Raw genomic sequence first — 61653 nt, forward strand, 5'->3', positions numbered from 1 at the left:
GACTAGAACATTCTCTTTCTTACTAAGAAAGCTGACATTGAAGGAGGCTTAAATCTGAGAGCAAATGGACAACCCACAACGGAAACGGACAGGTGTACCTGCCCAGGTATAGGCAGGGCGGGGCCAGCGTGGGCCTCCCCACTCCTAAAGTGGAGTTGCCTCTGGAAACCCCCAGCTGGAAGAAGAACAGCCCCAAAAGGAAGAGAGAGGAGGGGCTGGGTTAGGTGCCCTTGGTCCCCCCAGGTTGCCCCTCTTCCCCTGGGAGGAATGGGTGCCAAGACCAAGGGCAGCTCCCTCCACGTGGCAGGAAATGTGGCCCCCAACAGGAACATCAGCTCTTTGAGGGTCGTGGCTGGCCATGGCCTTGGCCAGTCTGCGTGTTGTGCAGCTCGTTTCTAAACCAGCATCACACCTGCATCTAGCTCAGCACACCATGACATGCATTCTGGTGCTGGGGGACTAGAAAGGAGCATGTCCCCTTTCATCTCCAGCCCCAGACTAGACAGCAATTGTGTCTGTGCCGTCTCCTTCACCTTCTTAGGAGAGGTCTGTCTCTTCTAGCCTGGTTTCTGGGCTTTTGAGATACCAAATTGGGACAATGAGTGGAGAAAATCAGGAAACAGGGCAGGAAAGGACAGAAAAGGTGAGTGGGCTGAGACTTCAGAGAGCGTTGAGAGCAGGGATTTGGAGCCTGGAACAGCTGTGCAGATCTAAGAGAACTGGAGAGAACAGAACAAGAGAGACACAGAGAGAGAGACAAAGGGAGGGAGGGATTTTTGAAAAGCTGCCGTGGTTCATTACTCCGATCCTCTTCAGTGTTGTTCAAGAAGTGCCAACGAAGATTGAATTTATATTTTAACTCCTTTAGGTGACAGGACGGCATTTCTTTGAATTTGACACCATACTCTTTGCATGTATGCCTGGCTTATAATTGGGTTACCCAAGATATTAAAACAACATGCCATTCCAGAGCACCTATAATGTGCCAGGAGCTGTGCTGGGGTCTGATGGTAAGAGGGAGTCACAGTCTCTCACGGGGCTCATGGTTCGGTGCAGGAGACAGACACGTAAGAAAATCTCTGTAGCTCGCGAGGCCGGAGGTGCGTTAGACGTTAAGTACCAAGTGCTAGGAGAACACAGCTAGGGAGCGATTCATGCCATCCTGGGAGCAGGGCAGGCAGGCGGGGTGCTAGGAAGGGAGGATGCAGAGCTGGGAAGAGCATCTCTGTTACATGACAGCAGGGTGAGGAGGGGCAGCAGAGAATGACCAGCATGTTGGTGAGCAGGGCAGAGGGCCGCTGGAGTTTCAGGTGGAAAGACCCAGGCTGAGGTCACATCTGGACACTGAAATCTTTGATCAGTGTTTGCCCTAAGGGCAAAGGTGAGTCCTCAGCAGTTTTTACTTTGATTTTAATATCTTTCTGGATTATCAAATTCCACTTAGAGATAAGCTCTGTTAATATTTGTTCTCTTTTTCTCCCTGTGCATGTCTATAAAATGAAATTGGGACTACACTACGTAAGGTTTTGTAAACAGTTTATTTTCACTTAAGGATATGACTCTTTATGCCACTAAACACTTTTCTAAAATGAGGTTTCTGAAAGCTGTATAGAACTTCACAGTGTGTGCACTCCATCATTTATTTAAGCAGTCTTCTATTGCTGAATATTTCAGGTTGTTTCTAATTTTTTTTTTTTTTTTGCTGTTATAAATAACAGTGCGATGAACATCTTTGTGCACATCTGTGGTCATTAGGAGGCTTTAGGCAAAGACCGTTTCAAGGGCAGAAATGCTGGGTGTGACTTCTGTCGCGGCAGAGCCTGGAGACAGGAGCCTGATCAAGAGAATGAACGTTTTACAACCACTGGAAACGCGAGGCTGCCTCTCCCGGAGCTCAGCTGTAGTCAGCAGGGGAAGAGGACATAGACGCAAGAGAACCACGAAGGAAATCTTCGGGACTGGGTGTCTAGGGGCGTGGGGAAGAGGGCGACGCAGTAGCTTCTAGGGATACATTAATAGCAGCGATGAGGATGAAGACGTTGAGAACTAACCTTTCCCGCGTGCCATTCTAAGCTTTTATGATTCCTTCTAGTCCTCACACCACCCTCTGAAGGAGGGACTGTAATTCCCATTTTAGAGATGAAAAGAACGAGGCACAGAACATGCTATGGTTTGGATATTTGTCCCCTCCACAACTCATGTTGAAATTTAATCCCCGGTGTGGCAGTATTGGCAGGTGGGTCACGAGGGCTCTGTCCTCAGGAATGGATTCATCCATTGGTGGGCTGATGGAATAATCGGTTATCATGGGAGAAGAACTGGTGGCTTTATAAGAAAAGGGACATAGACCTGAGCTAGCACATGAATGCACCTGGCCTCCCCCGCCCCCCGCCATGTGACTTTACAGAGAGTCGCCACCAGACTCAGCCCCTTCACCGAGGGCTTCCCAGCCTCCGTAACTGTAAGAGATACATTTTTCTTCATAAATTACCCAGCATCAGCTATTCTATTATAAGCAATGGAAATCAGACTAAGAACATTTAAGTAACTTGAGCCAAGATCCTATAGTTGATAAGTGACAAAGCTGGGATTCGAACCCAGCAAGGTGGCCATGTCACCTTCAGGCTCAGTGCTGGGCACACAGTCCCTTTCTGGCCCTCCTCGCTTGGACTCCGGGATGACGGCTGACGGTCCTGCTGGCACGAGAGGGGAGGCAAAGGGAAGAGTAGTTCTGTGGCCATTTTGTCCCCCAAATGGAGCAGAAACTCCCAGCGGCCCTGACCCACCCCGCGGGATACCTATTTGTCCTCCCGGAGCTCAGTGCTCCGCTGGGCAGGGTGCTCGCACAGCAGGTGTTAGGTAAATATTTGTCCAACGAGTAGATGGCCCCTTGGACCAATGAGGGACTCTGCAGAGGTGGGGTGTTGCTGGGGGACAACGACAGGTGACTGGGTCCAGCCAGGCTGCCTCCTGCAGGGTTGGCGGGGGTCCACGTGCATCCACTCAGCACCACTGGACCAGAAAGCTCAGGATGCAGCAGTGGGAGGCTGCTCCGCCCGGCTGCCCCCAGGCTGTCACTCTCACAGTGATGGTGGCCTGGATGAGAAGTCACGGAGGGAAAATGCAGTGATGGTCACACAACTCCATACATTTATTAAAATTCACTGAAGTGACTGATAAGTGACAGCTAATAGATGGGCACACACAGGCACAAAACGATATAAGGGACATGAGAAACCAAGAATGGGGAGGGGGGATAAAACCTTACCTGTTGGGTACAATGAACACTATTCCGGTGACAGGCACACCAAAGCCCTGAGCTAAGCATGATACAAGATATTGGGGGCTGGGTGCTCCTGGGTGCCCCTTGAGGTCACCACATTTTCGATGACCACCTGCCTCACCTATACGTAAGGCTAACAGCCCCCCGCCCCAGCAGAGAGGAGGTTAGGACGGAAGGAGGAAGGGAAACGCACAGGGAGACGCTGGAAGCTGGTTGTCAAAATAGTAATTAAGGGAGTGCAAGTGTTTTTGTTACACGGATAGCTCATATATGCTTAGCTCAGGGCTTCGGTGTGCCCGTCACCGGAATAGTGTTCTTTGTACCCAACAGGTAAGTTTTTATCCCCCCTCCCCCTTCTTGGCTTCTCATGTCCCTTATATCGTTTTGTGCCCGTGTGTGCCCATCTATTAGCTGGCACTTATCAGTCACTACAGTGATTTTTAATAAATGCATAGAGTTGTGTGACCATCACTGCAATCCAGCTTTAGAACATTTTCATCACCCCAGAAAGTTCCCTCATGCTCAGGTGCAGTTAATCCCCACCCCCACTCCCTGCCTCAGGCAGGCCTGCTTTCTGTCACCGTAGATTTGCCTTTTCCAAATATTTCACATACACGGAATTGTACAATACGTAGCCTTTCCCAACTGGCTTCTTTCACTTAGCACCATGAGTTTAAAAAAAAAAATTTGTTTAGAGATGGGGTCTTGCTCTGTTGCCCAACCTGGAGTGCAGTGGTGTGATCATAGCTCACTGCAGCCTTGAATTTCTGGGCTCAAGCGAACCTCCTGCCTCAGCCTCCCCAGTTGATGGGACTGGACATGCCTGCTACCATGCCTGGCTTGCACCATGTCCTCTAGGTCCAGCCATGTTGTAACATGTATCAGTAGCTCTTTTTGTTGCTGTATAGTATTCCATTGCATGGATATACCACAGCTGTTTTACCCATTCACCAGTTGAAGGGCATTTGGGCTGTTCCCAGTTTCTGGCTATTATAAATCATGCTGCTGGGAGCCTTAGGCTGGATGCTTTGGGGGGGGGGGCTGATGCTTCCCTTTCTCCTGGAAGACTCTCAGAAGTGCTGGGTGAAGTCATCTCTACCTTGAATTGCTGGGAGCATCTTCTAGAACTGGTTCTCCTTCCAATTCCATCCCTATGCAGCCTCCAGAGTCAGCTCACTAAAATGCACACCCGATTATATCAGAATAAAATCTTTCAAGATCTCAGAATAAAGTGTAGTTTCCTGACCATGCAAAATACAGTGGCCTTCCCAGTGAAGCCTGGCCTCTCTTCAGTCCCATCTGTCATCTTGGGGATCAGGCTGGCCCAAGGTTGTCCTTGTATCCTCAATGTTCCAGTTCATATGTTTGGAATCCATTTATTTTTATTTATTTATTTTTTAGAGATGGGGTCTTGCTCTGTTGCCCAGGCTGGAGTGCAATGGTGAGATCATAGCTCACTGCAGTCTCAAAAACTCCTAGGCTCAGGTGACCCTCCTCCCTCAGCCCCTGAAATCTCTGGGAATACAGGCATGAACCACCATGTCTGGCTAATTTTTTTTTTTAATTTAAAATTTTTTTCTAGAAATGGGGTCTCACCATGGTGCCCAGGCTGGTCTCAAACTCCTGGCCTCAAGCGATCCTCCCACCTCAGCCTCCCAGAGTGTTGGGATTACAGGTGTGAGGCACCATGCCTGTCCTGGAATTCATTTAGAAGGTGCTCTGTAGGTATTGGTGGATGAATGAGTAGAAATTGGAGCTCTGTGATCAGAGCTTTTAAAATGCTCTGATTTTAAACAGAGCCAACACCCGGGCATTAGCTCCCCAGACCCTGGGACAGCTGCAAAAGAAGGTCAAAAACTAGCGTGGACTAGGAACTGGGAAACCTGTGTTATTTTCTGGCATTGATTTTAAAAGTTTAGCGAGCCTTTCTCAAATGTTCATTGTCAAATTTATGAAGCATTTTATGTTGTTAGACCTCTATGCCTTAAGTATGCAGTTCTCTCTGGAACATATTTTCCCTACCTGGAACAGATTCCTCATCTGCTCAGAGAACTCCTATTCATGTTTCAAAACCTTGGTCAGTTATCACCTCTTCTGTGATACTTTCTCTGATCCCTTCTACCAGATAGAATTATTATTTCCTTCCTCTTCTGTACTGCTATATTTTATATTAATACATACTTTTGTCATCATATGTTTTAGAAAATTATTTGTTTATATGTCTGCATACCACACTAAGCTACTTGTCAAGGTATCCCAGGGAGCCACATTCCATTTGCCCTTTTATCCCAGTTTCTTGGCATATAGGAGTGCAATACAGTTTATTTTTTAACTGAACTGAACATTTCTAAGCCTCAAGTTCCCCTCTCATCAAAGCGGGATGACAACACCTGCCCCAGCTACCTGAAAGGGTTTTCTTTAATGAGAGTAAAATGACTCATAAATAAAAATACCTTGATCAAGGCACGAGACGCTCCATGAAGGTCAAGTCCAGTAAACTCTTGCTTGGCCAAAGCACCTGGCTACTCAGCTGGACACAAGTTGACCTTATTTGGTTCAGGAAGTGCTTGAGGCTCTCCCAAGCCTTCCTCACTGTCACCGTGAGCACAGGTCTAATGGGGTCAGTTGAGGACAGTGATCAAGAGCTGATGGCTCTGTCTAAAAACGTGAGCCCATCAACTCCCCAGCCCAGCTTTGTTTTTCCTCATCGCATTTATTGCTTTCTGACATCATCCACCATATTCATTTGCTTTGTGGATGTCATTCCATGGCAAAGGCTGCTTGTTGCCCACCCCAATCCATCCCCGCTTCCTCCTTGGCCCCTGGCCAGTCCCTGTTCCCTGCCCCTCTTGAAGTCAGATATGGCCACAGGCCTACGTTTCCACGCACAGGAAACAGGAATGGCGGCTGCTCCTCCCAGGCCTGGGCTTTAGCATGCGGGGTGCAGCCCCTCCAGACTCCCTTCCACCTGCCTGCTGCTACACGGACGTGGCAGCAGCCCAGCCTCACCTAAGCAGGTGAAGACAGTGTTCCGGGTGTCTAGAGCAACGACATGGAAGGAACCTGGGTTTTCTGCACGACCATGTGGTTCAAGCAGGACTGGTCACCAGCCTGGGACACACGCCTTGAATTGCCACTCAGGAGAGAAGTTCATTTCTTTGTTTAATAGATTTTGGGGTCTTTTTGTTCCCACAACCCAATCTTACCCTAACTAATGCACATTAATGCTTTGTGACAACTGAGACTTTGTCTTTTCATTCACTGCAGTGTTCCTAGTGCTTAGAATAATGTCTGGCTCATAGTAGGTGCTTAAACTAATATCTGCTACAGAAATAAATGGAGCCAGAATGCCCGTGTGTGAACCACTGACAAGCCATGTGGCATTAACTCCGTGGACCTGTTCCCTCGCCCTTAAAATGGGGACAATAATTGGACCTACCTTTTGGATTACTGAGAAGATGAAGATAACATATTCAAAGCTCACAGAGAAGTGCTTGACACATAAGTGCTCAGTGTTAGATATTATTATTACTATCATTATTGTTGCATAAATGTCATGTTTTCTGCAGCCTCTGGGGTCTTCAGTAATACTTATAATGATTTCATGCTAATTTAGAGGAATCTACAGGGAAGAAGCAGTCACAGTTGCTTGGATTGTCAGTGTATTTACTTCTCTATTGGTTGGCATAGGTGAAGTGGCTTTACCTATTAATTGTTTCAAGAACTCAAGGAGATGACTTTGGGAACACATGCAAATTTATGCAAATCATACATGCTTCTGCATTTCCTAGAAAGAATCCTTTTACCATTCCACCTTGGGGTTGGGTCAGGGTTCTAGTCTGCTCTCTCAGAAAGACTCATCCGGAAGGAGGTGGTGTGTGCACGTGGGTGTGTGTGCACGTCTGCAATATGGGGCTGGGGGAGGACAGAGGCTAGTTGTGACAGCTTAAATACTGTTCAGCAGTCAGATATGTGTGTCTGATCGAAAATAAATTTTACAATTCCAGGCTCTGAGGCCCTATTCCAATCAGTCAGTCCATCCCATCAACAGCCACCTACTAACCCCCCATCATTACTAGCCCTGCGCTTAGGCCACAGAGCTGCAAAGGGGGCACAGGAAACTTGTTCTTGGGTTTGAAACCTCACATATCCTTGGGGCTCCTCGGCTGTGTCAAGGTGAGTAACCGGGACCCGCTGGAGGCTGGGTTTCTGTAAAATGGGCACAATAATGCTTGCCCCCCCCCACCCTGACAATGGCTCTGAGGATCACTTGAAATGACAGTGCAGAGGGGCTTTGCAGTTCTGCAAATAGTCAACAAGAGTGCTCAGGATCAGGGAGGCCACGAGCAAGGAGAGGAAGTCACGAGACCACCACGCAGCCTGCAGTCCTTGTGTGGCTGCACTGACAGTTCCGCAGCGAAACTGCAGAGACCTGTCTAATTATGTTCCCGTGGCAGGGTCATTTGCTCACACGTGCACGCACTCATTCACTCATTCGGCAGAGACACATCAAGCACCTGCTCTGTGCTGAATTCCAGCATCTAAAGATGACAAAGACATGATCTTTGCTCAGGGGACCTTTTCCTGCCGTCCTTGTTCACAAGAACCTCTTTCTTCTCATGCCAGAGCTCAGTCATGATTCAGGAAGAGAGACAAACATGTAACCAATAAACACCACACCACATGCAAGGGACAGTCACAGAAGCCCGGACAGCAAGAGGCACAAACAAGGAAATATTTGGCTGTACCGGGACGGAGGAATGTGTGGTGGCTCTAGGGGTGGGGGTAGGGGGGCCCTGCCTGCTGGCCCAGCAGGGGGAGTGCTGTGCACCAGGGTACAGGAGCATGAGCCGCATGGCCGCGTGCTCCAAGATCTGACGTGGAAAATGTGGTAAATGGCATCGAGATGTGCCTTTCTCTGATCATCCCAGCCCAGACATCCCTGATTCCTCCGAATGCCGGTGGCATTTATTAACCTGTGGACTTGTTTGGCAGTTGTTGTGTAGAGCGAGTCCTTGCTGCCTGTATCCCATCTCTTCAAGGGAACTGTGAGTCACCCAAGAGCTGAGGCTGTCTACTCCGTGTCCGTCTTCCCGGGCCCAGCTCCACACCTTCCTTTCGAATATTAAGCAGGCAGCAGACTTTTTTGCTGGAGGCGTCCCAAGGGATGAAAATGTTCCCACCTTCGGATGCTGCTATTTACCGAGCACCCCTCAGAGGTTGCACCAGTTGTTAATTTGTACATTATCACATTTAATCCTCACAATAGCCCCATGAGGTAGACAGTATGAGTCCCCATTCTACAGATGAACCAACTGAGGCTTAGAGAGATTACTTCACTTGCAGAAGAGGAGCGGCTGAGAAGTGACAGAACCAGGATTTGAATGCAGGTGACGGGGCCAAGGGCCGATGTTTTTAGCTTTGACTCCCCCCAAATGCACTACTCCTGTTTCAGTATACTGAATAAAACTGTAGGAATCTGAGCTTTATAGACCACGTGGAAGGCCTGAGCTCTAACCAAATAGTGGTTATTTCTTCTTACGGCTGCCCCAGGCCCCTAGAGCATGAGGCTATCCTGGCCCCATCCTTGTACCCTCAGACCTAACGCAGCACTTACTCAAACCATTCAGGGTAATCCTGGAAGGACTCCCTGGAGGACGCCAAGTTTCCTTATGTAAACTTGGAACGTGGTGAGAGGCAAGGCAGGAAGAGGGTCTGTATGAAAGCTCGAAGGTAGACGTGATGACATCATTCATGGGGCACTGTGCACTTTTGATGGAGTGAAGAGGAACGAGGCACCCAGGCTACTGCAGGGGTGCAGCCAGAGTGCTTCATGCTTCCTGTATAAACTCCCTTCCTCCCACAGGACCAGAGCTAAGGCCCTCTTTGCAGGGATGAAGCCCTGGCTCCAACAGAAAAGGTAACCGTGTCTCCAGGAGAGACCCCACTGCAAGACATTGAGAAACTGGTAACCTACTTGACAACCATCATCTGTAGGTGGCAATTAGTTAATTAATCAAATCTTTCTTGAGTGCCTATCACATTCTGGGGCTGATTCCAGGAACTGGGATAAAGCATTGGGCCTCACGGAGGTTCCATCTTAGCGGGGGAAGGTAGAGAGGGTAGTGAGCAAACCAGCAAGCCAGGTAAGTCAGGCGGTGATAAGTGCTGTGAAGATAATCGAACAGGCAAGTGACTTGGGAGGCAAGGCAGAGTGACAGGGGAAGATGGGGAGGTCAGTGAAGACCAGTTTTGGGAGGTGACATTTGGGTTGAGATGACCCAAATGACCAAGTGGCACCAACCATGCCAAGAGCTGGGGAGGAAGTAGCCCAGGTGGAAGGAATGGCAAGGCAAAGGTGCTGCAGTGGACACGAGTATGAGGAATTAGATGTATGAAAAGACCAGAGGGGCTGGAGAGAAGAAAGCCAAGAGAGGAGGGGTCTGAAATGGGGTGGGAGAGGCACGTGGGGCCTGGTAGGCTTTTATTCCAAGTGTATTAGTCAGCTCTTGCTGTGTAACAAATTACTCCCACATTTAGCACATTCTTAATCCCATCGTTTCTGTGCTCCAGGAGTCTGGACAGGCCTTTTCTGGGTCCTCTCATCCTGGGTGTCTCACAGTTTGCAGTCAAGGTGTTGGCTGGGCCGAAGTCACCTCCAGGTTCATCTGAGGAAGGCCCTGCTTCAAGCTCATGTGTTGTTGGCAGGATTCAGTTCCTCACAGGTTGTCCATCTGAGGCCCCACTGTTCCTTGCCGTGAGGGCCAGGCCAACACGGTGGCTTGCTGCATCAAACTGTGCCAGCCCAGGAGGCAACAGAGTCTGCGAGTGAGATGGAAGTCCCCATCTTTTGTAACCTGATTGCAGAATTGGCACCCATCACCTCTGCTCTGTTCTATTTGTTAGAAGCAAGTTGCAAGCCCCATCCCTGCTCAAGGAATACCTGGATCTGGGGATCCTTGGGGGTCACCTTCACAGGAAGCCCTTGGGGGTATCTAAGCAGGGTCGGGGTCACTTTGGCTTCCTTGGGTATTGGAAGTGTGAGCAGGGGATGAGCAACATGGCCAGTCAGGGGGCTGCTCTAAGGGGCAGTGCTGGTTTGGACCAAGGAGGTAGTGGTGGAGACACAGAGCGGTGGGGCCAAGGGGCCTTGCCAATGGATGGGGACAGGGGCAGGTGAAGAGGAACGGGGGATGACTACTGGGCTTGCCATGACATGTGCCTCCTGCCTGTGTGTGGGCTGACGGTGCCTTGGATTCTCGTTTTCCTCCTCTTGGGACAGACAGGGTGGCACAATCCCCGCCCTTCCCCAGCCCTACTCAAGGTCATGCATTTGCTGGAGGGCTGGCCAGCTCTAGGAGCTCTGACTGTGAGCAGAGAATGGATGTCTCCTTGTGCTGGGCTGAGGGACTGACCCCACATCCGTGGTCTCATGAGTGTGCCCACGCTCAGACCAATGAAGCCAGCAAGCCATGGGGCAGGGGAAGCTGCTCACCCACAACCATGCTCACAAAGTCAGCCAGAGCCAGGGAGGGCTCAGGCGTGTGCGTGTGGGTGTGTACACGTGGAGTAGGGAATGGTTCAGGGCAGGGAGAGTTACTAAAACTGACCCTACATTGTTAGGGCATCACTAACAAACTCCAGAGAGACAGACACTTAAATTCTTTACTGGGGCCAGTGTGGTGGCTCACACCTGTAATCCTAGCACTCTGGGAGGCCGAGATGGGAGGATCGCTTGAGCTCAGGAGTTTGAGACCAGCCTGAGCAAGAGTGAGACCCCGTCTCTAAAAAAAAAAATAATAAAAAAATAAAAATAATAAATTCTTTACCTGAAGAATATCCACCTACATGAAACTTATTTGCTACATATATAAAGAGAGAAATAGATCATCATGTGGTTACCATTTATTGTGTCACTACTGTGCGTCAGTCTCACTGCGAAGCCCTTGACAGACAGCCCATTTCACCATCATTAACAACCCAGTAATGTTGACACTAGTATTATCCCATTTCCTAGATAGGAAAACTGAGGCTTAGAGAAGTTAAGTAACTAGTCCAAGACAACACAATCAGGATCGGACCCAGGTCTGTCTGACTCCAAACCTACGTTCCCACCTGCTACTATGACCTTGCCTCCTACTTAGGCTGGAGAAGATTCATTTCTGGCTTCCAGAGGTGAAACTCCAGAGGCAGGAGTTTATTTATTTGTTTACTTAGAGACAGCGTCTCGCTCTGTCACCCAGACTGGAGTACAGTGTCAGGATCATAGCTCACCGCAGCCTCAAATTCCTGGGCTCAAGTGACTGGCAGGAGCTTTTGTTCTACAATGTAGGTCCATCCTGGCGAGAGAGGAGTAAAGAAACCGCTGCGTTGAGAGCAGGTGCTCAGTTCAGACCAGTGGCAGCAGCAGGCGGTGCCCCCTGGTGGTGATGGTGAGGAAGGGCAGCGGGATGGGAACCCTGAGTTGCTTGGGTTTGGCCAGTGAGTGGGGGACAGAGACACAGCAGTGTCTCCAGAGAAGAGAGCAGGTTCCATCAAGTCAGGCTGCCCCAAGCAAAGGGCTAGAGCCTGTCTCCTTTCCTGGAGCCCATGAGATGTCCTCGTGCCTTCTGCCCACGGCAGCCAGGCGCTAAGCAGAGGCCATACATGCCAGTCATCCAAATGACATCACCAAACGCCAGCTGCACTCTTATCATGCAAACCTAGCATGTGTGCCTAAATTCATACCCCTGCACCTAACATAGTGGCATCATGTCATTTACAGTCTGAGGCCAGGCCTCAGGCTAATACAGAGATAAGTCTGGTAACCAAAGGGGGAAACTCTCATTACTGGATACTGGATTGATCGGTTGATTTGATTTCCCTTACAGGAGCCAGGCCTCATATAGGGGATGCCCTGGGGACCACCATTCACATAGCTCCAGGGGCCACCTCACCGGGAATCAGATGAGGATGGGAAGTGAGACAAGACAGGAAGTTCTTTTTAGCTGAGGAGCACAGAGGGGGGTGAGGATTCTGCTGGGAGAGCTGGGGACGGTATGACGTCAGGTTTTAAAACATGGGGATACCTCGGGTGTTTACCACACCTCTGTTTTGAGCCTCTTGAATGTGAATTATGAAATGTATTGACACTAGAATAAACACAGAAACAGAGTTGACAAACGGAATCTGGTGAGTTTCTCGCAGGTACCTGCAGCATTCATCCTGGAGTGGTAAGAGGCTCCTTTCCTGGGGAGGGAGCAGGGCAAGTGGGTGAAGGGCACAGGTGGGACTGAGAATCCCTGTGTTCTATTTCCAGCTCCTATCCCTGACTCATGGTGTGACCTTGCTAAGGTCACTGCTCTGTTTTATTTGCTGGGGGAGAATCAGAGAATCAAAGTTTGCATTTTCCCCAAGGGAGGGGAATCCTGGAATATGGGGGACAGCCCTACTCCCACAACCCCCAGCCATGTCTGGTCCTGCTGCTATTAATGAAAAAAATGCTTAGATTTGGATCTAAGGAACTTTGGGGGACACTCAAAGCAGCAAGTAGTTCCTGCCATGGCAAGACTTAGTATAAAAGTAGACTTAGGGCTACTTTTATAACATACGCAGTGTTTCTCCAAACACTTTTCCAATCCTGTTCCCATACAAATATCCCCCAGGTGGCCCTCACACGAGAGGTGGTTTCTCTTAGTGTCAGGATGAGGAAATCAAGGCTAGGAGTGGTATTCTTAACTGGTTCATTACCAGGAGCCCTTTTTATTTAACTACCACGAATCCCCCTGTTTTGCAAGCCCTTGTCTGCTAAATACTCTGCATTTATTCGGCACAAATTTATCTCTGTTTTCATTAATTAAAGTCACCCGTTCAAGTTTCTGCTTGACATAAAAGAACAAGTGCTACCACTGAGTTCACTGTCAAGAATTGCAGCATTTACTCTGAGTGACATCCTCAAACATAAAGGCCCAATTTGCACCAGACTTTTTGAAATTTTGAAAAGACTTTATCTTCAAGAGACCCAGGGACCTAGGCTGGGAGGTCCCCAGGAAGATCAAATAAGCCATGAAAGATTCTGTGGCCAGTGCTGGGGCCAGGACCAGATCTGGGGTCTTGGCTTGTAGACCAGTGCGCGTGCCAATCAGACCGCTTGGCAGGGACAGCTGTGTGCAAACTCTGACATGCAGACACACGGGCGCACACGTGCAAGATGGCATCCCACCCAAACGCAGGTGTCATGAAGCAGTGACACTAAGGGCTCAAACAAGTACTGGAATGAGCAGCCAGCACCATGCCTGAGACTGAAAAAGTGCAACAGATCGTCTCAGAGTGATTTTGCAGGGTTGTAAGGGTGGAGGATGTGTTTATTCTGCCACCTGCCTGCGCTTTGTGTGACTTCAATAATTTATGCATCCTTTATGTAGGCTGAGGCATTTTTCACCCACTCTGGGAGCATTCAGACCATTCCCCCAGCACCTGCCTCTTCAAGAGCATGAGATCCAAGTGGGGTTTGAACCCTGGAAGCTGGGATGGCAACAACAAACGGGCCCCTGGGTGAGTGGGGACAGAGACCGGGAACTTTGGAGGTCTGGCTTGGTGGCCTGGGATATAAGCACGGAAAGAGCTGCAGTGTCTCAAATCTTCCCCCGGGACTCCCCCTGCCCTTCCCTGGGCTCCTGAAAATACTCTTCTGTGTTGAACCCTTGGCTCCATCCCAGAGGCTCAGTGTTTTGATCCCATGGCTCAGAGGCATCAAGACTGCCTGTACCTTTGGAGAAGCCTGGGGGCTTAGCTTTGTGGCTTCAGAATCTGTGGCTCCACCAATCCCCAGCAGGGCTGGGGGGCCAGGGTAGGGTCTCTGAGGGCCTGTTGCCCAACAGCTGTTCCCTGGGTTATTTCGGTCCAGTGGGAGCTTATTAATTCCAGGGTGTTTGGACCAAAATAGCCAATAGCAGGACAATCTCTTGGTGGCTCTGGGGGGACCTCCCCAGAGAGAAGTTTCTAAAATGGGCTGGTGCAGAGGGAAAGGAGTTTGGCTTGGGGGTTGGTGAAGAGGGAATCCTCCTGCCAGTGTCTGAGGCTAACCTCACCCACTCCCTGCAGTCTTTTTATTTCAGGCTTGGCACCGCCCCGACCACCTGCCTAGGCCATAAAAGCTGGGGGTTTGATGGGGGAGGGAAGGAAAAGATAATTTTAGAACTCTGGTCCTCCTCCGAAGTTGGAAAGGTACACATTACCCCTTCCCATTTCACAGATAGGGTTAATCTGGTCCAGAGAGGCAGAGGCACCAGTCTAGGCCACACAGCTCAGAACTCAGGCCCGGTGACCCCAGGCACAGTGCAACCAGCTGGGCCTCTGTCAGACCAGCAGCTGATCTCTGCCCGGTGGATGCCAGTTCCGTGGAGAGGCCGGGACCAGCATGGAAAGTGCTGACTGGCCCTGGCCTTCCTTGGAGCCACAGCGGGGCCCTGGCAGCTGCCAGTCTTGCTCACCCTCCCACCTCACTAAGATGGGTCAAGTGAGGGCGGGGGAGGGGAGAGGGAAGACCAGCCACTCTCTCTCCCTGGAGCCCCGCCCAAAGTCGGGTCAGCAGCCCCTGGCTCGCCCCGAGAGCCTGTGGGGATTATCCCTGGAGCAGAGTCAGAGTGACCCGGGTCCCACTCCTTTTGGCAACAGGGGGTGGCGCGCGGGGAGTGCGCTTTGGCAGCGGGCTGGCACGGGGGTGCGGGGCGTACGTCCCGGACACGCCCTATGGAAACCGCTCTGGGGTTCGGTCACTGAACTTAGACGTCAAGTGCCGCCGGCCGAGTCCGCGCGGCAGGTCTTATCTTCTGGTCTCGGAAATAAGCTGCCCGGGTCGGGTTGCGTTTGGCGACGGCCACTCAGCCACCCCTACCGCTCCCGCCTCTCCCCGGGATTTTCCAGCGGGTTAATTTCCTGTCCGGGTAAATCCTTTCGCGAGTCCCTCGCCCCTCCCTCCCCGCCTCTCCGCTGTCTGTCCCGGCCGCCCGGGCTCCCCGAGTCTGTCCGCGCCGCGCTCCGTCGCCCCCGCGCGCCCGGGCGCACGCCCTTCTCGCCCGGGCCGCCCTCCGGCTCCCCGCGCCCGGCAGCCGGGGCCCCGCCGCGCCGCCCCGCTCAGAGAGCCGCGTCCGCGTCGCCGCGGCCAGCGCGGGCCCCCAGGCCATGCGCCCCCGCGCCGCCCCCCGAGTCCCCGCCTGCGCCGCGGCGGCGCTCGGGCTCGGCAGCCTCCTCCTGCTGCTGCCGCTCGCGCCCGGGCACGCGTGCCCCGCGGGCTGCGCCTGCACCGACCCGCACACCGTGGACTGCCGCGACCGCGGGCTGCCCAGCGTGCCCGACCCCTTCCCCCTGGACGTGCGCAAGCTGCTGGTGGCCGGCAACCGCATCCAGCAGATCCCCGAGGACTTCTTCATCTTCTACGGCGACCTGGTGTACCTGGACTTCAGGAACAACTCGCTGCGCTCGCTAGAGGAGGGCACGTTCAGCGGCTCGGCCAAGCTCGCGTTCCTCGACCTCAGCTACAACAACCTGACCCAGCTGGGCGCCGGCGCCTTCCGCTCCGCGGGGAGGCTGGTCAAGCTGAGCCTGGCCAACAACAACCTGGCGGGCGTGCACGAGGCCGCCTTCGAGACCCTGGAGTCGCTGCAGGTGCTGGAGCTGAACGACAACAACCTGCGCAGCCTCAGCGTGGCCGCCCTGGCTGCGCTGCCCGCGCTGCGCACCCTGCGTCTGGACGGGAACCCCTGGCTCTGCGACTGCGACTTCGCCCACCTCTTCTCCTGGATCCAGGAGAACGCGTCCAAACTGCCCAAAGGTGAGCGGGCCGGCTGGGCTGGGGGGAGGGAGCAGGGACAGGCCACCACTGTCCTGCATCTCGGCGTGAGGAGCCCTGGCCAGCCCCTGGGGTGGAGGGCGGAGCTCAGGTTGAGTCTGGAAGAGGAGGCTTGGGGGCTCCCATCTAGCGCCCTGGGTGAGAGTTGCGCCTGGTAGCTCTGGAAGGTTCCCAGCCTGAACTTTTCCTGGGTCTCTGCTGGAGAGGGTCGTGGAAAGGACACATCTGGAATTCTTTGGAGTTTCTGGGCCCTCAGGCCATACTTTTTTCCCCGTTTCTCCAATAACTCACTTTTCCAAGTCAGGGACCTTTCAGTTCTTGGGAGTGACCAGGATCATCTCACCGGACTTTGAGTCCTAGGACTGGTGGCTGCGGGTTACTGATGGGTCCCTCCTAAGTGGAGAGCACCCTACTGTGCGGGAAAGGCCCCATTCTCAGTGCTGTGTAGGGACGGGGAGAGCCAGTCAGCCGCTTGTCAGGGCTCCTGGGCAGCGTCTGGGGCCTGCGCTGGTCTCTCAGCTTCTCAGATCCGGTTTGCTCTTCTGTCTAAAAGGGAAGGAATAATCCCTGTAGGGGTAGCGACAGCCCGATAAGATCCAGTGATGCAGTAATGATTAATAGTTCTGGGGCTTTCAGTCCAGATGGGAAAAAGCTGAGCAAAAATGTTGCGGCTGGTGCCCCTTTTAATTCCCTGGCGTACCCTTCCAGGGGTGGCATAGACATACATACCCACTGGTGGACAGGAACACAGGGCACGGGGAGTTAGGGGGCCCGTGCAGGCCAGCAGGAAGGAAGCAAAGGCCCAGCTGAGAAGGAGGGGACCGCAGCATCCAAAGGGAGGAGCACCTGGACAGGGGCCGGTGGGTGTCCTTCCCCCAGTGGCCTTCCGCTGTGAGCCTGTGAGCGCCAGTGCCCGCAGTGAGCCCCCAGAGCTGGACCCCGCCTCCCACCTTGCTACCAAGGCTGCGGCAGAGTTGGAACAAGAGCTGTAAGGTGCACATTATGAAAGGTTATGTACCTGCAGGTTTAGCTTCAGTGTTTCTTTCTCTTCATTTACTGAGAAGTCAAGGATGCTCCTCATCTATGTGCCGAATTCCTGTGTCCCCTTCTTCACTTTAAGTACATACTCCACGTGGGGGGCAGTCACTTCTCAGCAGATGCAGGAAGCCCCTGACCTGGCACTTTTAGCCCAGGCTGGTTCTACCACGTGAGCAGTTCCTAAAGCAATCTGGCCTGCAAGGTGCAGAGTCCCCCAGCTTTAAACTTTGTCCTCATTCACTTGCCTGGCTCCCCAGACCTCCCCACCATAACCTGTCCCTGAGACAGGAGCGCCTGGATGAAGACCTCACCGAGGGACCGTCGTATGCCCTGGTTCTGATTGTTCCTGCCTTTGCTTTTTGGCGAGGTTGGCATCAGTCACCCCTTTGCTGGTTGGGTTGGTGTAATTGGCTGCCACTGTTTTCTGGATGAAGGAGTGGTGTTAGGAACAGAAGCTGCGGGTTTCAGTCTCAGTTCTGTTATGGGTGGCCGTGACCTTGAACAGGCCACTTAGCCTGTCTGGCCCTCAGTTTCTTCATCTCCAGATTTGACTGTAGATGTGAGTTGGCCTCTGAGATCTCCACAGAGCCCTGGATGTGGAGTCTGAAGACGTGTGTTTGAGTCCTGACTTAAAATCTGGGGGACTCTGGATAGGTCACTTCACTTTTTGGAGTTGCACCTTCCCTATGTGTGCAGTCGGGACATGGGTGATGCCGCTTCGTCCGTCTGACTGGGTGGCTGTCAGGATCAAGACGAGGTGATGTGGCTGAAAGTAATAGGCAGTATGAATGTAGCGTGTTTCTCCTCCTGTTGTCCATGATATTGGGAAGAAAACAGACACCAGCTGGGGGGCAGATGGACAGGTTCTGAGCAAGGAACAGTGTCCAGGGCCCTGGGGACAAGGCGGGTGCAGGAGGAGGTTGGTCTCGCCCAGCAGGGAGGGGATGGAGGCAGCTCGAGGGCGGCCTGAGGATGCAGTGCCAAGAGTAGCTCTGGGCTCATGCAGCTGCCCGTGTTGTGTGGCCAGAACAGTGTCCCCCCGACCGTGCACCAGAGGGTGGGTGGGCAGTGCAGGAGCTGACACAGACCTTGAAGCGAGAGATTCAGATCTAGATTCAGATTTCTGATCCTGGGCACGTCTCTGACCTCTCTGAGCCTGAGTTTCCCTGCCTCTGCATTCAGAATGTAGTAGGGGCATCCTCTACCATGTTTGCTGTGAATTTTAGGTGAGATCAACTCTGTAAAGGATGCAGTCGCGCTTAGCGAGGCAGCAGGTGCTCTGTAGACAGATAGATGTTAATTGCACCCCCATCCCGTGTGAGCTGCTGCTCATACTCCTGGCAGAGGCAGCAGGGCCATGTGGCTACGAGCCCAGGCCCTGGCACCAGCCACTTGCCTTCACATGCTGCCTCTACTTCTTACTCATTGTGTGACATTCTGTATCCCAGTCTCCTCATCTGTAAAATGGGGATGATACGGTACCCACCTCATAGGCTCGTTGGGAGGATTAAAACGGTATACATTAAGAGTATTAGAGCAGTACCCGGCACACAGGAAGTACTGTGTGTTCGTGCTATTGTTATTACCCTATGTTAACCAGAAGGCTCTGAGCAGTGATGTGTAATTTGCCCAGGATCACACAGAGGGTTAGAATCGGAGCTGGGTGATGCACCAGGACCTCCCGGCTCCCGGCCCCCTGCCACGCCAACCACCCACTTCCTGCCAGAGAAAGTAGCCTCCATTGGGGACCAAGTGCCAAGGCTTTCTAGGCAGACACTCTGCCTCTTCCAGGGTGGGAATTCAAAGGAGCATAAAGGATCTTGTGCCCGCTGCCTTTCCCTTGCCTCCCCTGCCCCCTCCTCCCCCACAGACACACAGCTTTCTCCCTGTGACCTTGACTGCCTGTGACAGTTGCAAAAATGTGCTATCTGCCAGTGGAGCCTCCCCTTGTGGCCACAGCACTGATGGGGAGTGCTCAGTCACAGAGCTCACGGCAGAAGGGAGGACGAGACACCGTTAGGCCCATTGGTGCCCTTGGTCCAGGCTCCTCCAGGGTCTGGAGGTGGGAAGGTCTGGGTCTGAGGACTGAGCAGGAGCTGCCCTGCTGGAGGCAGGAGGCCCAGGGCATGCCAGAATGCCTCGCTGCCAATTAGCAAAAAGAAAACACAAGAGTACAACAAACAAAAAAATAATTTAAAAATATTATTCATCATTTATCTGAAATTCCACATTAATTGGGCATCCTGGGTTTTATCTGGCAACTGACTTTGTAGCTTACAAGTGCTGTCTCTTTTAATGCAACTGCCAGGCCTGGCAGATACCTTTACCCACAATTTACCCGAGAAACAAAGGAAGTGCAAAGAAGTGAAGCAGTTTGCACAAGGTCACGTAGTTAGTGGCTGAGATAAGCTTGACCTCAGGAGCATCCAACCCCGCACCGGGTTGGTAGAGAGAGAGAGTGAGACCATCCCCACCTCCACCCGTCCCCCAGTCTCTGATTCTGCTGGGTGGCAGCCGCCTGCGTCCTCCTTGCAGACCCAGACTCTGCACCTGGTCTGGTGGTTTTTCCCTGAGACGATGGGGTTCCAGTTTCGGACAGTGGGTCGCCAAGGGGACAATGATGATCTCTTGTTAAGTAGACAGGGCCCCAGACCTGGTAGCAGGGACCTCGGAAATCACTCAGGTGACCTGGCTGGGCAGACACGGAGAGAGTGGGGAGGACCCGAAGGAGACCAGGAGGCAGCGGCAAGGCCACCCTTTTCACAGATGGGTGATCTTTCAAGCCTTTGATGTCACATTGTCACATCGTCTTCCCTTTACAGCAGCCCAGCAAAGTAGGCAGGGAATGAAGACACAAAAACGGGCGGCATGGTGGTGTTTCTCAAAGTGCCATCTGAGAGCCACCTGCTCGAGGATCTGTGGGGGAGCTCGGTTGAAGTGCAGATTCCTGGGCCCCCAGACCTACTACTGCCGAGGCCTGGGGGCCTGCATGTAACAAGCCCCGGACCTCCAGCGGTTCCTGTGCACACGGAAGCTTGAGCACAGCTGCTGGAGTGGGAAGGGCTGTGGCTCAGCCACTCACTCGCTGTGTGACAGTGTATACGTTGCCTGTCATCTCTGTGCCTCAGATTTTTCTCTCGTAAACAAAGAGTGTAGGTAGGAGGATTGTAAGGCCCCTTCCAAGTCTAAAATTCTATGGTTTCAAGGGAGGGGAATATTGACTTGGTTTTGAAAATTGCGAAATTGCAGCCCTGGGGGGCCAGGTGCCCTCCAAAAACCCGTGTGCAGGATTTCAGGGCCGTAGTCTCTGTGCTGTAGGGAGGGGCAGAGCCTCTGGCAAACTGGCACTCTGGGCTCATGGTCCTGAGATGCTGTGGCAGTGTGGAAGGACTGTCCCCATGCTGTCCCCAGCCTTGCTCCTGGGGCCATGGGAAGAAAAGGCCACTGGGTTTGAGAAACCGAGGCCAGCAGGCACAGGGCTGTCTCTGTGCTTGGCTCTGGGGGGCACGGAGCAGGTGACACAGCCCATGCTGTGACTGAGAGTGCACCACAGGAGAGGCACATGCAGGCGCTGGGGGGTGCTGCATTTGCCAGGCACCCTGCTGTACCTCCCTCTCTTGCCACGGACGGCCACGTGTGTCCTGCGGGTCACTGCCCACGGTACTAGGGAAGAGATGTGAGCTGATTCTCTCACCCTGCAACCTTGACACATGGAGGTATAAGGAGGGAGGGTTGGGACGATGGATGGACTGAGGCGGCATTAAACAGCACCACATGTCAGACCTGGGGTCTGCAAACCTGGGTCCCTCGGAGGGGACAGCTTCCCAGGGAAGATCCACTAAATCGTCTGCAGTGTCCGAGCATTCAGGGGCTCGGATCCCTGGTGGGGCGGACCCTGTGGGAAGTGTCCTCTCTAGGAAGGGGTGTCATGGAAGGCAGGTGCTCCCAAAGTCCCATCACCACCCCACCTGCTTACCAGGCCTGACTCGGGGATCGCTGGGAGAGCCCACCCCCATCTCCGGTAACTCTGCCTCCCTTTTCTGATGTCAGACACTGAGGGCCTGGTTTGGTCAGACGAGTGGGGACTTCTTGTCATGCTGCCAAAATAAACTGTATTTCAGCCAGAGGGACAAAACCCGATGCTTACCTGAGGGTCATACTGGTCCTTTCTCCCAGGTGACTCCAGGGTGACTCTATTTCTTTTTCTTCTTTTATAAGTACCTCACGCCAACCGATTGTGCCACTGGAGCACCCCTTTTTCCTTCTTTTAAAAAATAAAAGCAGGCCAGGCCTGGAGGCTCACGCCTGTAATCCCAGCACTTTGAGAGGCTGAGGTGGGAGGATCCCTTGAACCCAGGCATTTGAGACCAGCCTGGACAAGATAGTGAGACCCGTCTCTAGAAAAAATTTAAAAATTAGCAGGGTGTGGTGATACGAGACTCTAGTCCCAGCTGCTAGGAAGGCTGAGGCAGGAGGATTGCTTGACCCCAGGGGTTCAAGGTTGCAGTGAGCTATGATCACACCACTGCACTCCAGCCTGGGTGACAGAGTGAGACCGTGTCTCTAAAGATAGGTACCTAGATAAATAGATAAAAGCAGTTTTATTGATTACAAAAAATAGTAGGGTATGTTATTAGACTGGGAAATATAGATAAGTATGAAAAAAATGAAAACTATCCAGATCCCATCAAGATTAAAGTTTTGCTATATTTTATTCTGGTTTTATTCTTACGTCTATATACACATTTAAACAAATTGATATCACACTATATACATTTTTCCTCGAGTTATGAGAGTTTCCTGTTATTACAGTTCTTTGAAGATTTAACTTTTAATGGCCATATGAATAGGTCGTTTCATATTAATGTAGTCTGTCTGCTGTTGTTAGAAATGTGGGTTGTTTCCTTTTGTCTTTTATATGTGAACAATGCTGCAGTGAACATCCTCACAACAGGTAAAGTTTGTGGAAAGCTCTGGTGTTTTTTGGGATGGAGACAGGGGGTGAAAGCTTATGCTTATGTTAAACCCCCAGATACGTTTTTGCCTAGAGAGCTGCTGGGACCACTAGCAGAGAGTACAGGTCTAAGCCACACCTCTCCCAGCCTTATGTATTCTCATTTAAACAAATGTTTTTCAGTTTGACAGGCAAAATGACGATGTCTTGTTCCTTATTGCTTTGGCTGGGTTATTTGCTCACCCGTTGAGGGAACGTTTTGCGTGTGTTTATACCTAAGACAATCGTGTTCTCGGGCAGAGGTTGACTGAGGTTTCAGTTTTCTTGCAAGTGGCCTCTCTCCTGCTGTTGACGGGTCTGTACATGCCTGTGTGCCACTTTTAACTTGTCTCTTAATTGGAGTTGAGTCACTGGGGTGTCACCTTTCTCACCAGTCCCAGTGTCCAGGAGCCGAGTGCCAGCCTTTACGGGCACCGTGGTCTGCAGTTCCGGCGGAGAGCTAGGTGCAAACTTGACCTCAGACAATTTCACAGTGCGCCCTGTCTTGGTTGCTCCCTGGAGAGCCCCCACAGAGTTCCCAAATGCCAGATCTTTCTGGAAATGGTATATTCATCATGTCATTCTATCAGTGAGCTCAAAGGGAGACCTCTTTGCTAAAGGACCTAAGATGGACAGCCCCGGGGGAACACAGCTGAGGACTGGGTTTGGGGAGGTCCGTGTCACCTTTAGGTGCAGTGGACCACTCGTGGGCCAATTCAGATGCCCAGAGGGTTAAGCCCTTTTAGCCAGGTGGCCATTCAGTGCCTGCTGCCCCAGAATCTTGTGGTCTCGAACGTAGTTTGGAGTGAAGAGGGGCTGGGCTGGCAGGGGTTAGAGAGAGGCATCAGGACCTCTGCGTCATGGGGGGTGTGGTGAGTACCTGGATCAAGCGTGTTTGTGGCCCCTGAGTCAAATCGCGTTCTGCCCATGGCCAGATGAGAACACAGCAGATGCATCACTTCCGCTGCTCGGGCCTGTCTGTGCCGCTGCCCATCCCGGTTCTTCCCCTCCCCCTCGCCCACCTTGACCTCTTTACCTTTCCGTTCCTGCTCTGCCTTCCTCGCTGCACCTGTCCCGGCTCCTGAGGCTGGACGGGAGCCCATCCTGTGTGATCTCTGGGATCCTGCACTAACTCTGCCATCACTGTTTGACGTTGCAGGTCATGTGTCTGACCCTTTTTGAGGACACAACACGTGTCTTGTTCCCCCGTGAATCCCCAGTGGCTGGGACAATATAGGGCATGTTTGGAAACCGTCTGATGGCTTCCATTGCACTTAGAGTCAACCCAGCTCCCGCTCATGGCCCAAAGGGCCCCCTTCCCACCGTTTCTCCTCCTTCCGTGCCCTCCCCCTCCCCCCACTCCACCCCTGCCACACCAGCCTTGATCTGTCCCTGGAACACACCAGGGACCAACGTCCAGCCAGGGCCTCTGACCTTGTTGCTCTCTCTGAGTGCCTAGATCTTCAAATGGCTGTGTCTTCCTCATCACTAGGTCTCCACTCAAGTGTCACCTCCTCCAAGAGGCCTTCCCTGACCATCCCACCCCCACTCCATCTGTCTTCATCATATCTGCATATTGCACTTACGTCATCACACTCACTGCGGTGGACGTTATCTAGTCCACAAATGTTGTCCCGTGAGACAGCCAGGCTCCGAGAGATCAGCATGCTCACTGCCACCAGCCGTGCCCAGTGTAGGCGGGTCCCAGTGGGGCTGTGGGAGTGAGTGAGCTGAGGAATGTGTGCTCCTGAGGGCCACTGGGGGACAGGCCGAGGCTATTGGCCTTAGCTTTTGTCCTCTGCAAATGCCTCCTCCCTTTGGTCAGCAAAGCATATCCAGATCACCCTCAACAAAAGCGGGGCCCGAATGCGGGTTCTTTGGGTTTCCTTCCTGGGTCTGTGTGATCCTGGTCAAGTCCCGTAGCCTGCCTGAGCCTCTGCTCACTGCGAGTGAGGGAGGGAGGCAGGGAGCCAGCTGCTTGGGCCCTGTCTGCCGGAGCAGTGGTGGCCAGAGGAAGGGGTCCTGGAGATGCAGCTGGAATATTGTCTTCCCTCCTCTGCAAAGCGTGGTGGGGTGGCTGATGGGGGAGCTCAGGAGGCCGCAGATCCCAGTTTAACCCCAGCTGAACCAGCCACCTTTGCTTGTCAGTTCACAGAAACAGAAACCAGCTTCATCCGGCACAAGCAAATAGAGGGTTCTAGTCAGGATGCAGGGGCGTGGTGTCACCAGGACCCCTTGGTCCTGGACAGTCAAGCCTCAAGGAGTCCTGGGAGAGAGAGCTGGGGGCTCAGGGGGCTTAGCACCCCTCTATCTTGCTCTCACTCTTGTCTCTGCCTCTCACACTTTCTTATTCCTCTGCCCACGTACTGCTGGGTTTCCTCTGCTTTCCCATCCATGTGGCAAAAAATCTTTCCCCTGCCCCACCTGCTCCACTCAGGAGCCCAGCCAAGCCCAGGCCAGACTGTGGTCCCTCGGTCCCAATTTCCAGGCCTCAGGAGGAGGCTCTGTCTGGCCCCTTTGGGAGGTGTCCCTCTCAGTGCAGCCAGCTTGGGGGGTGACTGGGGTGACACTGGGCACCGTGGTTATATGGGTGTGGGGTGGAGTTTAGGGAGCATCACCAAGAGTGGGGGCTGGGCAGGCCACCCACCAGGCGCCCCTGACTGTGGCTATGTGTCCAGTGAACTGTCCACTGGCAGATAAGCTCCCTGACATTCCTGGGCCCCCTTGTCCCCCCTGTCAAATGCAGGCGATAGCATCTGCTCTTTGACCTCAAGGGATATCATATGAAGGAGCTCATAGTGCACTTCCTCCATCACCACACATAGAAGCTATTATTATGTTTTTTGTTGCTCAAATCATGGAAATGCAGGCAAACAGACCAGAGAGGTACACAGACTCACAAAACCCACCGAGCTTAGGGCTTGGCTGTCAAATCCCAAACATCTGCTGACCCACGCAGGGGCACTGTCCTCCCAGGGCTCTCGGTGGGCCCTTCCACCTCTGAGGCCACCAGTCAAGGAGCCTCCTGGCGTTTCATCTTCTTCCTCCTCCCGGATGGTTATGAGATAAATGTCACGGGCAGGGAGGCAGGACCTCGAGGGAGCTACGGGCCACTCGGGACTAAGGGGCAGCTTCTCAGAGCCCAGCCCCAACCAAAGAGCCAAAAGTCACAGTCCTACTCCCAAGTGGCGACCCCGAGTGAGGTTAGCAGGAGAGGCAGCAGGCGGGGGTCAGCAGAGTGTGTGGGTACGGGAAGGACAATTTAGGGCACGGTGCCTCTCACTGGCCGCCATTTGTAGACCCCTGCTCTAGATGACCACAAGGGCCCCTTCTAGTTCTGATTTTAGCTGATGCGTGACCTCTTGTGCCAGCCGCCTCTAGGGCACAGGATGAGAGCGTCTGGGGGCCCCTCCCCCCCAGCTCCCAGCAGAGGTCCCCTGGGTGGGTTCCCATGGCAAAGGTCCCACCACCCCAGGGGCCCGCTTTTGAATCATAGCTGCAGAGTATGTTATTCTCTTTATATCAAGAAAATGCCCCGCTCTCCAAATGATTGGAAAGAGTAGCATTGCTTTTTCATAAGACACGGATGAGATGGTGTGTGCTTTTAAATGGAACCACCACAAATGATTATCTGCGTCAGAAATGTGGGAGTGTGAAGGCCAAGAGAAAGAAGAGCGTCCCAAAGAAAAGTGACCAGAGGACATACAGCCAGGTGCCAGTAGTGATTTTCTTTGGGTGAAAGGGCAGTCTTATGTTTTAAAATAATTAATAGACCTTATGTTTTAGAGCATTTTGAGGTTTATGGAAAACTGAGCAGACAGCAGAGAGTTCCCTCTGCCCCACCGACCCTCGCAGTATCCCGCCGTTAGCATCTTGCACTAGCGCCGTGTTAACACATCCGACTGAGGGACTGTTACCAGTGCGTGATTGTTAACTGAAGCCCAGAGTCAGTTTACCGGAGGGTTCACTGTGTGCATCCTATGGGTTTTGACAAATGGATCTTGTCATGTGTCCGCTGTCACAGTGTTATGTGGGACAGTTTCCCTGCCCCTAAACCCCTGCCCACCTGTTCAGCCCTCTCCCATCCTTCCTGAACCGCTGGTAACCACGGATCTTCTTACTGTCTCTCATTTTGCCTTTTCAAGAATGTTGTATTGTTTTAAATTTTGCTTCTGTGTGCTTTCCAGTGTTTACACAATGGACGTGTGTGATGTGTTTCCTCCTAACTTTTTATTTTAGTGCAGCGCACACACGGACCAGCGCACACACCCGCCATCAGCAGCCTCCCTGCGGGTGGTGCCGCTGGCTGGTAAAGCCACGTACAACTCTTGTCCTGCTGCCTCTCCAGCTCCTGGAACCGTCCACTCCCCTTGGCCTCTGTCCTGCTGGTCTGGGCCCTGGGGTACCGCACTGACCCTGGGTGACTTCTGAATCCCAGCCCACACCTTTGTAAATAGCCCCTGTGTTAGGCCCCCTTCGGATAACCCTGCTTGGGTGGGCGGCGCTGGGATCCGGCCTGAGGGAGCCCTGCGCCAGATGGCTGAGTCAGGTATGACGGAAGGCGGTGTTACAGGTTAGATTGTTCCTCTCCTTCAAATTCTTACTCGTAAGTGCTAACCCTGAGTACCTCAGAAGGTGACCTTATTTGGACATAGGGTCATGGCAGATGTAATTAATTAGTTAGAGGGTGGGTCCTAACCCAGAGTGACTGGTGTCCTTATAAAAAAGCTAATTTTGGACACAGATACAGACGGGCACACCGGGAGCCCACTGTGTAGAGATGAAGGCAGAGAGGTGATGCTTCTGCAAACCAAGGAAAAACCAAAGGTTGCCGGCGAACCACTGGAAGGGGAGAGGCAGGGAACAGATCTTCCTCCCAGCCCTCCAAGGAACCAACCCTGCGGGCACTTGATCTCTGACTTCCAGCCTCCAGAATTATGAGATGTGCATTTTTGTTTTATAAGCTCCTCAGTTTGTGGTACGGTGTTGCAGCAGCCCAGGAAGCTCCCGCAGGGGATGATCAGTCACTTTGCCTGCAAAAGGAGATGAATTACATGTTCTCCAGAATGTGTCCAGGCCTGGGATTTTATGATATCAAAACAAATGGCTTCTGTGCCAGGCATGGTGGCTCATGTCCATAATCCTAGCACTTTGGGAGGCCGAGGTGGGAGGATGGCTTGAGCCCACGAGTTGGAGGTTGCAGTGAGTTGTGATGACGCCACTGCACTCTAGCTGGAGCAACAGAGCAAGAGCCTGTCTCAAAACGACAACAACAACAGCAAAACAAATCGCTTCCCTTGGTTTGCATGTGGGGAAATAAACACTAAAGGGACAAATTGGGCTGTTTTTGGTTGAGGGTTGTCCCTGTGTCCTGCCCCAGAGCAAGCTGCTCCCCTGGCTTCATTTTGTCAAGTATCTATTCAATTCCAGGCGTGGGCAGGGCCATCTAACAGAAATAGAATGCAAGCCACAGAGATAATCCTAGATTTTCCAGTAGCCACATTTAAAAAAGCTAATTTGAATATTTTATTTAATCCAGCATATCCAGAATGTTATTTCAACTTGTAACCAGTAGAAAAATTAATGATCAGATATTTTTCCTTTCTTTTTTTTCATACTAAGTCTTCAAAATCACCCTGTTTTACAGGTTGAGGGAGCCAAGGCACAGATAGGTTACTTTAACTTGGCCGAGCAGAGCAGAGGTGTGACTTGGAAAAAGTCTCTGCATGATCTTGGTCACTAGCAGTTCGGCAGCCTCTGCACTGTCACATCAGGAGCTGGAGTCCCTCAGCTGCCAGCCCGCCCTCTCGCGTCTGTCGTTCTTGCTTTGGGCTCAGAGCCAAACTCAGCCCGTGAGTCTTCCTGACTCAGAGCCCTGCCTTGGAGGGCCGTAAATGAAGGTGACTTGAGCCCAGTAGGGGGAACCAGAGCAGACTGAACACCTGGTGAAAGCAGTTCAACTCCCACCATCTGCTCCCGTGAGAGCTTTATCTGGAACAGTGACCCTTCACTGCTTGTCAAACGGATGTCAAATGACATCCCTCCTGGGCTCAGAACTCCCCAGGAACTCCCATGTCATGGAGAGTAGAAGCCACAGTCCCTCAGAGGTTTACATGCCTCCGAGATCCCACTTCCTCCTAGTTTTTCTTTCTTTCTTTTTCTTTTTCTTTTTCTTTTTTTTTTTTTTTTTGAGACAGAGTCTCACTCTGTTGTCTGGGCTAGAGTGCCGTAGCGTCAGGCTAGCTCCCAGCAACCTCAAACTCCTGGGCTCAAGTGATCCTCCTGCCTCAGCCTCCCGAGTAGCTGGGACTACAAGCATGTGCCACCACGCCCAGCTGATTTTTTCTATATATTTTTAGTTGTCCAGATAATTTCTTTCTGTTTTTTAGTAGAGGCAGGGTCTCGCTCTTGCTCAGGCTGGTCTCAAACTCCTGACCTCGGGCTCCCAGAGTGCTAGGGTTACAGGCGTGAGCCACCGAGCCCGGCCTTCTTTCTGACCTGGTATTTCTTACTGTCCTCTCCTTCATTCACTCTGGTCCAGGTGCCCAAACTCCTGCTGTTGCTCACGCACACCAGGCACAGTCCCACCCCAGGGCCTTTGCACCTGCTGCTCCCTCTGCCTGAGTGTCCTCGCCCCTCACTTCTTTCAGCCCCTTGCTCAGATGCCGCCTACTTCTTGAGCCTGTTGAACCCTGTCCCCTGCCACCCCTGGCTCTCCTTCCCTGCATTCTGTCCCCTCTGTGCTTCTTTTCCCTATTGCACCTGTCACCATCCGTCTTACTGTACGTTTTACTGATTGACTCATCGTCTGTTTGTCTCACTAAATTGTGGCCACAAGGGCAGGGACCTGTGTGCTCTGTTCATCATTTTAACCACGGTGCTAGAACGGTGCCGGCAGGTAGCAGGTGCTCGATAGGTATGTGTTAAAGGAATGGCTGCCTCAGGCGGTGGACACTGAGCCAAGGCAAAGGGAAGACAAGCAGGGAGGAGGGGCCTCCAGAGCCATGGCCCTCACTTGGAGAAACCCGTGTGGCAAACTTGTTTCCTCCAAGTGTTAGTGATTTCAGCGTCCACCAGGAGTAAATGCAGTAAAGGCAGAAGAAGGGGGCGCTGCTGGTCACTGAGGCGTGAACCCGCATAGAATTCCAGACGTGGTGACACTTGGTTGGGGAGGTCGGAAGCAGGGAGGGTTGGGGCCCCGTACCCCTGCAAATCACAACTTGTAAGCAGTTAGCTGGACTTCCTGTCTATTGGGAAATGTCAGATAACACTTTGTATTTGGAGAGTAAGGCTGTGCTGATATAGGAAAATCGATGTTCAATTCTCAGAGGGAGAGACTTGGAAGAACACAGTGTCTGTCTGCAGATACCTGAGAGGCTGTCACTGAATAGAGGAGACTTGTTCTGGCCTCAGGAGATGGGCCTGTGTTTGGGAACCGCAGGGAAATGGATTTTGATGCACCATAAAGAGGAACATGTAACCATTAGGGCTCTGCAAGTAGGCTGCCTCAGGAGGGAGTGAGGTTGCTGTCACTGGAGGCATTCAGGAAGAGGCCAAATGACCACTTTGCAGTGGTGCTGCAGGGAGCATCAGGTATGGGGTGAGATTTCTGCCCAGGGTGCTTCTGTCCTGTGATTCTGACTTTCCAGGGTTCCTGTCCTCGTTCTGCTGGCTGGAGCAGTAGGTCCTGAAGGAGGGTACTGGGTGCTCACACTCTGGTGACTGTACCTGTCTTGATGCCTGGTGCAGTCCCCCCTCCCGTCCCTTCCCCTCCCTCGTGCTTCTCTCTGAACCTAAATAGACAAAGCTCTTAAGCCACACAGCTGAGAAAGACATGCAAAGCTCCCAGCCTCTCGCACCTCTCCGGTCTCGTTCTGCTCACACCGGATCCTCGTCGGAAACCAGATCACCTGCCAGCAACCAGAATCGCTTTCTAAATATGCATTGTGCATGTCTAGTTCATGTCCTCCCTGGAACCAGGACGCTGACCTCTGCAGCTCTCCCCGAGAGCCCGTGTAACCTGGGCTTGCAGACACCCTGGGGTTGCCCCACCATGTTGGCCACTGGGCTCGTTCATTCCATCCTGAATATTTGTCGTGCTTCTGCCCCATGCTCCAGAGAGACTGGCTCCAGCATCTTGTCACTGACCATTCCGTGGCTCCCTCAAATCGCATATCAAAAGCTTGTGTCCCCACCCCTTTTTGTCCATAACTCCTGCTTTAGGCTCAGAACCACACTTGGTGAGCTTCCCTGCTTCAGGACCTGGCCTGGTAAGGGTTAAACCAAAGGTGACCTGAACATATTAGCAGAAACCAGAGCAGACCAAACACCTGCCGAAAGCAAGTTCAGTTCTGTGTACTTGGGACATAGTGAGTCTGACAAAGCCTCTGTCCTCTTGGAGCCAAAATTCCGGAAGACTCAGAAAAGCTTAGACTGCAGGGTTATCTAATCTACCCTTCTTCATTTTCAGAGAGGAAACCATGGCTCAGAGAGGCCGAGTGACTCGCACAAAGTCACACTGTGAACTAGTGAAAAACCGAAGCAAGAGCCAAGCCCCCCGATTCCCGGTCCAGCATGTCCCCCTCCCACTGCCCAGCAGTTGTTAGGGGAAGGTGTAGCACGGTGGTGGGAACACAGGCTTTGGATTTAGATCCACCGTAGTTCAAATCCAATGCCTTTGTCTCCCAGCTGTGTGAGCCTGGGGAAATTGTTTAACCTCTCTGTGCTTTGGTTTTCCCATGTGGAAAACATGGACAGAAATATTCATAAGTCTATCGTGAGGGTCAAAGACATGATCCTGTGAGGCGCTTAGCACAGTGCCTGGCACACAGGACTTGGAATAAGTGCCGCTGTCATTATCGTCCCTGCAGTGAGTCCGTGTTGCCTCTCAGGGGCTACAGGTGTGTCTCAGTGAGGTCTCACTAAAGGTGGGTGGGACTAAGAGTGGGGACACCTGGCTCCCAGGTTTGGCTCTGCCACTGACCCATTGGGGGATGTGTGAGTTTCCTGTTGCCGCTGGAACAGGTGACCACACAGATCTGTTATTTCACAGTTCTGGAGGTCAGGAGTCCAAAACGTCTTATGGCCCAAGTTGAGATGTCCGTGTTCCTGTCACCTTTCCCAGCTCCAGACGCTGCCCACGTGCCTCGGCGCTCGGCCCGCTTCACCCTGACCACTATTTCCATCGTCACCTTTTCTTCCCTGTCCCTCCTGCCCTCCTCCACAGGTCTTTGCCCTGTGATTATATCAGACCCACCTGCATGGTCCAAGATAGTCTCTCCATCTCAAGAACCTTAGTGACATCTGCAAAGCCTCTTTTGCCGTGTAAGGTAACATAGTCACAGATCCTGAGGATTCGGATGTGGATAACTTTGGGGGTCTTTATTCTGCCTCCTACAGGGACGTAACTTCACTTTCCCCACCTGTGGGGGTCGAGTCAGATACTGCACTGGTGTGTTTCTCGTGAACTCTCCCTGCCCCGGCCCCAGCGCCTCACCCTGAGATCACGTCCGCAAAACTCCACGACCCTGCCCTGGTGACAGTAGTTGCCACAGTGCTGGGAGCTGCTGAAAACTCCCAGATACGGGTATCTTCTGCCAGGATCCTGGCCCCCACTGCTGGAAAAAATCACAAATATAACCTCAAAACCAACTTGGTTCCTGCCGTGCCAGAAAAATCAGAATTGCTTTTGTTGGTTCGGGAGCTGTTTGGGGCATGGAGAGCACTTTGTGGGCTGAGGGGGAGATTCTGGCACTCAGAGGAAGATGTCCCTGGGATGATTGTCACAGGCAGCACAGGGGGGATCCCCAACCCCTGGGCTGGAGTGGCCCCCAGGGAGCTTCAGAGCTAGGCAGGTCCCATGTGGTCAGGGGGAAGGACTGGGTCGGAGGAGGGAGGGACACTTGTATCTTTTATAATAAAATTGTGAATCTACCTTGTGTGGACTTGTGTGCATTTTGAGATCCCCTGGGTCTAGAATAACATGAGCATTAACAGCCAAACATGTCCTGGGTGAGTTGCAGGGCTTTTTCTAAAAATTCTTTTTTTTTAAGAATGAAATTTTTCTCTATTTTCTTCTTTTTTTATATTACATTTCTCCCCCCAAAAATGTAGCAACAAAATGTGGCTTATACATGCAATGGAATTATTAGCCTTAAAAGGAAGAGAATTCTGACACAGGCTGCAACATGGATGAACCTTGAGGTTCATGCTGTGCCAAGTGAAGTAAGTCAGACACAAAAGGACAAATATTGCATGATTCCACTTGCATGGAGTACCTAGAGTAGTTGAATTCACAGGAACAGACAGTGGGACGGGATTTGCCAGGGGTTGGTGGAAGCGGGGAATGAGGAGTTAGGGTTTAGTGGGGACTGAGTTTCGGTTTGGGAAGACAGAAAGTTCTGGAGATGGGTGGTGCTGATGGCTGCATCACAATGTGGATGTAACTTAACGCTCGTGAACTGGACACTTGAAAATGATTAAGATTGTGAATTTTATGTTATACGTATTTTACCAGAATTAAAATATTTTTTAAAAACTAGGTTAGAAAAATACCCCAAAGCAGTCTCCTCCTGAGCCCTGTGGCCATCTCAGGCTGGCTCCCTCCTTACCGAGGGGGCTGTCCCGTGCCGTGTGGGATGCCCAGCAGCATCCTGGTCTTCTACCCACTAGTGGCTTGTGGCACCCCACCTAGTGTGACAACCAAAAATGTCTCCAGACAGCGACAAATGCCCACTGAGGGGCAGATTCATCCCCAGTTGGGAAGCATTGCCCCGAGGGTTGCCGAGGAAGAGGATGGAGTGAGATGATACGGGGAAGTACTCATGGTTCCTGAAATCGTAGGATTTTCAATGAATATGACTTCCCGATAGAACGTCATCTTGATGGTGTCATAGGAGGGGCCCACTAGCATACACACCCCTCTGCGTTCCGAGACACATGGCACATCTCTTCTTCCGGCCGGCCAGCGAGCCCACCATGGGAGATCGTCTCTGGACGTGGTGCTTACAAGGGCGGGTCCAGGGGCAAAGCCACAGTGGGGTCCGGGGTCTGAGTATCCAGAGGCCGCGTGGAGCTCTGATCACCATAACAAGCCGTGGCGGGTCCCAGACTCACGGGCCATTCTTAGATGTCCTCACGTTGGCCTTACTGGAAGGTTCTTTCTAGCCAGATCATCGACAGTAACCAGACACAGGCTAGTACCCCGAGTACTCGGCCTGGAGCCCGACTCGTGGGGGCTGCTTGTTACTGACAATGGTGCCGGGGTGGTGGACAAGGGAAGGTAGAGGCAGAACTGTGGTGATGGCCAAGATGACAGCTGTGATGGCGACATGGGTGGGGGTCGTGGAAACTCACGCCTTTCTTCCCTATTTTCAGCCCTTTGTGATCATTCTCTGCCCATCTCTTGTGGGGGGAGGTCAGTTGATTTTCCCCGCTTGTGTGTGCGACTGACGTCTGCATCCTGAGGTGAGGGGTGGGAGTTGGGCTGGGGTGCAGGGTACAAATGAAGTCATATGCCTGGTGCTGCATCCTTGCTGCCGGACTGCCCCTTCTCCAGGACACTGTCAGTGGAGCCAGGACAAGCCAGGGTGAGCCTTTGACCCGTCACTGCAGATGCATCTTCCTCTTGCAAAATTAGCTTGTTACTCAATCAGACGAAGTGTCTGCTGAGTTGGGATTTTAATTGGGAATTTTCCCCCATGTGATGGTTGATATTTAATGAAAGTGATGGTGGAGAACAAAGGTTAGCACTATCGGAAATTAGAGCTGGAGTTCCCTGGCACCCCTGCGCCCAGGAGCAGGAGCGAGCCCTGCAGTGGCCTCCGGTGCCTCCCGACGTGGCACTGTCCTCTGCCGCAGCAGCGGCTGTAACACAGGCAGCTTCTCCAGGTGCGCAGAGCTGAAGTAGGAACCTGGTGCCTGGGAAGAGCACGAAACAGGGAATCAGGAGACCTGGGTTTCAGTCCAGACTCCAAGTGACCTTAGACAAATTGCCCAACTTCTCTGGGCCTCTCATCTGTAAAATTCGGGAGAGGAGGAGGGCGGGAGACAGATGTCAAATGTGCCTTCAGATCTAACCTTCTAACGTGCTGTGAAACCAGGTGTGCTGGCCAAAGTCCAGCTGTGGGTGTGAAAGGCCAAGAGGCTGGTTCTGTTTCCTGGGCCTTCGAGGGTTAATGTTCCGGAATGGTGGCAGGGAGGACAGGGAAAGGTGTTCAGCTCTCCTGGTAATCAGAGAAATGAAAATTAAATCAACGGTATACTCCTTTATGGACTATCGGATTGACAAAGATGAAAGAATGACAAAATCCATCATTGGTGAGAGTCCAAGGACTCACACACAACCTTCAACTTGTGGGAACACATCTTAGAGAAATAACGAAGAATGTGCACAAGGCTGTTCATTGCAGCCTGGCTTCTAGTATGGAAAAAACTGGAAGCACCCTGCGATTGGGTGAGTATGTCATGGTTCATCTCCCCCAAAATACCCTGCAGCCATCAACAGTGATGCTTTACAATTATCTTTGTTGAATGAAAAGATGTTCCATATTGGGTTATCCACCAGAGTGGTGGAGTATGTCTACATGGTGGGTTTATGCACACATACACACAGGAAAATTCTAGAAAGATAAAAGCCAAAGTGTTAACCATATGTTTATGGGTTGTTTTATTCCCCTTCTTTTTGTTTATTTCTTTTGTCTCAGTGTGTTTGCAGACTTTGCCCAATAAGTGGAGTTAAGAAAACAACAATATATTTTTAACCACCAAAAGCACTTAACAGAGTTTGTTGATCTGCGTTATGCAGTCCTGCGAGGCCAGATCCGGGGAAAGGCCCGGAGAGATCCTCTGGCTGCAGGCCTGACTGCTGGCAGGGGGCCGGTCCGGTGCGGGAGATTAATCTCAATCTACCGTCCGCTGTGTCACCGTCTATTTCTGGAGAGTGGCAGCTCTTCACCCTCTCCAGCTCAGGTGTCAGCTGCTGGGGAGAAGTCATCAGTCAAGGGGAGAGAGTCCAGAGGGGTGGTGGCAGGCAGGACACCCAGCGGCCCTGCATAAGGGACATGCTCATCTCTTCCGAGTGTGTCCTGGAAGAGAAGGAAGTCGTAGCTATAAATGGAGGGCACCGTGGACCCCGGTCTGCCTAGGCCAGAATGAGACAGAGCTCACTTTGGCTTTTGTGGAATATGGGTTGGAGGAAGGCCCATAACAAGACAGAAAGTGGGAAATCAACTCCCTGCCAGTTGAGCCTGCCCATGCGGTCGTCTCCCTAGGAGGGTGCAAGCTGCATCATTACCATGGCCTCCCAAGACCCTCGTGCCACCCAGCACGTGGTTTTGTAGGGACAGCTGGACGGAGTCAAAGGATTTGTGGCTGTGGGACAAAGACTGATGGTTAGGACAGGTTCCAGCTCAACCTTGAACTCTGTTTTCCTATAATCCATTGGTTGGGCCGGGTGCGGTGGCTCACGCCTGGAATCCCAGCACTTTGGGAGGCTGAGGCAGGAGGATCACTTTGAAGCCAGGAGTTGGAGATGAGGCTGGGTAACATAGTGAAGCCCCATCTCTATAAAAACTTTTTAAAAATTAGCTGGGTGTGGTGGCATTCCTCCAGTGTCCCAGCTACTCGGGAGGCTGAGGCAGGAAGATCACTTGAGCCCAGGAGTTCAAGGCCGCAGTGAGGTATGAGTGCGCCACTGCACTCCAGCCTGGGCAACAGAGCAAGACTCGGTCTCAAAGAAAAAAAAATCCATTGGTTGGGCCCCTTGAGTGTAGAAGCCAGCGCTGGCTAATGGAGGCAGGGAAGGAATTATTGCAGGGCTGTCAGGGTGTACTTTGGATAAATCTCTCTCTACACACACACACACACACACACACACACACACACACACACACACACACACACACGGTGTACTTTGGATAAATCTCTCTCTACACACACACACACACACACACACACACACACACACACACACACGGTGTACTTTGGATAAATCTCTCTCTACACACACACACACACACACACACACACACTCTCACTCACTCACTCACTCACACACTGTCTCTCTCTCTCTCTTCTCTCTCTCTCTCTCGTTCTCTTTCTCTGGGGACCCTGACACACACAGACCCCCTTCTCAGATACCTGAAACCAGACACAGGCACCATCTGAAACCTTGAAAATCTGAACACTAACCCCAGGTTTCCTGAGCACGTGTGGTGGCCAGACACCGTGGTAAGAGCTTCCCAAATATTCTCCCATTTCGTGCTCACAGCCCCATCTCGAGGGGGTGCTTGGGGCGGCTGGGCTGGCGCGGGGTCCCACAGACATCAGGTGGTGGGCCAGCCCCTGCCGGGGGTCTGCTCTGCCCTCACGGGTGGCATCTCCCCGTGTCTGTGTTTCGGAGCATCTGGGGCTCTCCTGACAGGGCTGTCCGGAGGCTGTGCCTGTCTCTTGACCTTCCCAATCTGTCCAGCTCTTCTAGGAGATCTTCTGGAAACTTCTAGGACGTGTCTCTAAAAGACACTCTGCCTGGGGGGAGCTTGTTCTGGGGCGCTGGGCCGGGCTGGGGCAGCCCCGGGTCTCACCGCCTGGGAGAGTGGCGGGTACAGGGTGGTTAGTGGTCAAACTCTGCAGCCAGGCTGGCGGGGCTCAGTCCCAGCTCTGGCATTTCCTCGCTGCGTGGTTTTGGGCAACTCGCTTGCCCTTTCTGTGCCTCAGTTTGGTCATCTGTAAAACGGGCATAATTATAGTAGCCTCCTTCTCGGGTGGGCCTGGGGAATAAATGGGCTCATCCGTGTGAGGCCCCAAGAGCAGCGCCCGGCACACGCCAGGTGCCGCGTCAGTAGGGTTTATTTCCTTTGCTATTCTTATCTCAGACAGCTGAAGAGGTGGGTCAGGGAAAGGAGAGAGAACATTCCAAAGTCATGTAGGGACGTTGCAGGGCCTCCCCTCCTCACCTGCTCGTGCCCCGCACCAGCCGGTCCTTCCACTCCCCCCAGACCCCCCCGCCGTGGGCTTCCCCCCGCCTTTCCTGTGCAACTTTTCACGTTCTACTTGAGGTGTCCTTTGCACGTGCCCTGACGCCTGTCCCCTTAGACCTGAGCTCCTTGAGGCCAAGGCCACCTGTCTCTGCCTCTGTCTCTCTCTCTCCCTTCCTCCCTTTCTCTCTTTCTCTCTCCCTTCCTTTCTGCATTCCTCCTCGCCTCTCTTTGTCCCTTTCTTCTTTCCTTCCTTTTTCCCTTTCTTTCATATCCATCACGGCCCTTAGCATAAAGCCTCACCTGTTTTTCTTAATGCATGAATTACAGGAAGCCATTTAGTAACTAAATGCCCACTGAGTAGCTAAGAGCCGGGCTGCCTTAGAAGGTTACTGTTTATTCTGCTCCAGTTGCCATAACAAAATACCATTGACGGGGTGGCTTAGACAGCAGACGTCTGTAGACATCTGTTTCCCCACAGTTCAGGTGCCAGCAGGGCTGGGTTCTGGAGAGGACCCTCTTCTTGGCTTGCAGATGGCCACTTTCTTGCAGCATCCTCACACGGCAGAGACAGAGTGAGGGAGAAAGAGAAGCGGAAAGAGAGAGAGAGATACAGAGACAGGCTCGGGCAGCTCTGTGGTGTCTCTTTTTATAAGGGCACTAATCCCAGGAGGAAGGCCCCACCCTCATGGCCTCATCTAACCCTAGTTACCTCCCAAAGGCCCCATCTCCAGGTACCATCACATCGGAGCTCCAACATACGAATTTTGGGGGGACACAATCATTCAGTCCATAACAGCTACCTATTTAGCAGAGCATTTCAGTCTAAAGCAGTGGTTCTCAACCAAGGGGACTTCATCCTCCCCACTCAGGGGACATGTGGCAATGTCTGGAGACATTTTTGATTGTCCCACTGGGTGGGGGCTGCTGCTGGAATCTAGTGGGTAGAGGCGGGATGCTGATAAACACCCTACAGTGCACAGGACAGCCCCCACGTCAAACGGTTGTCCTGCCCCGTATGTCAGTAGTGCCCAAGCTGAGAAACCATGGTCTAAACTAAGGTCCTGCAGGGGAGAGGAGGGGACCCCAAAATCAGCCTATGCCAACTCTAGAGTTCTGCAGTTGGTCTCACGGCACTTTTAGATGTTTAGTAGCAGTGTCCTCCCGCCTTCTGCTGCATCCTGTCTGCCTGCCTGACTCTCTGTGTCCAACTCTTCTTACTTTTGTGCACTTTATGAGCTATAAAAACCCATCAAGTCAGTGAGTCTTATCATGATAGCGCCACTGTCATCGTTCCAAAGTCCCCCGCCCCTGGTGGGCTTGCTTGCAGTGTTTCTCCAACAAGCCCATTTCTTCTAGCCACAGAGAAATGTGAGATGACATTTTCTAAAATTGTCGATTTGTAAAAATGCCAAGACTAATCTCAAGGCACAAAGAACATTGTGGAAATCAAAATTGACTCGAGAAGTCATGTCCAGCAAAGGCTGGATTGAAATGACAGGCGCTGTGGACTTGTGTTATTGTGTTGTGGTTGTTTTCCATCTCATACTGCTTACTGAAGACAAGGATTTTTAGAAAGTTTCTGTAGCTAAATAATGACCTGTTACTAGCTTGAAGGTGGCAAATAATCTGCTGTCTTTAGAAACTGCCTGTGCTTCGTGCGATCTGTTGGTGTCCATCTTATTTATTTGCGCATCTTTGGCTGGGTGTGGGCTGCTAAGAGGAGGCAGGTTGATTGCATTTTCCATTTTCCCATTGAAGAGATCAGTGTCTGCAAGGGAACTCCAATACAACCCTGTCTTGAAGCTCTCCTGTTTTATTCAAATGCATTTAAAATGCTCAGAAGTAGACAGAACTTTGGCCTCTAAGAAAAAGAAAGTGTCAAAAACTGTAATCAAGTGTAAACTGGAGAAGCATACAGAGCTAATTCCTTGGCTCTATAGAGCAGGCACTGATGCAGGGGGAGGAGGGAGCGCAGAGGCTGGTTGCTAGGCAATGGTTCCCACGGGAAGGAAAGCATCGGTGGGTTGGTTGTAGACTATGTAAAAGATGGGCCAGACTGGAAGGAAGGAGGAAGCTCAGATACTCTTCCTTCGTCTTCTGTTTCTGAGCTGGAGTAGAAAAGACACACAGATAAGGACTCCAAGAGTGGTTGGTTGCAGGGTTCCTGTGCAATGAGCAGGGCTGCTCTTTGCAGGACAGAAGCCGGCCAATTACCGAGGTGAGAGGAAATCATCCCGCCTTTCAGGTCATGCTGGAAGTGGGTGGAGGGTCAGCTAGTTGAAACCTGGAAGCACTGGGAAGAGAGCAGGGGAGGTTTTCCTGAGAGTTGGAAGGAAGCCAGAGGGAAGCAGACAGTGAGGGCAGTTGAGCTTCCTGTCAAGATGGTGTCCCCACATCTCTCTGGCTACTCCCGCTGGAAAAAGGGGACTTTATTAATCAAAGGATAAGAGGCAGGCTCCAGAGCCAAATGCCTGGGTTTGAATCCTAGCTTCATCACCTTGAAGCTGTCTTGCCAAAAGCAAGCTATGTAAATTCTCTGTGCCTCAGTTTTCTCATCCATAAAATGGGCATAATTGCAGTACCTACTCATAGGCTGTTGTGAGAACTGAGAGTAGATACATATGTAGCACTTAAAGCAGTGTCTGCACATAGTAAGTACAGTGTGACTGTTAGTTACTACTACTTTGTTTTTCTCTCTTCTTCCAAATCAGAAACAGAAGGTCAGCTCTTTACGCATTCTAATGTCATGCATTCTCTTGTAACTGAGGTTCGTAAAGTCATGACAGTCATTTGAGTTTGTGCATATTTCATGTTATGTACCAGTCAGGATGGGTACATGATGCTTGGTAACAAACAGTCTTTAGTGTCTTAGCACTATGCAAGCCTGTATCTCTGGTTCATGTCCAATGAGGGCTGGGGCTGGGGGACTCTCTTTATACTTATGCAGAGTATTGGCCATCAGGGGCTTCGTCTCAACACATCTGTCTTTCCAACCTCAGCTCATGCCAAGTTCCCCTTTGCCCACTCTGCTGCCCCTGGCTGCTCTGTGTTTACAGAGTGCCAAGCTCTTGCCTAGTTTATCTTCTCTGCCTAGAATGTTCTCTGTATGGCTGATTGCATCTCATCTTTTAGACCTTAGCTAACATAAGACCTCCTGACTACCCCATCCAAAGACAGCCCTTTGTCCCAGACGTTCTTTGCCATTTCACCCTCATGTTTCATCCTAAACATTTTATTATTATATAACTCAATCTACTGATTTATTGCCCGAAATGTAAGCTGCATAAAGGCAAGCATTTTATTTTATTCACTGCTGTGTCCTGAGGGCCTAGGATGTAGCAAATACTCAAAACAATATTTGTGGCGTAAATGAATGTCTGTCTTCTCCCACTAGAATTTACACGTTCTGGGTAGGGGCCTTACTGGCCTTGTTTATCACCAGTCTCTCGGCCCAGGCAAAGTACTCAATACATATTTGTTGAATGAATACACGAGTGTCTAGAGAGCCACCTGTCATGGTGCCCAGTTTCTCGCGCCTCAGGCAGGTCTCCCTGTAGGCTCATGTCAGTAGATGGGAGTGTAGAGTTTACCTGTGATCTCTTCACTGCCCCCTACATCACCTGATGGCAGATGAGGTTTCCCAAGAGAAATGGCTCAGTGATAAGGGAACAGTCAGTGGGGTGGTATCTCTGAAATGTTATAAACCAGCCAGGCGCAGTGGCTCAGGCCTGTAATCCCAGCACTTTGGGAGGCTGGGGTGGGAAGATCGCTTGAGGCCAGGAGGTCAAGACCAGCCTGGGCAACATAGCAAGACTCTGCTTCTACAAAAACTAAAAACAAATTAGCTGCACATGGTGGCCTGTGCCTGTAGTCCTGGGAGGCTGAGGCAGGAGGATCACCTGAGCCCAGGAGTTCAAGGCTGCAGTGAGCTATGATTGGGCCACTGCATTCTAGCCTGGGTGACGGAGCAAGGCCCCATCTCTAAAAATTAATTAAGTTAAAATGTTATAAACCCATTACTCTATTCTGTTTCTCAATGCCAGCTGACTGGCAACTTCTGTCACTACCACTTGATGGCAGCCATGGGAAGAAAGCATGAGCTTCCTGTTTCCCCATCTCCTGCACCCCCGGCTCTTCTCATCTTGGCTTTCCTCCCCCGTTCTCTGTCTTACAAAGGCATAATGGCTATAGGCCAGGTCTCTGGAGCCAGACTGCTTGAGTTGGAATCCAGGCTTGGTCACTTACTAGCTGTGCAACTTTGGGCAAGTTACTTCACCTCTCTGACCTGTTTCCCCATTTGTAAACCATTACCCTATGGAGTGGTTGTAAGGATTTAATTAATTAATTAATTAATTAATTTAACTAATTAATATTAAGCCAAGTGCTTGGAACAGTGCCTGTACCATGGTAAGTTCTATGTAGCATTTATTGTTATAAAGCACTTGCTCAGCACACACTCAGTTGTGGTAGTTTTTAGACTGGAGGGTTTGAAACTTCTAAAGTGAGTCAGACATTCTTCAAGTGAAATCTTAAAGACAACCCTAATATATAAAACAGAATTTAAAAGGGCTTTTCTGGTATGGGCATTGTGGCTCACACCTGTAATCCCAGCACTTTGGAGGCTGACCCAGGAGGATCACTTGAGCCCAGGAGTTCAAGACCAGCCTGGGCAACATATTGAGACCCCATCTCTACAAAAAATTAAAAAAATTAGCTGGGCATGGTGGCACACACATGTAGTCCCAGTTACTCAATAGGCTGAGGCGGGAGCATCACTTGAGCCCAGGAGTTCGAGGCTACAGTGAGCTATGATTGTGCCCCTGCACTCCAGCCAGGACCTTAGAACTGCATGTTCTGATTTTTTCCTCGGTGATTACTCTGAGGCTTAAAAAAAAAGTTTACCTTCCATTCAGACCAGCCTTTCCCCCATTTTATTTTTGGGGAACACTCCTGCTTTGCTGGCTCTGCAAGCACTCGCCTTGTCAACCTGTAGGCAATCCGCGCTGCAGCCTAAACCTCTCTCTCCTTCTACCCGCCCTTCCTCAGGCCTGGACACAATCCAGTGCTCCCTGCCGATGGAGAGCAGGAGGATATCCTTGCGCGAGCTGTCGGAGGCCAGCTTCAGCGAGTGCAAGTTCAGCCTGTCGCTCACAGACCTGTTCATCATCATCTTCTCCGGCGTGGCCGTGTCCATCGCTGCCATCATCTCCAGCTTCTTCCTGGCCACCGTGGTGCAGTGCTTCCAGAGGTGCGCCCCCAACAAAGACACAGAGGACGAAGACGAGGACGAGGATGACTGAGCCACCTCTTCCCGTTCGTCACTGTCCAGCACCGAGCCAGCAGCTCCTCTCTGAGAAGACAGGGAAAAGCATCGGCCCCCATCAGTGAACAGAACAGAGCCTGCTCCGCGTCTGGGCCCCCGGGTCCCCCACTGGGACCCCTGGTCACGGGGTTTAGAATCAGCAGAGCAAAGAAGGGCAGAGCCTGCCTCTCAGGTGGAGGTGTGTGTTGGGGGAGAAGACGGCCAGGGCAGCCTTCGTAGCTGATGGCTGAAAACCTCCCCAGCAGATGTGAAGACTTGCGGCTTTTGACCACAAAGATGATTTTATGCTGTTCTTTCTCTGACCTGGACTGGGAGGTCACGAAGCTTCCCCTTCCTCCCAAGTAACAGCAGCTCAAACAGTGGGGACTAAAATTCAGATCGTTCTCTGCAGGAGAAAGAATTCCACCCTTTGTCTAATAGGCCTCAGCAACCTTGGGATGTTATACTGAGAACAAATAAACTGTGTGCAAGGGGCGGGCATGGTGGCTGACACCTGTGATCCCAGCACTGTGGGAGGCTGAGGCGGGAGGATCGCTTTAGGCCAGGGGTTCAAGGCTGCAGTGAGCTGTGATCACAGCACTGCCCTCCCGCCAGGAGAACAGAATAAGTGAGACCCTGTCCCCCCCAAAAAAAAAAACCAAACAAAAGCAAAACAAAAAACCCATGTGCAATAGACCGAATGTTTGTGTCCTCCCCCAGATTCGCATGTTGAAACCTAATCCCAGTGTGATGGTATGTGGAGGTGGTGCCTTTGGGAGGGGATCAGGTTTAGATGAGGTCATGGGTGTGGCCCGAGTGATGGGATTAGTGCCCTCATGAAAGGGGCCCTAGAGAGCTCCCTCACCCCTTCTTCCACTTGGGGACCCGGTGAGAAGTCAGCTGTCGATGAACCAAGAAGCGGGCCCTCCCCAGAACCCAACCATGCCAGCACCCAGGTCTCAGACTTAAAGCCTCCAGAACTGTGAAAATAAAAATCTGTTGTTTCTAAGCCGCTCAAACTACGGTATTGTGTTGTAGCGGTTGAAATGGACCAAGACACCATGTTTGGGAAAATGGCACCAAGGAAGAAGCTAAGACCTGACCAAACAGTGTTTGTTGTTATATTTTGGTAAACTTTTGGGTTTACCAAATGTTGGAAAAATTTTGTTGACATAACTCAACCCCTGATCCTTATCCTAAGAGGTGGCAATTTGTAGCGGAAGGATAGTTGCTTTGTACGATTGTGATGGTCTCTCTGCTCAGAATCTTTCTTCCCTCTGAAGGTACAATCGGATTGTTCCTCTCTCCCAGCCCCTTCCTGGGCCCCTCCTCAGCTAAGTAACGCTTCGCCATTCTCTATGCCATAGCTCCGGACTGGTCATCTCCAGAACTCCTGATAAACCTTCCTGGAGGCCAGGATTCCAATCAGCAGGTTGTACTGGATCAACAAAATGCTAAAAAAATATGCTGAGACGTGGCCTCTGAAAAACCTCCATTGGTGGCCTTAGGGTATATGTGACATTTCTTTGGCACATAGGCTGTGACAGGCAGTGTTTTCCAGGATGTGGGATGCCGAACTTTGGTTCAGAGACAATGTGAAACAAACAAGACTTGCGCCCCAGTGGGTTAATACAAGATGACTTGTGTTAGCAGCATTGTCCCGGGCTGGGGGCTGAGACTTGGAACAGGGGCTCATGAGAAGCCCTTGGGATATTTTTGAGAATCATTTTTCCATTGTTCCCTATAATATGTTACTGATGTTTCTTTCCTTCATTGCTTCTTTCCGTCCTTGCTTCCGTAAATAATTATGGAGTGCTTACTCAGTGCCAGGTACTGGTCTAGGCATTGTGGTTGTGCATTGAATAAGAAAGACAGGTTCCCTGTTCTCTTGGGCCTCACATTCTTATGGGTAGAACAGAAAACGAACAAGGAAACAAAACTGTCATCGCAGGTAGAAGCGTCGTGAGGAAAGTAAATGAGGTCTTAGGACCAAGAGTAACTGGTAGGACCCACTCCAGAGTAGGCAGTCAGATGTGTGTGTTAGGGTTCTCTGGAGAAGCAACCAATAGGAGACAGACAGACAGACAGACAAAGATATTTATTACAAGGAATTGGCTCATGAGGTTATGGAGGCTGAGAAGTCCCAGGATCTGCACTTGGCAAGCTGGAGACAGGAGAGCCGAGGCTGTCACCTCGTTCCAGTCCAACGGCAGGAGAAGACCGAGCTCTGCAGTTGGACAAAAAAGAGTAGCTTCTCCCTCCTCCACCGTTGTGTTCTGTTCTAGCCCTCAGTGGACAGGATGGTGTCCAGCAAACACACTGGGGAGGGCCGTCTGCCTTACCCAGGCTACCTGTTCAAGTGCTAATCCCACCCCAAGCCCCAGGCTCATCCAGAAATAATGTTTAACCAAATATCTGGGCACCCTATGGCCCAGTCAAGCCGACACACACAGTACACCATCATGTCCCAAAGCGCCCGTGGGTGGCTTTGGAGCTGGGTCCTGCCTCCCTCTTCTCTCACCTCCTGGCCGCTCTCCCTCCCTTCTTTCCTACTTTCTCTCTCTCCTTCAACCTTGGGGAGGCTCTCAGTCCACCCTCTGCTCCCCAGCAGTGTGGGCTCCGGCGGAGGGGACCCCTGGCTCGGAAGGACTGTCTGTTCTCAGAGTCCTGGGCAGGTGGAGAAGTGACTCCAGGGCAGCCTCAGCACTGAGAGCCCCGCTGTGGGCTCTGACCTCAGTGCAGGTAGCCCTTCTGCTGAGGGCATGAGACAAGACGATCCGCCGTCAGCACCTCCCCAGCCCGGCCACGGGTTCAGCTGAGTCTGGTGTGGGGTTGGGATGGTGCCTTCGCCTGCTCCCAGCCCTGGGAGCGCCACTACTGGGGGTGCAACTAAAGGCCCGAACCCAACGGGGCCCTGCGGAAGTCATAATGTGTCTCTCCCGGAGTCCTGGGGAGATGGTGCCCCAAGCTGGGGACATAGCGCCAGACCCTTGTTCTAATAGGTTCCGGTGGATGAATTTCCCCTAATGAGTCTGTTTTATTTGTTCAGTCTGCCTTAAGTGATTCACGCTGGTCCACGGGCTCTGCTGTTACCTTAGAAGGCACAAGCCCTACATGGCGCAGGGGCCGGGGTGTCATTTGCTGAATGAATGAGTGAGCGGGGGAAAGGCTCTGTGGAAGTGTCTGCTGGCTGCACCCCAGGGTTTTGGAGTGAACGTGATTATTGGGAAGAAGAGGAGCTTTAAAATATTGCCAGTTAAAATGGTCACTTACTGCCTGGATATAAAATTCCTGTAAAACACTGGGGACATTGGGGACATTGGGGACGTTGGGGATGGCGGGTGGGAGGGAGGGAAGCGGCATCCAGGGGCCACAGCTCAGCTGGGGAGATGCCTTTTGAGACATGACATTGCACAAACAATAGGCAATGATTTGGAACTGTCTGACTTGCCTTCGGGTCTCGAGTTATTGTCATTATTGACAATGACAACAGTGCCGCCTGCATACTCGTGGAGGGGCTCTCCTACATCTCCACAGGTGTCCTTTGGGTCTTAGTTCAAATGCCACCTCTGCAGGGTCAACCTCAGCACACCACCTCATGTTATTTTCTGCACAGCACACCATGATCTGACCTATTCACACATTTACTTTCTACCTCCCTGGGCTATGACTTGAGCTCCCCCAGGGTGGGACCTTGGACCACTCGTGTCTGCAGCATTTAGAATCGTGCCTGGCATGTAGCAGTGGCACAACCAATATACGTGTTGGTTGAAAGAGCAAACAAATGAGCTCCGTATAGCACAGGAGCTGCCCCGCAAACCTGAGCTCTGTGTAAGCATCCTCACAGCTCCAGGGAAGAGCATCTGTTGTCCAGTTTTGTAGATGAGGAAACTGAGGCTCAGAGAGGGTAGGCGGTTACAGGACGCAATGAGCCAGCGCAGACTCGCGGCTGGTGGACTCACAGCCTGTGCCCTTGGTTCTGACAGCTCCTGCGTGTGGAGGGCGTGCTCTGTGCGGGGTGCTGGGCCTGGTCCTTTGTGCAGATTCCCTGCTTCAGGCCACTCGCAAACCCCGAAAGGCAGGTACTCTGCTGCCTCCCCTTCACGACTCCATCGCCTCTGTTTTACTGTTGGAATAACTGGTTTGGGCCTGGGAGAAACTTGCGGGCGGGACGCAGCCCATGAGTGACGGAGCAGGATTTGGCCGCAGATGCTCTGACGCGCACGGTGTGGCCTCTCCTCTCCCACCTGCGTTTCCTCCTCGCGCCAGCGGGGCAGCCTGGCAAGGACAGCGTGAGTAGCACGTTTCTCGGGGCTGTGTGCTGAGCCCCTGGGAAAGCAGCCGGCAGTCGCTGTGCGCACTCGTGATGTCTTTATTTCAAGCCTCCAAGCAAACATCTCAGATTCTTCTGGGAGAGTCAAACCATCAGAATACCTTGTCTCACTGCCTTGGTCTCTTTACCACCCGATGACCAGAGGGTTCCAGCAGCATCACAGTCGCATCCATCTTATTGTGGCAACAGTGGGTACCACGAGCACAGCCCCTGGACTGGGCAAGAGGGGCCCTGTCTTAGGCCCAGTGTTCTGAGGGCCCTGCTCCAGCCTTCTCCAGCTGTGCTCTTCCCCAGGGAGTGAGGAATAGTGGAACCAAGGGCACATGCCCACGCAGAACCAGTGTGCCCTTCTAGAACATTCTCTGGGTACTCAGGGCCCCAGAATTTCCTGCACAAACAACCCCCCCGAGCTCCAGCATGGGCCTTTTCCTAGCATCCCGCCTCCAGGGTGGACTGAGTGGCCACACAGGATGTTGCCAGGGAATGTGAGCAGAGGTCAGGTGCGCAGGCCTGGTTGTGCACACAGGTGTGCGTAGACCCCTAGAGGTGCAGGATGGAGCTGGGGGGAGGGGCAAGGGAAGGGAGGCAGGTCTCAGACAGCTCAGCTGTCCCCACACTGCCCTATTCTGGTGCAGATTTCTAGGAATTCAAGAATATACTGCATAACCCTGGTCTTTAAGTCAAGAAGAAAGTACTTTTGTCAAAGTAGCTGGACAGAACATTTTGTATAATAGTTTATCTTCACTCATGACTTGTAAATGTTTAGAGATGCGTGGAGGGTATTTGCACTCCTGTCCTGGTTCTGTGGATGTTACAGATGGGCCTGGGTACCACAGCAGGGACCAAAGGACGGCCGTTCTCCCTGGCTCTGGCCTCAGGACCCAATACTGCTTCTGCCCTGCGGTGCTGGTCACTGGCCTTTCTACTGGAAGGAAGGCTGAGAAACGCATGTGCATGATTGCTCTCCCCAGTGACAGAGAAGGGTGTGCACGGAATGTCCACGCTGCTATTGCCACTGCCACCCCCCCATTCTTTCCCTCCCCCTCCCCTTCCCCCTCTTCCCACCCCAATATCTCTACAGCCTCAGGTGGCCAAAGTTACAGGCATGAATTCTAGACACAGTCAGTGGCTGGGGGCAGGTGGTTTTTCCAACTCTATTAAATTTAACTGGACCCAGAGCACATCTGGACTCTGAGTTTCCTCAACGTCCTGCCACTGCTAACCGAGCCAGTCACCAACCCTGTGCCTTGGCTCTACTCTAAACTTTTTAGTGGCCTCTAGTGGCCTTGAGGGTTAAGTAATTTATTATTTGCAAAGTGGTCTTTTGGAACCCTGTGCAGTGAAACCTCCCCAAAGCAAAGCCCTGTGGGTTTCATTCGTCTGCAACCAACAGGGGAGCTTTGTTCTTGCGTCCTCAGGCCAGTAAACACACATCCGAGCTTTAAATTGTTTTTCCATGGAAAATATTTTTTAAAAATGAGAAAAGAGCACTGTTCTCTGCTGTTTGCAAATGCAATCTGTTTTTTCTAAAACATACCTTTCCAGGGTGTGAGTTGTTTTATTTTGGCCTTGGAAAAAATACGAGGTACTTTTCTGGTAAAACTTCATGCCCGGATTCAGGACTGGGTGTGTCCTGAACTCATTTGCCCTCTGGAGTTCCACTGGAACCCGAGCTGGGCGTCGTGTCTTCCAAGAATCGTTCTCTGAATTTGACGTTCGGTGCAGAGCCCTCAGCCCGCTCTGAGCCTGGTAGTGGATAATCACAGAGGGAAGCAATCGTGCGTTACCCCATCTCCTGAGGAGCCCTGGGGCAGTGGAGCGCCGGCCCTCCAATGGAGCATCCACTCTGTCCCCACAGCTGAGTGGCCTGGCCATGCTGTGGGTCCCTTCTGTGGAAGGGAGTAACACTGACTTCTTGGCAGAGCTGACGAGAGCACACGAGAAAATGAGAGGGGTCGCCCAGCAAACGTGGGTTCCCTGCCCTCCCCCTCCACAGTCCTGGCGGTGCCTCCTTGAGCATCCGCAGATGCACGGAAGAGGGTGCAGCTGCAAGACGACCATAGCATCAGAGCCCAAATCCCGGCATGGGATGACGAAACCCAGAGCCAGCGGTCTGACGACCTCAGTCCTCATGTTCACTGACTGATAATGAGTCCCCAGCACCCTGTGATTGGCCTAATGACCCAGCTACACTTCAGTGCTTGTGTATCTATGTAAATGTCCAAGGCTGTTTTTGCACGTGTGACCCACACATCCCCAGAGTGCACTCACCTAGGAATACAAATGAGGCCACGTGAATACCCAAATGATGTTGTCCTGGTCATCCCATGGCCTGAGTGCAAGATTTCACCCCTGCAAAAGTGCTTCCTCCCATGCTCCATGCTCCAACCCACAGGCACTAAGCATTTATGGGGTGGGGAGTCTTTCTCTCAGGCTTGAAGCCCAGCCTAACCGGCATCCGCTGTGCATCCAGGGTGTCTCCTGGGGGCTCACGCTGACCCTAGGCAGTGTGGCACACATCCAGACTTTAAACTGCGGCTCCAAGAGGGCCTGCTGTGGCTCCTCGGGCCCCCCCTTAAGCCATCCCTGCCTGCCCAGGTGTTTAATCCTTCAGCCCTTACCCCCCCAGGGCCACTCTTTCTCACAGAAATGGGGACACTGGGGACAATGACTCCTCCATGAGGTCAGACCTAGTCCCTAGGCAGGCTTAGGACCAGACCCCCTAATATTGCCCCCAGTTTCTCTATCTCTCTGGTCTCTTCCCTGAACACCAAGACCTCCCTTTCATCAGCCTCCTCCACTCAGGTTCATTAATGTGACCATTCAGGTTCCGGCTTTCAGCAAACCCTAGATCAGGCTCAGGGGGGACAGGACATTGAAGCCATTCAGTACCTCTGCTCCTTCCCGATTACTGGGGAGGCTGCAGGCTCCTGCTGGTGACCGGGAATCCGTGATTCCACACACACTCTTACAAGCCCGGGCTCGGTGCCCTCCAGACTGTAAACTCCATGAGGTCAGGGCCAGTGGGTGTCACCCATCATTAAATACCAAGCCGAGACCCAGGTGGCATGAACAGAGGAGCACCTGCAGTTCCCAATCTGCACAGGGCCACGCCACGTGGCCTCCCTTAAGGAAGCCCACAGGAGTGAGGAGGCATGGTAGCGTCCACGCTGGGGTCCAAGCCAGAGTCAATTGCATTTGACCTTTTCAAAAACCCACAACCATTGAAGTGGTTCTAACAGAGTATTTGAGAGTAGTATTACCCAAGTATTAGAGTACGGTAACAGAATATCCAAGCAGAACAAGAGACTCACATTCTACCTGAGTATTTAGGGGGCAGCTGAACTGGGCCTGCTGCTCACCCAGATGCCCTTTAGGGTCTGCGATGCTGCCCTGGGGTCCCGGCTTCGCCAGCCCGCTCCATGCCTCTCCCCATCACTTACACCCTTCGGCCCTTGCCCTGCCTTGGCTCCTTACACAGGCCCAGCCCACTCCAGCCAGCGGCCCTTGCCCCTCCTGCCCCCGTGTCTGGGAGGCTCTTCCCCAGAACTTTGCTCCTTCTTGGCACCCAGGTCTCAGCTAAAATGTCACCATCTCGGAGAGGCCTTCCCTGCCCATCCCAGCCGAAGAAACCCTCACCTGTCACCCTCAGGGATGGTTAATTTTAGGTGTCAACTTAACTGGATTAAGGGATGCCCAGGCGAAGCATTATTTCTGGGCATGTGTGTGAGGATGTTTCCAGAAGAGACTGGCATTTGATCAGTGGTCTGAGTGAGAAATGACAGCCCTCACCCAATGTGGGAGGACACCGTCCAATCAGTTGAGGGTTGGCATAAAACAAAAAGGTGCAGAAAAGGTGAACTCACTCCCTTCTCTCTTTTGGAGCTGGGACTTCTTCTCCTGCCCTTGGACATCAGAACTCCAGGTTCTCTGGCCTTTGGACTCTAGGACTTGTACCAGCAGCCCCCAGGTCCTCTGGCCTTCAAACTCAGACTGAGCCATGTACCAGCTTGCCTGGGTCTCCAGCTTGCAGACAGCCTATAGTGGGACTTCTCAGCCTCCCTAATCCCATGAGCCAGTTCCCGTAATAAATCCCTCTGACGGATCGATCTATCTGTCTCTCTATCCCGTTGATTCTGTTTCCCTGGAGAACCCTGACTAATGCATTGTCATCCTCTTTGGTTACCTGCATGACTGTGTGGGCTGCTTGAGTTTTGCTTGCCTGTTTGTATATGGCTTCCTGTTGCTAGACTATAAACTGCAAGAGCACGGTCCATGCTTGCCTCGCTTACTGTGTATGCCGAGAGCCTAGACCTGCCTGGAGTTTGGGAAGAGCCTGATAGATACTTGTGATGTGGATGGATGAGTACGTGGATGGATGGATGGATGGATGGGCGTGAGTTGTGCGTGGGTGGGTGGGGAGGGAATTGTAGATGAATGGACGAATGGGTGATAAATTTCCCATTCTTTCATGGATTTGAAAGCCATCCATAATCTGCGAGAAATATGGCTGAGGAAGGATTTACAAGACTCCTACTTAATGCATTAGAGAAAAATCCCTCTTTGCCTTGCAGAGGGCACAGTTCTGAGCCCAAGGCTGTAGCAATGTCAGGAACCACTTATAGAGTTTCCTCTTTTGGCGGTTGACCCTCCCTGTCGTAGCTCGGGCTGCTGATTTAGGTTGCAAACCCCCAGGCCCCGTGCCTCGCCTCTGCTCTGAGAGCCTGGGAGAGCCAGGCCCTAGTCAGGTCACCATGTCTGGCCGGGCAGTGGCGGCCGCCTCCTCCCCTCGTCGCGCTGCCAGCCTTGGCACCGGTGCTGGCCGCCGAGTGATTTCCGTTCGTGGCCATCTGACCCCTAATTACTTCTGTTAATTACTTGGACGGGCTTTCTCTGCAAAAAGGGCTTAAAACCCAGGGACAGCGGGAAGGGGGTGTCCTTCATCAGTCCTTGTCCACCACCTGCCTCCAGAGGAAGGGGAAGGTGCACCGCTCAGGCTATTCAATTTCCCAAAGATTTGTTCTCTCAGATTCTGAGCCTTGACTGATGTCCGCCTGTCAGTTTGACGGGTTCCCTCAAAGAGCTTATTCTCTCGCTAATCCTGAATCTCCTAAAGTGACTGAAGTGACTGATTGCTTGTTGGGGGAAGCAGCGTGATAGCAGGAGAGGGAGGGAGGGTGGGAGAAAGCTCCCGGTCATCTGTGCAGCGTGGAATTAACCCCCTCTGACTCCCACGTCCAAGGAAAGGCCTGCCCGGAGCCTCGGCCCACGGCGCGGAAGTCCAAGTGGGGTACAGAGGCCGACAGCTCCCGCTGCCCCTGAGACCATCGCCTGCTGCGTGTGGGTACCGACCCCGCTTTCCAGCGGCTCCAGGGAGGGTGGGACGGGCACCCGTGTTATTTGGGTTTGCACTTTCCCTCATTCCCCCATCTGTCCTGCCTCAATCCTCCTTCTCCCGGATGCTTCTGACTTGGGACACATTCATTCATTCATTCATTCAGGATTTGTTAAGTATTGACCCCGTGCCACTGGCCACACAGCAGCAAACAGGACAAACACGGCCTCTAGCCACAGGCCACAGGCCACATGCAATTTTCTGTCAACAAGTGATCACAACAAATGTGAGTTATGACAGGAAGTGCAGGGAGCCCCGAGTTACTGCCATCTTGGGGTCAGGGGCCAGGAAAAGGGTCCCTGGTGAGAACCGCAGAACCCTCCGCCCGTAATGTCTCCATCCAAACGTCTGCACTAAGAGACGTTCAGACTCTCGTGTGGTTCCTGGCAGCAGGAGGCCACGTCCCCAGGGTGGCCCCAGCCCCGTTGAAACGCTGGCCCGACAAGGCTCAAGGCTGCAACACCTGGCAGAGCCCCTGACCCCCTCTCTTAGGGCATTTACTGCAGGAGGCTCCGACTGTGCGTCCTTCCTCCGGCCCTGGGAGATGTGTGTGTGTCTGTTACAGCTCAGGGCGTCTTTCTCCAGGACCGAAGGCCACTCTGACATGCATTCCTGCGGGAGGGTAAGTAAGGCCTGTGTCCCCAGGCTCTGTGACTTCAAGGATGTCCAGCCCGCGAACACAGCTGGCCTCACCTCATTCACACTGACCAGCCTTTGCAATGTTCCTCTTCTCTGTCTCTCCCCTCCTTCTTCTCCCTTTCGAGTCCCAGTCCCGCTGCCCAAATCAGAATGGAGCCCAGCCCTTGCCCCTGCAGTTTGAATAAAATGTTTTCACTGCTTTGACGAGTGTCCGCTTTGTCTGTCTTTGCCGCTGTGGGAGGGGCGTTGTCTGAAGATGGAGAGCCCAGCAGGAGTTAGCAGGGCTGAGTGGGGGGGGGGCAAGGCAGAGTGGGGAGGAGAATGTTCTAGAAAGATAATAAGGAGGGACCAAAAGAGGCTTAGAGGGGCTGGAGGGGACAGTGGAGGACTAGGGCGTTCCTTGCCCTTTTCAGGCGCAGCCTGCCCGTTCATCCCCCGTGACCGCCTCTCGTGGAGGTGCCGAGAGCCTCCTGCCCACCCAGAGCTGCTCCTGCCCACCCAGAGCTGCTCCTGCCCACCCAGAGCTGCTCCTGCCCACCCAGCCTCCGGCCCTCCTGATCAGCTCCACCCAGCGGGCTCTCAGCCTGCTGTGCCCCCTCCCTGCTGTCCCGCCCTCTCTGGACATGGCTCCCCCACACCCTTTAAAAACTGGAGCTATAATTCACGCACCATAAAGTTCATCCTTTAAAAGGATCCAACCAAAGGTTTTTAGTATAATCACAGGGTTGTGCAGCCATCACCACTACTGATTCCAGAACATTTCATCACCACAAGAAGAAACCCTACCCATTAGCAGCCCCTGGCAACCACTAATCCGTATTCCGTGTCCGTGGATTTGCCTATTCTGGACATTTCCCACTAATGGGATTGTACAATACCTGGTCTTTGGTGTCTGGTTTCTTCCCCTGAGCATACCATTTTCAAGGTTCATCCGTGTGGTAGCATGAGTCAGCACTTCCTCTTTATGGATGAATAGCATTCCGTTGTGTGAACATACCACGTGTGGATTATCCACTCATTAGCTGATGGGCATTTGAATGGTTCTCATTCTTTGGCTATTGTGAATGATGCTGCCGTGGACATGTGTGTTCACATGAGTTTTTATGAGCATGTGTTTTCGATTCACTTGGGTGCATTTGTGGGAATGGAATTGCTGGGTTGCACGGTAACTCTGACTTTTTCAGGAACTGCCTAACTCTGTTCCAAAGTGACCGCACCATTTGCCATTCTCACCAGCAATGTTTCCAGTTTCTCCACGTCTTTGACACCCGTTGTCATTGTCCATCTTTTTGACTCCAGCCGGCCTCGTGGGTTTGAAGTGGCACGTGGCTTCTTGTCCCTTCATTCCACTCACCCCTCCAGGCTCTGGCTTTGCCTACAGAGTGGTACCAGACTCCTCCTGGCTCCTCTTGGGGGCTGGTGAGAAAACCTCACAGGGTGGTGAGGGTGCTCCCACCCAGGGCTCTGATTGCAACCCTTGTTCTTTTCCGAAGTGCCTTGGACAAAGCCTTCACCAGGGCAGGTAACTGAGAGTGCCCGGGTTCCCACGTGTGAGGCTGTGAGTCCGGTGTGGCTCAGCTACAGAACCTCCAGCTGCAGTGTCTCCAGTCCCCATTGTCACAGCCTCTTTTTAAATGCAGAGTCTCATCCTGAATCACACTCCAAAAGGGAGAAGGAAGAAGAGCTCTCAGAATACACGCTTTGACCCAGCTTGAACGCAGATGGGTATTTCTAGGAGGGAGGGCTCAGGGCGAGGAGCAGCCTGGTCTCAGCCAGGAGACCCACGGAGGGGGCACCGCACCTTCCCCCCGGCCCCCTGCCCATCTCACCAGATGGCACAGCCTCTCACTAGAAAGTAACTCCAACTGCAGGCGTTGGAGCCAATGGCCGCTCTAATTCACAATCCCTGCTAGTAAGATGCACACGTGCCCTCCAGAAGTGCAGCCACGTTGCTTGGCAAAAGCAGATTCTCCTTGGTCGAAATGGCTGGAGAGGGGGATAGATGTGCTGATGGACCAGAGACCCGAGCAGCTGGGTTGCAGTTTCTGGTTAGGCTTTGCCCATCCCTCTTGCTGTGCCTAACAGCCCACACCTGTAGTCTTCTCTGGCATTTGCCCTTGAGCAGTTAAAGCCACCGCCTGGGAGCTATACACCCCTCCCCCAGTGGCATGCTGGGAAAATGGCCGCCCAAAAAAGCACCCGATTTGCAGCATTTGCCAATTTCTTTGGTGTAAATATCCATTCCTTGGCCAATTTCAAGTCACTTCCCGCAGAGTTGGGAAGAGATGTGCACAACTGGCCTCACATGCAGATAGGAGCCGGCCCAGCTCTCCACGGCCCTCGTCCCCACAGTCCCCTAGGCTGCTGCCTGCCGCTGATGGGGTGCGGTAGTCAGGGGTGCTAAAGTCCCACTCCTCTGTCTTGAGGTGGGACAAACCCTGTGGGCCAATTCATGCTCCAGGGCCCGCTGGAGTCCTTCTCTCTTCTATTTCTCTCACCCCCATCCTGGTTTCTTCCCAGGGCTCTCACTCAGTGCATCCCATGCCCACAGCTCCCAGTCTCAGGCTCAGCTTCTAGGGGACCCGCCTAAGACTGGCTTCTCCAACAAGTGTTGGGCCCAGCAGTTCTGTTCTGAGGTCAGCCGGCGGGTCTCTTCACCCCACCCCACCCCACCCCAGCATGTGGATTTTCTGACAGTGGTGGGAGGGAGGACATGACCATGGCCCGTGACATTTGTGGTACAGTTGGAAGAGCACTCGGCTAGAAAGCAGGAAGTCTGAGCTCTGGTCTCGACTCCACCACTGACTTGCAACGTGGCCCTTCCACCCCCTGAGCCGTGATCCTTCCAGTCTCAAAGGGAGAAGGATGGGTGTGGGCTCCATCATCTCTAGAGGGTTTGAAAGTCTTGGTCAGGCCCCATTCCCTGGAAACTTGGATGCATTCTGCTCCGGTTTGGGCTCTTATCTGGCAAATGCCTCAGGAGCATGCTGATCGGGGGAGTGTGGAAACTGTGGTTCTAGGGCAGGTTTCTCACCCTTAGCACCACTGACGTCAGGGGCTGTCCTGTGCACTGTAGGTTGGTAGCAGCGTTTCTGCCTCCACCCACCAAATGCCATAGCACTCCATCCCTCAGTTATGACAACCAAAAGTGACTTTACACTTTGCCAAATGTCCCCGGGGGACAAAATCATCCCCCTCCCTGCTTCCCCGCTCCAGATTCTGTCACTCAACCTTGAAATGTCGTGGCCACACATCAAACTATGGTAGGAAGACCTATCATGGATTGGACCCCCCGCAAAATTGTTTACACTATAAAAAACCCATTTACACAATACTGTATTTTTCAATTATATAGCATTTACACAGAAGTGTGCAAAATATGCTTCCTCTTTTTTCCCTTAAATGTATTATTATTATTTTAAGTGGGGAAAAAAAGAACTATGTCCAATGCACATTAGTTTTGTTCCACCTCCCTCCCCCTTCATAACTGTGTCCCCTCTCAGCCACTGTCCTTAGACGGAGGCAGAGCCGCCTCTGTTTAGTCCATCCCCACCGCTGTAGGCAGAAGCTCCTGCAAGTTCTGGGGAGATTCTGGGACCCAAGAGAGACCCAGGGATGGGGGAAACAAGCTGAAGTAACGGAGTGTGGGAAGGAGGAGGGAACAAGCCACAGCCTTGGGAGGGGGCTCACAGCCAAATCGAATCAGAGGTGCAGCACTTTCATCGGGTGGCAGCTGCATGGCTGGGTCCAAAGGGTCCTTCAGACTGGGGGAGTGGGTGGAAGCCCAGAGCCAGGGAGTGCCTAGCAACCCTCGAAAGATGGGGGTGTTCTTTAATGCAATACAGTGGTTCCCCCTTATTCCTGGGGAATACGTGCCAAGACCCTCAGTGGATGCCTGAAACCATGGACAGTGCTGAACCCAATGTATATGTTTTTTCCTATACACATTAATACATATCTATAGTAAAGTTAATTACAGTAATTGTTATAATTGTTCTATTTTATTATTAGTTATTGTTGCTAATCTCCTACTGTGCCTAACTTATAAATTAATTACTGTAATAACATTTACATTTGTGTGGTCTCTCTCTCTCAAACTTTCTTAATATTTCAAACGTTGACCGTGAATAACTGAAATCTCAGAAAGTGAAACGGCAGATATGGGGGGGGACCACTGTACCTCGTTATAGCTCCGAACCAACAGGAAAGTGAAAGTGAGCAGCGGGGAGGTGAGGGTGCCACCGGCCTCAGCCTGGATAAGATAAAAGCTTATTTCTCTCTCAGACTTGGTGGTGAGTAGAGGATTTTTTTAACTGCTTTACAATCCCAGGCTCCACTGTGGCTCTGGCTTCTAGGAACCTCATGGTCTGAGATGTCTGCTTGCACTCCAGCCATCACGACACCATCCTAGCCAGCAAGAAGGAAGGGGAAGAGAGGAGCACTTCCGAGGAGTTCCACAGAATACTTTAGCTTATTTCGTATTGGTCTGGACTTGGTCACTGGGCCAGAACTATTTTAAGAAAGGCTGGGAAATGAAGTCATTTAGCTGGGGGTGAGGGAGGGTGTCATGTGACCAGCTAGAATGTTGTTTTTTCACTAGTGAAGAAGGGGAGATGGGTATTGAGATGAGAGATGAGAAGCAACTAGAGTCCTCCAGTCTGAGCTCTTTGCGTTACTCCAGGACTGGGGAGGGGGCCTAGCATTTAGAACGTTATTGAACATAGTTCCACTGAGGTCATTGCCATCTGTGCCTGTGTGTTGCGAGGGGTCAGGGCTTGCTAGCAGATGGCAACGGAAAACTAAGGGATGATTGGAAGTGAACCTGAGCCCTCAGGCATCAGTTACATGATATTCCTAGCTTATCCAGTGCTATGAAAAATAATATCATTTGCCAAGTGCCTACTATGTGTCTTACAGGCATCATTTCATTTGATCCACCACAAAGCCCTGTGTGGAGAGTACAGTTATTCTTTCCACTTTACACATGAGACACAGAGAGGGTAAATAACTCACCTAATGTCACACAGCTAGAAAACAGTAGATCTGGAATTTTTTTTTTTTTTTTTTTTTTTTTAAGACAGAGTCGCTTTGTTGCCCGGGCTAGAGTGAGTGCCATGGCGTCAGCCTAGCTCACAGCAACCTCAAACTCCTGGGCTTCAGGGATCCTCCTGCCTCAGCCTCCCGGGTAGCTGGGACTACAGGCATGTGCCACCATGCCCGGCTAATTTTTTCTATATATATTTCAGTTGGCCAGATAATTTCTTTCTATTTTTTTAGTAGAGACAGGGTCTCGCTCTTGCCCAGGCTAGTCTCGAACTCCTGACCTTGAGCGATCCACCCGCCTCGGCCTCCCAGAGTGCTAGGATTACAGGTGTGAGCCGCCGTGCCCAGCCTAGATCTAGAATTTTAAACCAGGGTAGATTAACCTCAGAGCTCACACATTGAACTAGCACAATCTAGCATCTCTCTTTTTGTTCTACTGCCTAAAACAACTGGCTTAGTGGAAGTATTGCAGAGGTAGGGTCTCCACATAAAATACAGAACTCCCGGTTAAATTTAAATTTCAGTTAAGCAATGAATAATTTTTTAGTGTAAGTATATCCCATGCAATATTTATTGGATATCATTTGAATCAAATTTGAACTTGGTATTTTGCATTTGCATTTGGTATCCCTGAACTGATTGGAAGGCAGAGTTGTCCAGCTTTCATTCCATGGGAGCCCAGTTTCACCATCTGAATGGTGGGGGCTGATGCTTGCTAAGGAAATTCACAGAAAAGAATCACCACGCGTTAATTCAGTGGAGTAAGGGCAAGATCATGGTGTTCAAGGTCATGGTGTCACACTGGTTCCTTAGGAGCACTGCCAATAGTGGAAACTGCCCAGAGCCAGCTCCCTGTTTTAGTTGCTGGAGTAAGTAGCCCAAGGGTTTACGCTTTTTGATAATCTCAGATTGGAAAACTACCGCCACCATCTGGCCTTGAAGCAATTGCATTTGAGTTTCTTTGCTTGATTCTCTGGTAGACAATGTACAGGTTTCTTTGGGGACATTGGGATTCTTTTCTCTTCTTCGTGAAATCATGCCTCCTAGGAGTCAGCAGCAGGGAGAAAGCCAAGGGAATTTTGACGACATTATTATGGCTCCACACAAACCCTTGAGAGGCGGGGAGGAGAGAAACAGGAGATACAGGTGACACCAATGCAGCCAGTTTCCTCATTGCAAAGAAAAGATCATGTGTTCTTCCCACCCTGCCTAATCCGCAAGATGGCTATGAAATGATAGGAGACCACAGGCTCTTTTCTGAGCTTCAAAACAGAAATAATAATATTAATAACAGCTAACACTGTATGTGGACCAGACATTGTTCTAAGTGCTTTGTGCACATTCATTCATTTAATCTTTGCAACAACTCTACAGGGTGGGTTACTCTAATTATTTTCCACATTTTGCAGATGAGGAAACTGAGGCATGGAGAGATTGAGCAACTTGCCCAAGGCAATAGAGTTAGAAATAACTGTATAGATATAAAATATTATTGTCACCATCAGATCTACAACCCCCCTCTCGGGGTTAGGGGATCTTTAGAAGAGTCTACAAACACCCAAGCCTTGCACTTTCTCAGACAAAGGCTGGAGGGCATTTATTGACCACTGAGTTCTGTTGCTCTGGCTTTGAGCCCTGCGTGTAACCCCTTCTGCTTTGCCTCTCTTTTGGCTCTTGCTGAAAGCCACGCCTCATCCTGTTGGCATTTGTTATACCTGGGAATGTGGTCATGCCTGAGTCATGCTGGCTGGCAACTATGACAGCCCCTGGCCCTGGGGTGCCATGTGTGATGTTGGTGGCTTCTTTACCCTCTGTTCAGAGGGTGACAACAGCTCTTATGAATGACATCTGGAAGATACAGGGCCAGTAGCCAGCCCAGATTCGCGGGTGACCCCTGCATCTTGCTCTGAGATGAATGTGAGGGTCTCGAAAGTGTATGTTCACCTGATGCAGCCGTGAGAATGGTGACAGGTGCTCTTCAAATGCTTTGTACGGAGGAGATCCCTACCCTGAGAATCCAACATGCTGGATTAGAGGAGTATTCAGAGGACCAGGCTAGCCCTTAAACTCGAAAGTCCTTCTCTCGCCTTTTTGCTCAACCATTTCAAGTTCTCTTCCACAAGCTTTATTTAGTCTAACCTACCTCTAGACTTTTGTATTTATTCATTCATTCAACCACTCATGGACTCACTCAAAAATATTTATTAAATGCCCATGCGGAACTGCCTTGAAATAATCATTTGCCTAAACTGATAAAGAAAGTTTATGCTTTCTAACTATAGAATTATAGTTGAAAAATGGCAAGCCCCATGTATCTTGAAATTATGATTAGAAGCCACATGTTACCATAGCAGGGCACTCGAGAGAGCACAACACGCTTTGGTTTTGCGAATGCAAAGCACTCAGTTAACAATTTGCTTTTGTTGGAAAGATCGGCAAGTTCATGCATTCCAGTTACCATTTAATATTTACATTAAATCTACGTTGTCAAACCCATTTGCCAAGAGGGGAAAACTTCTTTCTTGTGATATTGAGAATTTGTTTTGATAGATGTGAGGACTGTGACTTACAAACTTGAAGCTATGAATGTTCATTATAGGAAGCTACCTGTATTAAAATGTGTGTTGTAAATCAAAAAACAAACCAAAAAACCCAAACCTGTGTGTTTGGTCAGGGATGTAAGACATATTTGCTCTAAGAGGTTCTAGAAGGTTGACCTAACCAGGCTTGTGATGATGAAGGCACTAAATGGTACTTCCTTAGTTTAATTCCAATTAACCAAGATAAAAGACTATGTAGACCCAAAGAAGTAGAAACGCACCTTGGTGCACATATTTTCAAAAGTTCCTTTACTTTTCATATAAAACAGTGACTCTAAGCAATTAGCTTTGAAACATAATGCAGTATCTCCCATCCAAGTACTAACCAGGCCCGACCCTGCTTAGCTCCCGAAATCAGACAAGATCGGGCGCGTTCAGGGTGGTATGGCCACAGACATAATGCAGAATCTCAATCGTCCTCAATAGCATTGTCACAGAAGACACACAAAAGTCCAATAAATCTTTTCATGTTAAATAATCCCACCTGCAGTCATGCAGTAAGTGAGGGGCAGAGCCAAGATTTGAACCCAAGACTTCTGGGTCCAGAGCCTGTGTGCCGATTCCCTACCCTATTTCTGGAAATGAGGAAGTAGAGAGACTTCTGGGACATCTGCGTCCCTTCCCACCACCGTGATTAATCAATGCCATATCATTTGCTGAGTGTTCCTCTTCCCCGCGGGACTGGAGATTACTGCAGCCTGGACTTGATCTGTCTGGGCCGCTGCACCATTTGCTACGGTCAGCACAGCCCTGGCTCCTAGTAGGCACTCAATAAATACGTGCTAAATGAAAGCGTTAGAACCCCAGAGCAAATTTGCTGACAAGTGCATCAAAGAAAAGGGAATGATATCCTGAATAAGCCTCAGAACGAGATCCCCACCATCCAAAAGTAACTGTGCCCATCTGCCGTTAAGTGGCCCCATTCGGCAGGGCTGGTGGCCCGCGGGGGCTCGTGGTGGTGCCATCAGCCTATTGCCCAGTCAAACCAGTATTCAATGCCTCTGTGCTTTCTTGGGATTTTCCCACTGAGACATCTAAAGCGGAAGATGGAGATTCAAATTTCACATGTAACTCCATGTGCCCCCTTGGAGGACAGGATGTTGACCAATACCGGCAAGCATCAAATCCTTGGCACGTAAATAGAGCAAATAACAAACTTTTACTGAATGGGTATTATGTGCCAGGCACTGTATTAAAAGACTTCCAGGAATTATTATCTC

At 51.6% G+C, this 61653-nt stretch overlaps 1 protein-coding gene across 1 annotated transcript; it reads left to right on the top strand.

Annotated features, from left to right (window-relative positions):
- The first annotated feature begins 15382 nt into the window (after positions 1 to 15382).
- Positions 15383 to 44243, top strand: LRRC38 (leucine rich repeat containing 38). Its single transcript, XM_045546081.1, has 2 exons — positions 15383 to 16094; positions 42168 to 44243. Exons 1-2 carry the CDS (start codon positions 15446 to 15448, stop codon positions 42419 to 42421), a joined length of 903 nt encoding a protein of 300 aa, XP_045402037.1. The 5' UTR covers positions 15383 to 15445; the 3' UTR covers positions 42422 to 44243.
- Positions 44244 to 61653: the final 17410 nt, after the last annotated feature.

The sequence above is a fragment of the Lemur catta genome, chromosome 3 (assembly GCF_020740605.2).
Source record: "Lemur catta isolate mLemCat1 chromosome 3, mLemCat1.pri, whole genome shotgun sequence".
Lineage (NCBI taxonomy): Eukaryota > Metazoa > Chordata > Mammalia > Primates > Lemuridae > Lemur > Lemur catta.

Coding starts and splice junctions, on each gene's coding strand:
- LRRC38 (XM_045546081.1), top strand. CDS start 15,446: ATGCGCCCCCGCGCCGCCCCCCGAGTCCCCGCCTGCGCCGCGGCGGCG. Junction 16,095..42,167: donor CGCGTCCAAACTGCCCAAAG/GTGAGCGGGCCG, acceptor GCCCTTCCTCAG/GCCTGGACACAATCCAGTGC.